Consider the following 60948-nt stretch of genomic DNA (forward strand, 5'->3'; position numbering starts at 1 on the left):
GAAAAAATTCCAGGAAGGAACGAGGTTCGAACCTGGGCCCTCTGCGTGGGAGCCCAGTATTCAACCTCTGAGCCATGTCGGTGCTTGAAACTGCTTTGCAAAAAGGTCCTATACAGGCTTCACGTCGGGAAGGAACCACATTAGCATATGCAATATAACGTGGAAGAAGAGTAAAATAAGCACCAAGCGTCGCACAACGCGAATTCTGTAACCAGGCGTCACACAATGCGTATTGCGCAACGAGTAGGTTGTTGAATGCTTCTAACCCATTACAAAGGACTCTGCCATAATTCTTCATCGTTATCAGGCACAGCATCAACAAAGTGCGCATAATGCCTTACATGCGTATAGCAGGTACCCACGCTCTCCGTAGAATGACAAAAAATGGCACAGTGCCTGCTGCCCTACTCCTCAAAAATTACAATGATTTATAGCGTAGTGGGTTCCTCGCAAGTGCACTTGTATTGGTTGCCAAGGAAGCCCATAAGCGCATGATCCACTTCCTCGGGGTCTCAGTAAAATTACACAGATTTATAGCGTAGTCGGTTCCTCGCAAGTGCACTTGTATTGGTTGCCAAGGAAGCCCATAAGCGCATGATCCACTTCCTCGGGGTCTCAGTAAAATTACACAGATTTATAGCGTAGTGGGTTCCTCGCAAGTGCACTTGTATTGGTTGCCAAGGAAGCCCATAAGCGCATGATCCACTTCCTCGGGGTCTCAGTAAAATTACACAGATTTATAGCGTAGTGGGTTCCTCGCAAGTGCACTTGTATTGGTTGCCAAGGAAGCCCATGAGCGCATGATCCACTTCCTCGGGGTCTCAGTAAAATTACACAGATTTATAGCGTAGTGGGTTCCTCGCAAGTGCACTTGTATTGGTTGCCAAGGAAGCCCATAAGCGCATGATCCACTTCCTCGGGGTCTCAGTAAAATTACAATGATTTATAGGGTAGTGGGTTCCTCGCAAGTGCACTTGTATTGGTTGCCAAGGAAGCCCATAAGTGCATGATCAACTTCCTCGGGGTCTCAGTAAAATTACACAGATTTATAGCGTAGTGGGTTCCTCGCAAGTGCACTTGTATTGGTTGCCAAGGAAGCCCATAAGCGCATGATCCACTTCCTCGGGGTCTCAGTAAAATTACACAGATTTATAGCGTAGTGGGTTCCTCGCAAGTGCACTTGTATTGGTTGCCAAGGAAGCCCATAAGCGCATGATCCATTTCCTTGGGGTCTCAGTAAAATTACACAGATTTATAGCGTAGTGGGTTCCTCGCAAGTCCACTTGTATTGGTTGCCAAGGAAGCCCATAAGCGCATGATCCATTTCCTTGGGGTCTCAGTGAAGTTATTCGCCCCCCCCCCCCCCCGCCTCTCTCCCACGTCAACCTATGTTATACAGCATGACGGGAGAGAGAAATAACGACCGGGCGTCGCCCAATGCAAATTACTTAACTGGTGGGCCGTTTAAAGATTCCGACCCATTACAAAGGTCTGAGCCTTAATTCTTCATCGTCATTAGTCGTCGCGTCAACAAAGTGCATATAATGCCTTACAGACGTGTAGCTGGTGCCTCGCTTCTCCACAGAACGACGAATAATGGCTTAGTAGGTGCTTCCCAACTTCACAAAAATTGTGATTTATGGCGTAGTGGGTACCTTTCTAGTGTACTTGTATTGTAGCCCCAAGAGAGCTTAACGGGCTCTAGAAACGCCGCTCTTCCAGCTTTCGCTGTGACTGTGCTGCGGTTTCAGTGCAGGCCTGGCGTTTTTTTTTTTTTGAAGAAGGCAGATAGGTCGGCCTGAGCTCCTGCGCTCTGGCCTGCTACTCAGCACAGGGAAAAAGGTAAAGGGGAAATGTTATGAAGATCATGATGAGGACACGAAGATGTGATGCATATGTACAATAACCACGTAACGCTGTCGTATTGCTAATGTCTAGTGCCTAGTCTAGTAATAGCCGATAAATGCCTTTGTAGCAGCTGTTGCTGCTGTCTCGTCAGACATTGTGGACAATAGGCTTGTTTCATTGCGAGTTTTCACCACGACGCTTGCCAACTTTGAAGCCAGCGTCCTCCGTTGGGACACGTATAGAGGACAGTCGCACAATAGAGGCGTTGAAGTTTCATCCTCTTGACAGCGCTCGCAGTTCGGGCTGTGAGCACGGCCGATACGATGCACGCAGCGTCGAGTGAAGGCGACGCCCAGTCGAATCCTGTGTAACAAACTGGCGTCGCTTTAGTTAATTTTAGCCGGGAGGTGTTGGCGCCCTGCGTCGTCGGCGCCAACACAAGCGACGCAAAAATCACGACTTCACCTCATGGCATCATCGTGGAGCCACAGATCGCCAAAATTTGTGACGTCATGACGACGTTACTATGTCGTCATCATAATGTCACTTAACGTGCCGTCATTTGGTGCAGTCATCACATGACATGGTCGCTTGGACTAAGGGGGCCGTTCACGAAGGCACTGGAAATCCAGGCGAGGTGCAGAAAGCTTGCGATGCCTCCGATCCTGGAGGCAATGCAAAACCACGTTAAGTGCAGAAGACGTTCAGAGGAGGGCGAGGGAGGATCGATACATTAACCTAGAAGAAAAGAAAGGAGAAGATGGCGTTCGCCTTCGGGTCGTCTTAGGATAATGCATAACGAACACTGTGAGTTTTTTTTTTTTTGTTCACTTGCCACTTCAGTTACAACTGCTCTTCGGGGTCGATCACGCGACCTCCTTTGCTTTCCGCTCTCACGAGGTGTCCTCTTTCTCCCTCGCGTATGCGCAACTCTGTCTTGCCTTCACACCTATAGTGCCACCGACCCTGTGATGCAACACAAGCGTCGCTTGAAAATGCTAATGACGTAGTGATGCGTAGACAGCAGCGACGCAAATATAGGAAGTCGAAGCGGCACTGCGCAAACGTGGAGAATGCACTGAAAAATTTTGTCCATGGAAGAATGTCACAGTCTGCAGTCACTGACGCAAGAAAAACGAGTGGACAGGTCTCTACAGCAGAAATGGGACACAATGTTGCTGTAATACGTCGCCACGAGAATGCGGCGGCTCCACGGAATTTTTATTTGATAAACTCGAAACAAACGAATAAATAGCTCTAGCGACACCGAAAGCAGATGATGACCGTGTTCTCTTCGTCCACGCAGCCGGTCCTTTCGACTACCTTGTTAGCCGAGGATGGGGTAAATGATTTCTGTCTGTGTTTTACACAAAACTGCGCGCTCGCTGCCGCGCGCATTGCAATAATATATGCACTGCCTGGTGGTGCAAAGACAAAGATGGTTTGGTTATAACCACAACTGTCACGCTCTAATTAGATCTCCTGGCTGAGTAGCGTACTTCATTAGCATACGTGGCTTTCAAAGGTCTTTTGCCGAAAATGAATGCCACATAAATGGGGTGAACGAAAGTCTATGCGACTCTGGAAAGAATGCAGGACGTTAGGGCGCTCATTCTTGAAACATGCTGGGAAATGAATCGTATTGTTTGCAATCAACGAGGTTTTCAGCTTATACTCATCTAACATTATGAATTGTCTAAAAAGTAACCGCTTCCTGTATTTTTTTTGCGTTCGTAATGAAGCCAAGCGAAAATAAAGCCAAGAAAGGCTTCATGTTTCATTGTCTGACAATAAAAAGAGCCCCTCGATCAATTCCCCATTTTTCGTTCCTACATTCGCGAAATATGTATAGGGATCATTGCCAAGTTGTGCGGTTTCTAGTATCAAGCAGCTTCCCAATTGGAAACGAATGGGCACAGATAAGAAACAACGCATCTGAAATTCAGCATTCTAAGAGACAAACGTCATCTTGACTACTGTGGCGCTGGAAATACGGAAGCTCGGATGTTTTTCACTCCAGAACCAAGTACGATAACAAAAGGTAAAATAGTCTGATTTCATGGCGACAGTGAGCGGGACAAGCGCGAAAGTTGATGTACGTATCACGTCTGGTGATCGCTCTGAAACTTCAAACCCATTTTCTTCAACAGGGCCTTTTCTGCATGGGACACGCTGCCGGCTTTGTGTCAGCAGCTGAGTTCATAAAGCTGGACGAAAACGAATACCAAGAGCTGTCTATTGCTGACCCGGAGAACACAGTCCTTACAGTGTGCTACACGTCAGGCACTACAGGCATGCCTAAGGGCACTGAGATGACCCATTACAACTTCGTCGCCTGCTTCTACTCAACGACGTAAGGAGCTAATGCATGTTTTGTCTGCGAAACGTCAATGTGGGTATTGTAGATAGCATGAATAATCAGTCATGTAGAAAAGCCTGTATTTTAGGCGAGTATATATTCTTTACATCGGCTCGTGCTATGTTCCCGTCACTGATACTAGTAAAATGAAACTCTTTTCGTAATCTCATCACTAGACGCGCTTAAGGCAGTCTACGTTGTTAGCAGGATACTTAGACGAGGGCTTGTTGGCATTCGCCAGATGTGTGAGATCAGCAACCTGGAGTTGCTCTAATGACACTGTAATTTCAGTTCAAAAACACGGTAAATAAGCAACGCGTATGTCAGGCCACCTGTGGCTCTTTGTTACAAGTACGCATGCATTACTGCACAGACTGCACTGCTGCAGTCTATGGAGTAATGAATGTCGATAAGGTATATGACCTTTCTTCACATGTAATATTGCGTTTCAGTAGGCCAATCTTAAGACGTGCATGAACGCCACTATAGCCCCCCCCCCCATTTTCTGTCCTCATAAACTGAACCCATAGAGCACATTTGTCAGCAGTTTGTTGCCCAGTAACCATCCGTGCCGATAACAGAGAAATGACGAAGAGACACAATCCTGCAGATCCGACGCATTGTGGGAATCGATTTCATGCGAAGCAGTCCGCGAGTAGTCAGCTGCCATATGCCGCATGTTTGTATTAGCCAAGCGTTACGAGGTGCATCGACGCCTGTTTGTAAATTGTGTAGTATATTCTATATCGAAGGCTCACCAGGCACGCCGACTACACTGGCGCCTAAAGGGTAGCTCAGGGTCCAATATAATAAGATCGGTACTCACGTCAGGGCATAGACCTCAGTTTTATCGAAATGAAGTGCGCGCTACGGTGCGATGACGTGCGTATCATAAGGAGCGGTCGCTGGCGCATTCCTCCGTGGTCGAGCATCGCTTGACTATAGCTTGGTGAGCTACAGAAATACCTATATGGTATTCATCAGAATACCAAAGCGGTAAGCCCACACTACAACCATAATTGACGTTGCCCGGACGTGACGCGTGTATAGCAATTTTCTTTCCAAAACAGTTTCACGCAAGGGTCTGGCTCTGTGGTAAGACACTTGACGGCAACGCAGTAAGTCAGGGTTCAATTCCAGCTGGAACCGTGATTTAAATTCTTTGCGCCTATCGAGTTTTTCTGCAACATTGGCTCCTTAATGTTATGGCGTGAATATTCTCGAAGTCAATTCTTGGTGTTGGTGGGTTGATTTACCCCCGTATTCTATAACGTCCCTTCACTGAACGCTCCACCTTTACTCGAGAAAGTCGATGGGATCGCCGTCTCTAGGCAGAACAAGTCACTGCATATCAGCGATAATCTGCAGCGATCCTTGAGAAGCGCGGCGTCATTTTCTGCGAGCAGCGGTGCTGTGCTCAACTCGGTCGAGTGATGGACGAAATTGGAGTCGAGTCTTGTGTACGCACACGGGGGTTAGACTGTGAGTAAGCTGTGGAACATACCGGCATTACAAGGACCGTTGCAGGTGGGTATGCGTCCTACGTGACTGAGGAAATGTGTTTCATGACGTACGAGACAAGCATGTGATGTTATTGATGTCATAACCTATGAATTGTGTTCGTCATACACTCATGTGCTCTTATACTAATTTTGGTTGACACCATGTTAAGGAGCCGGCGGCGAGAGCTCCCTCATGTAGGCGGCAAGATAGATAGATAGAAACGCTTAAAACACCATTGGTTCTGTTAGAAGTGCTTCACATATAATAAATCCTCGTCCCTTATGGATGCGAAAGAAACAATTCCGAACTACCCAGCGATGTAATTGGCGTCAGAGTTTCGCTGGGCGCAGCACTGCAAAAAAAAAAGGAAGTACCGAGGAAGACGGAGGCTTGAAGAGATGCAAAATTTCTGTACACAGGGTGTGACTGGAGCCAAGGTTCTGACAAGAGGACTTTCCTTCTTCAAGGCTGCAGTGTAGCACGTTTCAAATGAACCAATACGCAGTGAAAGAGCTTGTTTGAAGCGCAGCGCATTCCCAGACGTATATGTGCAAGATCACCTCCTTTATTGTGAAAAATGGCACAGAAAGATTCATTTAACAAGTGCATGTGCCCAATGCTACCGACATTGACTCTCGTTGGGACAATGGCTCATTTACAAGATTGTTTGTTGGACTTGTGGTTAGCCGTGTTAGTCGGAATAGCTGTTAACCGGGAGAGTTGATACAAACACATACCTATGTAAAGGGCGCAGGAGCGGGACGCATAATAAAGAACACACGACACGGGCGCTAAGTAAAAGCACCTCACAGACCCTAAACTGTTTGCTGCTCAGGCGTACTCAGACGTACAAGTTAATGTTCTATCAAGCAAACCACGCACAACGCAAAACCTCAACTTCGATAGATACTTAGATAGCATCCAGATATAGGCTATAAGCCAGCTAAAAGGCCACACCGGGATCTTAAAAGAGAATGCAAGCACTGTCTTATAGTCGAGGAGAGGAACCCGCGAAAAAACAAACAGAAACAGCGAACATGCACAGACAGGTAAAACGCTGAACTTACAAACAAAAGTTTAGTGAAGAAAGCTCACTCCACCACACACACCAACCAGCAGCGCAAGCGTAACGCGCCATCATAGCCAGCTCAAAGTAAACTTTCAAAAGGAAGTAGAGACGCAAGGAAAGATATATAGAAAGAGAAAAATTCTTCACGAGGCGGGATTCGAACCCGTGTACCCTCGATCCGAAGGCGAGCGTCCTAACCCCTCGGCTATCCAGGCACGCTAGCAGAGCATAGCCTAGCGTTGTATAGTATAGTGTAGCAAGGTGGTGGGAAAGAGAAGTGAGCGCGCGGAGGAGGAAAGAGAGTAAAGCGTAGCATAAAGAATGAGAAAGACGGAATAGAGAGAAAGAAATGTGGAAAGACAAAGAGAGGCTGAGAGGACATCAAGGAAATAGAGAGAAAGAAGAAGACAAAGGAGTAAAGATCGAAAGAAAGACGACGCAATCACCGCGTCGTGTAGCGACCAGACACCGCACAACCTCGCCAAACCGCGCATGCGCAGTAGCTAGGACAGGCCCACTAACGGAGACATCGCCCGCAACCTCCGCTCTACAGTGCATAGCCTGGCTGCATACTACCGAGGAGGAAGCCGCGCATCTCGAAGCTAGACGTGTCGGTCGACGGGCAGTATGAGCGCTGACGGGCCCATGCTTCGCTCGGCAAAGCTTTGCGCGACTTAGTGCAGTGTGGCCGCAATTCCTTTCATTTGTGTAGTAAAATGTGAAATGTTGCGAAGCTCTCACAAGGAAAAAAAAGAAAACGAGGCTAACGTTTTCGTGCGTGTGGTCCCTCAGGATTCCTGCGAGAAATAATGTTCGCATTTTTAGGTAGAGCGTGGCGTTGATGTTTTGAATTGTGTCATGGCTTACTCTTCGCGCTGCACTGACTCGGCTCAGCAGGCTAAGTGACGCTTGCAACTGGTGTATGTGAGGGGCGAAGTGGACTTCATTAAAAAAAACTTTCAGTTCAAAGTCCAGAACTTGTGCAGTCGGGCTGCTGTTCCTCGCTTTATTCGTTTTAATTGCGAAGCATTTCTTAGTGAACCCAAGGCGCTTTGAGCGTTTCTATCTATCTATCTATCTATCTACTATCTATCTATCTATCTATCTATCTATCTATCTATCTATCTATCTATCTATCTATCTATCTATCTATCTATCTATCTATCTATCTATCTATCTATCTATCTATCTATCTATCTATCCGCCTACGGCGTTGTGCTCTCGTGGCTGTCTTCTTGATTTTGAATGCACCAAAATCAGCATGGAAGAACATTTGCATGTCGCGAACGCGATTCGTCGCATGAACACGGTCATCACATGAACAACGTGACATGCTTGCCGCTTCCGTCATGAAACTCTTTTCCTCGGCCACGTGTGGCGCATACCCGCATATCACGCCCCACAGAACGCGGCTAATGCGCCTCAGTGATTCAGAGTTTATATAGACCCTGGAACGGCGAGGATAGACTCTGCAACCCGTAACACGATAGCGTCCAGGAATCGGTGTCCCTGAAAATCTTGTGCTGGCCTTGGAGGCGTGTTCAGTGAACGAAAAATTCCGGTTGACGCAAACGATCAAAAATAGCGGTTCGAGCTGCAATCGAACTGAAGTATTCTGTCTGGCATTCACGTATAACGCGATAGCGCTAAAGAGCCCGTTTCGCCGAAATTCTGATGTCGGTGACGGGTCATTGGTTCTGAGCGAAAAATCATCATCTTGTCTGTGATCGCAAAATCGAGAAAGAAGCAAATAAAGTAAATAATAAAACATCTTCGGGTTCGATTCTGTTCTACCACAGAGACCCGCTAGTTCTTATATCTGCATTGAAAAAAATATAATATATGAATAATCGAGAAAAATGCAAACAAAATAAATAATTGCAAATCAGTTCTGCGGAATCCCGCAAGGTGGCGGAAGGGTTAAGAAAGGGAAAATAGACAACCACCATTTGTAGCACGAAGCCACAAGGAAATCCATACGGATTTCTCGGAAATAAAACCTCTTAGTTGCCGAGAAATTCGTCCTAGTCCGGGGTTCGACAAAAACATAAAAAGTAGTCCTATACCCTTCACGTCATCTAGAGAGAGGAGAAACAAGCAAACATTCTTACAATATGGTATCTTAGAGTTGCTAGCACCTGAAGTACTGCAAGTCTCCAAGGTCATGTCCCGCCAATAGAGGCACTCACTGAGCCTACAGCTCCGAGAAAACGAGCACGACTCTCGTAAAAGGTGCCAAATCGTGAGGAATGCTTCGCCGTCGATGCTTTCGTACACAAACCTAAAGCAAATGCAAGCGTCACATTGGGACTAAGAGTCCGCGCAGTGCACGACGATGAGCTTAAAGACTCGTAGCAGACAACTCTCGCTTCAGACGGTGCCGGCATACTTGTGTAGCGTTAGCTACACTTGCCTAGCGCGTGGAGCGTCATGAGCCGTGCTGCGCATGCGCTAGGATCAGTGATGTCACACAGCTGAGTCACCGAAGCTGGCATCTCTCGCGCTCTCCGACACCGTCGCGCGCGGCTTGTCGCTGCTGGTCTGCACCGCATTCGAGAGGAGTGACGTCGTAGACACAGTGGCGCCAGCGCGCGCGCAGCTATACGCCTTCGCTGTGCAGTCGCCGTCTGACACTGCGCTGGGGCCGCTGATAGCGCCTCTGACTGGCGTTTGCAGGTGGGTAACGCCATGGAGAAGGAGAGCGCAAATGCTGCTCGACGGCGCAGAAGAGCCGAGAAGTTTATCTCATCGGATCCCGAAGTAGTTGCCTGGCAATTAGCGGTTCAGCGCACGAAGAATGAACAGAAGAAGGCTAATAATCCTAGACAATCTGGAAAGCTAAGACTAATCAGCTAAACCTTTGCTAACGCTACGTATATCCTGGCATAGCCGAGCTAAGCCACTGCAAATTTTGTTCTCCGCTACGCTCGTCTGCTCTTTTCGTCGGCCGTCTGGATGCGCTTCGTAGCCGGACGAGTGGCGGAACCATGGTGCGCGGGAGAGATTTCCGCCGAGACGTCCGTCGCGTAGATGCACACTTAGGTGCCAACGTAGTCGACGTACTTGGGAAGCACTCGATAGTCCCACAAGCACTTAATGTGCACAGGCATCTTGATCTACTTTGTTAAGCTTCGCTTCAAGCAAACAACAACAAAAAAAACCGCATTTCCTCGAAGGGGAGTATGAGGAAGTGCGAAGCACGGGGTGATGCTATGAGGGGGCGCGCGACTAAACTGCAGAGCCGAGCGAAGGAGACGGCAGCGAGAGAGCACGCGCCAGCCAACCCACGGAGGTCTGGCCGTTTTTAAGTGCAAAGCACTTTTACTGATGATGATGATCTGTCTTCCGAACTCGTTCCAAAGAACCCGCAACGCGTTCAACTTGTTGGCGGCGTTGCGCACGCCCGAGATGGGGTTGTTGTCGAACCACAGTCGATCGCACACCGCGCAGCTATATCCGAAGCTGCGGTCCAGGAAGTCTCGCTTGAAGTTCGCGTCCGGCCGATCGAATTCGAGGGCCCGCGCTCGCTCACGCATCGCGCGTCCCCGCGCCAGATCGGCTTCGGGGTGCTCGGCTCGCTTCGCACGCTTTCGTTCGGCGTCTCGCCGCCGGCCTTCATCACCACAGGCAATGCGCGGGGCGCGCGCAGCCACGGAGCGGAGGGCGGAGCGCGCGCAGTCACGTGGGGCGTGACGTCGCTGCGCCGTTGCTACAGACGCTCCTCTCCGCTCCTCGCGCCGTTGCTATGGGACGGCGGATTCAGGGTCGCTTATAAAGTGCATTCGCACTTAAAAAAATACTGCGTAGGCGGTGACTGCTCCGCATGACATCGATTCCCACAATGCCTTGGATCTGCCGGAATTTTCCTGCTGCACTTCCTATAGAGTTAGCGCTCCTCGTATATGCTTGGTACACGTGCGCTGGGAGCTTTTTTTTGTTTTTGTGAAGTTCCGGTTTTTTAAAAAAACTGCTTTAATATGCCAGAAATTAAGATCAGGCCGTGTGTGTGGAATAAATTGGTGGGAATCCATGCAAACGCTTATCACGGCCCTGCATATGCTGCATTATGTCTCAGCTCGTGTATGGTCGTTGGCAGGCGCTACAATGTTTCAATCTTAGCACACTTCTGGTGTACAAGACAACAATCATTTCTACGGCAAAGCGCATAACTTCATCAACGTTTAACTGCTGCATATAATTACTACAGTGCCATGGTTCAAACACCAAGACACGAAATAGCTTGATTCCAACCCGGTTTCACGCACACGTACATATCTTGACCCGACGAACGCTGTGCAGCAGTTTTTGGTTTTTCACGCGTGCTCCTTCGCTCAAAGCCGTCATCGGACTGGCTCTCCGCACGAAAGTTTGCAGTGTGCGAATGGTGAATATTAGCACCGAATCAAATTCAAAGAAAACAGTGATTACGCGAAATAGAAAACGAATCGAATATAATTAGAATAGTTTTCGACGCGTAATGCTCCCATTTAAAAAAAAAAACTCACTATAATTCCGTAACATTATATTTCGTACAAATGTTCACAGACGTGAACAGAAGAAAATTGCGATTATTTTTTACCGACAAAAATACCGCAATCATGCAAACTGAGGTAAGCTTTTATACAGCAATGGCTCGAGTCGTCGAGATATTTGGCAATGTAGGTCGCAATAGAAGAGCGGCTACATTATTAAAGGTGATACTTTGTCCGCACATTTTATACAAATCTAAGACTTAAACAAGGTTGATCCATTAGACAGTTAAACAGGTAATGAAACTGATGAAACATTTATGGCAGCATGGACCTCGTCAACAAACACAGGTAAGCATAGCCGTTTAATACTCTATCGAAGGTCGCAGGTTCGCTCCCTGCCGGCGGCAGGTTATCTTTTTCTCCACTTTACTGCCTTCACATTTATATTCCAATTACTACAAATAACTCCCCCTATACTTTCCTTGGCATTACGGTCTGTTAGTTCTCATTAATATTGTGTCTAACAAAGAAAAGCGAGCCCTTAAAAGTCATCTAGTGTATCTGCAAGAGTAATTCATACAAATGCCACATTTTCGTTTGTTGGTATTCATATAAATCTATACAGCGAGAGCTTGTGAGAAAAGGTTCTGGTACATATCGGGAAGCCCGGCCAAAAAAAAAAAAAAACACTGACTTCAATGTTAATAATTGTCGGGGTTTTACGTCCCAAAACCACCATATTATTATGAGGGACGACGTAGTGGATGGCTCCGAAAGTTTCGACCATCTGGCGCTCTTTAAGACGCACCTAAATATAACTACACGGGCCTCTAGCATTTCGCATCCATCGAAGTGTGGCTGCCGCGGCGGGATTCGATGCCGCGACTTTCGAGTCAGTAGTTAAGCACCATAACCACTGGAGTACCGTTACGGGTTAACTAATGTCAAGGTTAAGATAGCCGATTGATGAAACTATCGCATTGGCTATGCTGGAGTTTTAAACACGAACACCTTCGTCCGTTGGTCAATGCAGCCTCAATTGTACCGTAACAGCTGCGGCTACGCATCTGGGTAATTTAGTAATTAAAACATGTCACCCTTAGCTCTTCCGTCGTTTGTTGCCTTTTGGGTTTTGCCGTAGACGAACGACTATTCGGAAAATGATAATCAACCACTCAAGTACCGAATTGAATAGAACCCCATTCGATTCCCCATTCGAAATTGTCGAATATTCACGCACGCCTATGAAGGTACGTGGAAATGACAAAAAATTTTGCGCGTTCTTTTTCAGGTCCATTCTACCATTTGGAGAAAGCGACATGTTTCTTGCCTTGAACCCTATTACACACCTTTCGGGGATGCTTTACGCTATGATAGTCTTGCAGGACGGAGGGACCAACGTCATGTCGCCTGCCACTTTCAGTATTATAGAAATAATGGACGCCATCGACAAATACAAGGTAACCGCACGTTCTACTTTTCCTTGATCAGTTGAGAAAGCATGTTAATGATTAGTTATCCCTCAGCTTCTCGAATTACAAAGCTCACACGGGAGAGCTATCACACATACCATAAAGGCGGCCTTAAAGACCTGGGTATGCGTAGTGCGAACAGGGAACGCAACCAGCTGAAGTGGACTTCGACGAAGGCAGCGCGGCGGTGAGGGAGGGGATTCCGCAAAAGCATCCACGTTTGCATTTCTGGCGCGGGCACGCCTGCGCGCCGTACCACATTGCTCACAGATTCACTTATCACTAGTATGGTCAAATTGAGTGAAACAAAGTTCAGTCAGCTTATGATTCGCCATGGACAATTGGTGATGATGAAATGAACTTTATTTGGTCCTGGAGAACCCCGATCAGACAACCCCCGAAGGGGGGTCCGCCGCAGTTGCTGGCCGCGCCCACACCGGTACTGGAAGACCGTGGCCCTCCGCCCGTTCGCAGGCCTCCTGGACTGCCGACAGCTGGACTGAGAGCTCGTTGCTTTTAAGAGCCCTCTCCCAGTCCTCTTCTGTGCTGAACTTTGCGCTAAGTAACGCCGGGCACTGCCAGAGCATATGATCGAGTGTGCAATTATCCGCCCCACAGCTAGGACATCCTGGATTTATGCCTTCAGCAAAGTGGCTAAACGTGCTGCGAGACGGGAAGGAACCTGCCTGCAGCATCCGGAGAACCGACGACTGCGGCCTAGTAAGCTTGGAATGCGGGAGGGGGTATCGCCGCCCAGTTGATAGTGCGAAGTAACTTCGTTGAAGGTGCCAAGTGGATCCCTGAAGCTCTCCGTGAAGCCACCTCCGGACCCGCCCGCACCGCCGCGGCACGTGATTTCTCGCGCACGGTTATGGGCAAGTTCGTTGACGTTGGGAACTGTCGGATGAACCCCTGAGCCCATGTGGGCCGGGAACCAGGTAATTGTGTGAAAGCCTCCTACAGCCCTCGAACTGAGAATAGCGGCAGCCTCTCTTGAGACCACACCCGAAGCGAAGGCCCAGAGGGCAGCCCTAGAGTCGGTGAATATCTCAGGACGCGAAGGGTCCTTCATAGCTAGAGCTATCGCTACCTGCTCTACTACGGAGGCAGACACCTTCCTAACGGAAGCTGAGTTTAGTACGCGACCGCGATGATCAACAACCACGGCCGCAAAGCTGTCCGAGCGGCCATACTGCGCCGCATCGACGAAAGCCACCTTTCCCGGGGATGGACAATTGGTGTCGTGTTTTCGTTCCGCAACGCTGCTTTTCATACTGTGACTGACGGCGCGTAGACAATTCCGGTCAGTGAAAGATTCAGTACTACAACGTTTGAAGAAAGGACCGCTTGTCCTGTCGTCCACGGAACTTGAAGGTTGGCGACGAAGCGAAGTGCACGTGAATGAAAGTACGAACCTCTCCCTACGCGACCAAAACGTCGTGTCCTTACGTAATTTTCATTATTCTCTCTACGCGAGTTCGGTCTTCCCCTGTCTCTGCAAGTTTGGAGATCATCTCGCTGAACAAGTCCGACCTTGCTCCCCCTACACATGTTTGTCGCGAGACTCACGCAGCGTATGGAAGAAGAGTCGTCCAATTGCCCGATTGCGATTGTATAGCCGTGCGTACTATATAGTATAGTATAGTATAGTATAGTATAGTATAGTATAGTATAGTATAGTATAGTATAGTATAGTATAGTATAGTATAGTATAGACGTGCGTACTTCACTTCCCCATGGATGGGGAGGGGAAGAAAGGGTGAGAAGGATAGACGTTAGAGTAAAGAGGAGGGAAAGAAGGAGGAAAGAGAGTAAAGCATAGCATAGAAATAATGACAATGACAGAAATAGAGAAAAGGAAAGAATGAAAGAAAGATGCAAGGAAATGGAGGGAGCGAGAAAATAGAAAGACAGAGGAAGCAAGTGAGAAAGAGAGAGAGAAAGAAAAGGAAGGCCAGGAAAGATAGAAAGCGCACGAAAGAGAAAGTGAGGGTGAAAATAAGAAGAAAGTGAGGGTGGGGAGGAGCAAAAAGAGGACGAGAGAGAGTAAGGCATAGCATAGACAAAATGAGCTACAGAGAAACAAATGTAGAAAGTGAAAGAAAGAGTGAAAGAGGGAGAATCAAAGAAACAGAGAGAAAGAAAGAGAGATAGAGAAAAAGGTAGAAAGGAAGAGGATGAAGCGAGAAATAGAGAGAGAAAGAAGGGAAAAATGTGAAGCACGATGGAAAGAGCAAAACAGAATGAAACAGAAAGAAAGTGAGGAAGAAAGAGAAAACTAAAGAGAAACAAACGAGGCCTTACAGTTTTGCACTTCCTTCAGGCTTGACACCACTATGGCGAGGCTGCGTAAATTTTTCTTGCGCGTGCTCTCGCGTCGGCGGCAACGAGGGCGTACGCCGCGCGTCGCGCTTTTCGCTCGCGAAAAATTCGTCTATAGGCTCGCGAAAACTGCGTCGCTTGAAGGTCGCGGTCGCGCGCGCTATCTTGACAGCCATCAGGAGCGAGTTCGTAAACTTGCTGTTCTCACAACGGTTGCTTCGCGTTTAGAGAACTCACAGCACGAATACCACCTCGGTCCCCGGAGTGGCCGTATTCCTTTAAACGGGCGTTTTGTTGAGTTAGGTGAGATCAGCTCCAAGAGAGTTAGCTGCTAGCCTCACTTCGTACCAATTACAATTTCTTGCTATCACATTCATTACTTCGCTCTTAAGCGAAAGTGTGATTTTTTCTTGATAGTTCTGATCAGTAGTTTGTTAGTTGCTGTTGTAGTGACACGCTTAGCATGTAGCATATATAGGTTGCTATTTCTAGTTGATTACATTGTTTCTTCAAAACTGCCATATGTTAACAATTACAACGTTCTTGAACGCACCATATTCTTACCACCATTTCTTACCATATTTACTTGAAATTTAATTCACTTACAACTGTAATAGTATGTACACCCACTTTTCACTTCTGGCATTGCCATGAACAAAAACTTTGAGGACGCTTGAGCTTCGCCTTCAAGAGGAGAAGGCGATAGAGTAATCGCGCCCCGTGCGCATCGCCTTCTCAATTGCTAGCCTGCTTTCGGTTCTCGGTGCATGCCTCAAGCGTGCCGTAAGGAAACGCACAACTGTGCCCGTAACATTCGCTGTTTCAAACAATCCTACAGTGCCTACTGCAAGTACAGTTGTTAAGTGCCCACTACGCCATAATGGTTGCTTTTGCGAATCACCGAAGGGCCCCCTACGCGTCGCTAACTTAACACGCCTTTGTAACGGGTGGGCTGTTAAAACACCCACTCGTTGCGCAATTCACATGTTTTGACGCCTGGCGGCATTCTACACTTCTGCCAAGCAATATTACGTGCGTTAAGGAGACTCCTTCCACTACATGCCATTCATATAGTGTTTTTCCTGAAGCTGTTTCTAGAAATAGCGCGGCTCTGTGGTATAACACCTACTTGCCACGCAGACGGCCGGGGTTCGATTTTCACTCGAACCGAAGTTTCTATTACTTATTTTATTTGCATATTTTTCGATTTTTCGGTCACGGACAAGATGATGATTTTTCGCTCACAACCAACGACGCTGAGGCCGACACCGGAATTTCTGCGAAACGAGCTCTTTAATGCTATCTCGTTAAAATCCCACTTGCATGGATCATTGTGACCGCAATATTACGCAAGTAAAAATAAAATGCCTAACAAAAGGACTACGCCATGCTTGTTATGCATACAGTATATTTGTTGTCGGAAGACCAAAGAAAATTGTGGCTGCTGATTAATGGACCTTGGTAAATGCACAATTCACATCCCGGTAAAAAGAAATTGCTGATCGCAAAGACACCTATTTTCTCTCTACCTGTCCATGTCGTTCACTGTTCACAATTATTTTTCCGTACATCTCGCTCACTACATTAACTGGTACGCAGGTTACTGGAATACACTTATTTCCATCCAGACTACAAGCGCTAGTGCGCGAAATGCGTCGTAGTGGTCGGCGGTTGCCAAGCATGAAACGTATAGCCGTCACAGGGAGCGTGTTGTCAGCTTCCGCAGCGGACGCGGCGTGGGAAGCATTCGACGGACTTGAATGTCTGCTCAACGTGTACGCCATGACAGAGTCTTGCTCCATCATCACGGCTCAATCGAAAACCACTGGGGCCCATACCGGAGGAGACAGCGGGGTCCCTAACACCACAGCAATGCTAAAGGTAAGATGTCATGTTCCCTGAAATGGAGGCAGCGTAGAACCAACTCAACACAGAGAAGCAGCGCAGCCTGAACTAACGCATGTCAAAATTTTCTGCATATATATTTATTTATTTATTTATTTTTACATACTCCAGCCCAATTAGGGCTATCGCAGGAGTGGGTTTTCTGTACATCAGCACACACAAGAATACAACTCCTAACAACAAACAAACAAGAATACAACTCTTAATAAACAAATCGCGAATATTCGTTAGTTAACGTGTAGCATGGGTATTAACAAGAATATGCAGCAACTTTAAGCATTCGAGATCGCGTCGCTCGGACAAGGTTTGTAGACCTAGCGTAGCAAGGTGAGAGGAGGGCGAGAAATTCCAGTCGTAACGGCGGAGAATGAAACGGATGACTTTCTTCTGAACGGATTCTAATGTGGTGATGTCCAATTTTTTATGAGGGTTCCATACGGGTCAGGCATATTCGAGGATGGGACGAATGAGCGATTTATAGGTTAGCAATTTTGCTTCGCGTGGAGCATCTTTTAATGTACGATTTAGGTAGCCCAGTTTCTTTAAAGCTTTATTGCAAGTGTATTCGATATGTTTAGACCAAGACATATTGGGTGTGGAGATGAGGCCTAAGTACTTATAATCAGACACACGTGACGGAGAGGAGCCATTGAAAGAGTAATCGAACAAAGAAACGGAGCTGCGTTTACAGAAAGAAAGCGCAACTATTTTAACAAAGTTTATGTTCATTTGCCATGTGGCGCACCATCTGCAAAATTGTGCAAAACAATCATTAAGTAAAATGTGGTCCTCATTGGTATTAATTACATTATATAGTACACAGTCATATGCGTAAAGGCGGATTTTCGCAGTCACACAATTGGGCAAATCATTTATGTACAATAAGAACAAAAGTGGTCCCAGGACCGAACCCTGGAGGACTCCGGATGATACATTCACAACAGACGAGTTTGAGGAATTAAAAGAAACAATGAGAGCGGTTGTTTAAAAAGCTAGCAATCCAGTCAACTAAGGAATAATTGTTAAGAATAGCGTGAAGTTTATGCAGAAGTTTAGAATGTGTAACAGTGTCGAATGCCTTTGAAAAGTCGGTCAAAATTGCATCAATTTGGTAACCAGAGTCTAGAGCGTGCGAAATGTCATGCGAGAATTCTACAAGCTGGGTTGTTGTACTAAAACCTTGGCGAAAACCATGCTGGGCATCACTTAGGATGTTATTATTTTCAAGAAACCCCATGATATGCTTAAAGATTATGTGTTCTAAAAGTTTACATGATTGTGACGTTAATGAAATCGGGCGATAGTTTAATGGAGAATGCTTGCTGCCAGATTTATGCATAGGAAGAATTTTAGCTAATTTCCAAGTTGAAGAAACAGTTGAGGTGCATAAGGACTTTTGAAAAATTACGATCAAGTAGCGGCTGGTCCACTCACAATATCTAAGAAGAAAAATATTAGGAATGCCATCAGGACCAAGAGATTTCTTATTTCCCAAGTGCAAAATTAGGTTCATGACACAGTCGAGAGACACGGAAATGTCACCGACTGATTTATTTGAGCCATGTTGAAAGCTGGGGGTGTCAGTTGTCAGAAGTGAATACGGATTGGAAGTATTCGTCGAACACGTTGGAAATGGTTGAGGGGTCACTACATGGGACGTTATTTATAACTGTATTTGTGGCAGCAGAGGTGGGTAAAATAGATGCCCAAAATTTTTTAGGGTTGCTTTTCATAAGATCTTGCAACGTAACTTTGAAATAGAAGTCTTTCGAGAAATTAATTTTGATCCGAAGTTCTTCTTTGGTGAGGTTAAATTCCTGTTTTTCAAGGGGGTCACCGTTTTCTTTTAAACGCCTCAGTCTAGCCACACGACGCGACAGGTGTAGTATGTCACGCGATATCCAGAGAAGGTGGGGGTTTTTCTTTTTCGTTTTTATCGGGCCGAAGCGCTCAATACAAGTTGCCACAGTCTTTTCAAAAGAAGCCACCAAGGAATTCACATCATTACATTCGCTGAGGCGTTCGAAATCATCAAAATAATCTGCCAAAAGGTCAAGAACAGACGCGTCATCGGCTCGTGAAAAATCGAGGAATGTAGAATAGACAAAATGGTTGGTACGCACAGGAACAGAAATGGATACTAGAACGGCCTTGTGGTCTGAAATACCGTCAGCGACTTCGCATACATAACAATTGTCTAAGAGGAAAGGACGAACAAAAACTAAATCTTAAACTGCATCCCCTCGTGTGTTAGTTTCAACAATCTGTTTTAAACAAAAATAGAGCGCAAAATATAACAGAACTTTGCTGATTTCTACGTCATAGCCTGTGAGCGATAGAGATGGCCACAAAATACCTGGAGTGTTGAAATCACCCAGACAGATCAAACTGGAAGCAGATAGGAAGCGCTCATGCATAAAATTTGTTAAAGCGAGCAGCTGATCTATGTTCGATAATGGTGAGCGGTAGACTACGCCAAAGACTATGGAAATGCTCCCCAAAAAGACCTTGCCCCAAACAGATTCGGTATCAGGTGGACTGGAGATAAACGAAAACTAAAGATCAGACCTTAAAAATAGTGGGACACCCCCTCCCCTGCCATGACGTCTGTCAGTTCTGACGACTGTCCCGTCACGGTGGTCTAGTGGTTATGGCGCTCGACTGCTGAGCCGAAGGTCGCGGGATCGAATCCCGGCCGCGGCGGCTGCATTTTCGATGGAGGCGAAAATGTTTGAGGCCCGTGTACTTAGATTTAGGTGCACGTTAAAGAACCCCAGGTGGTCGAAATTTCCGGAGCCCTCCACTACGGCGTCTCTCATAATCATATCGTGGTTTTGGGACGTTAAACCCCAGATATTATTATTATTATTATCTGACGACTGTAAAAGCTGGAGCTGTTAGTTCGCAATCATATATATGTTCATTTAACCAAGTTTCTGTTATGCCAGCTATGTGCGGTGAATGGGCCGTGATCAGTGAAAGAATATTTGGAAACTTGTTGACTAGGCTTCTGGCATTAACATTTAAGATGCGCAGTGGCTCGTTAGGATCATTCCCGAGGCATCAAGGAGCATTAGCGGTGACATTAGAAGAAGCTTTTGCTGGGCGAGAATGAATCTTAATGAGGGTGTTAGTGTCGTCGTTCCAGTTGTACCTAACTTCATCTATAAATACATGATCAAAACTCAAGCGTACAATGGAGCCATTATCCCGAAAGGGTTTTGATGCTTCCCATATCCTCTTTTTGATAGTTCATACGCGTGATGAATAGTCTTCGGAAATGCGAAAGTTAGACCCTTTAAGTTTGTAGCCGTTTTTAAGGACATTTGTTTTTTCGCGATAGTCGAGCAGCTTTATGATAATGGGACGCGGTCGATCGGCTTGGCTACGTCCAATCCTGTGACACCTTTCAATATTCGGGCAATCAATTTGCAGATTTCCTTTGAACCATTCCGAAAGGTTAGAAAGAAGAAGGTCAGAGGATTCGTCCGGTGTCTCAGCGAGGCCATGCAGCAGCAAGTTATTGCGACGAGATCGGTTTTCTAGGTCATCATTCCGCATAGCGAGTTGATTGATTTTAATTTGTTGCTGCCGAATATCGCTGTTCACTTTACTACCGGTTGCTGTAGAAGGGGTGACGGGAAGCGATTCTAATGCGGAGACACGAGTCTCCAGAGCATCAAACTTAGAATTGACAACTTCATGATACTTATTCATATCAGCTATATCTTGCGATATACGTTGCTGACCCTTAATTGATTCGGTAAGCATTTGAGTCACTGAAGACAAGTCAGCATCCGCAGCATCGAAATCAACCGTCCCATCGGCAAAGGACGAATCGCGTAAACGAGTGTTAGCCTTGTTTAACTTAGGAGGCCCCTTGTTCAATTCTACATCACCGCACAAAAGAAGCCTGCTAACGCGAACAATAAGGTCAGAGCATAATGACAAAATATCAGAAGTACATGTCAAACTGTGTGGGCGAGACAACAGCAGCAGGAAGCGATTATCTGAATGAATGCACTTGGCATTCTTAAAGTAATATACCTGCGTAAAAACCAGAAAACGGTTCAGCATTCCGCCACCGCTGCTGTGAACTCGCCCACTGAAGAAGGCAGGCGTCGACGATGTCCTTTTATGCCTTGCCGACGATGTCACCGAGCCAGGCTGGTCGACGATTGAAGGAACGAGGATGTCGTCACCGTAAATGACGGCACGTAGAACACCAGCTGACGAGGCAATGAATAGGCCCGAACTATGTCTAGCGAGGCAGATAGGGCCGTCCACGCCACCAAGACCCGAGTTTTGCACGTGCCGAAACTCAGTCGAAGAAGGGTAGTTTCTGTCATTGCTTTCCGGGCGAAGAAATTCGGACGAGTCGGGGACAGGATCGGCGAGGCAGGCCAAACACTGCGTAAAAAGCAGAAAACGGTTCAGCATTCCGCCAGCGCTGCTATGAACTCACCCACTCCTGTTCCTGTAATTTGTTCCTGTAATTTGTTCTGCTCGAATTTCCGCCAGCAAGAATGGATACCAACCAAGCTAAGATATGGATTTGAAGTAACGATGCTGTCTTGGTAACGTATCGTCGCCTAAGGTACTCCGATGCGCAAAAGGAAAGGATTAGGCGGCGAACGAATGCAAGGAACGTTGAAATGCGCAATAGCATGGTGGCGGCACTGTATTTTATAAGCCATTCAGAAAGATAAGATGGCCACACATTTGAAGGAGATGACAAGCTCAATTACTTATCCGATGTTTGCAGTACTAACTTGTGCGAGACGGTATTACACGCCAATGTTTCTCGAGCAAGAAAATCTCATAAATCAAAATGTTAGGAAGATATGTACTGGGAAAAGGCATCATAAATAGAACTTTCCTAGCACCAGGGCAGCGCGACTAGCTGAAATCCAAACAATGAATGAAACTGCTGCGTCCAAAAAGCAAGGCGTGGACAGGTAGCTGAATAAAGAAAGACAGCACAAAAAATTATTTTTGAGCCTTCAAGTTCAATGGGTTTTAGAAGAGCACCTTGGCAGCCTGTCCTCGCACCTCATCAGCCCAGAAATCCCTTATGCAGTTATTGAGGGTAATTGGCCTCATTCATCGCCTCTGGCTACTCTGAACTGTGAAGCTGTATTGGGAATCGTCTGCACTCCTGCTTTCTATATCTTTCAACCCCTCATTCCCGCCCCCACTAATAGGGTAGCAAACTTGAAAAATTCTACCTAACATTCGTGCGTTTTCTACGTTCGCTTTCTTTCTCATTTATGAAACGAAGAACATTTAATGAGACCAATATTCACAACAGTTGCAGAAACAAGATATATCAAATTGGCAGTGAAATTCTTTAAATCGCAGCCGTCCTTCTGGTTTACCGGTAATTTATTCAAACAACTAAATAACGTGTTCATACTAGGAAAATAATTTTACAGGATTTTTTTCAACTTCTTAGCAGTGCAGGTATGCCTTTTTCATTATCTAACTTTACAGCCTTATCGATACAATTTAGGTAGGAAGTGCCTCAAGAGAGTATGCACTAAATTCAAGAGAGATATTCTGTATTTTTAATCAATATTTCGGTGTTTTTCTTTGTGCCGTTCATTAAAACAATATGACCTCTGCTGCGTGTGCTATGCAGCTTCACTGGTCATCCACCTTCGCAGAGTCCAATGGCCATTGAATATTTTTATCAATAAAAGAGTATTCATTTGGTGTGAATTCTGCGGCAAACGAGACCTGCACTGAAGAAATGCTGTGCGTCACAGGTATACTCGAAGGAAGCAAATTAAATAAAGGTGCGAGGACGAGCTAAGGCAGTGGCACCAAGGGTGCTTTCTAAGCCACCACCATACTAATTACTTGGATATTTGTGCTCGCGCATACAATTCCAAAGATAATTCATGTACGAATATCTCTACTTCACTGCATTTTCTGTTGCCACTTATTACACGTGGCAACATTACCATCACGTGGCATTATTACCTTGCGGCGCAATATAGGAATTAGACGCATACAGGGCGCACTCCCGTGCTTTTAACAATTTCTTCGCTTTAAACGGTTTTCAATGGACTTGTTATGCTGTCCCCACGATACGGCATATAGGTCTAAGCTCGACTGGCCTACTTAATAGCAGCAGGAAATAATAGCTAGACCACCGCTTGACACTTTCTCGGGGTTGCCTGGAAAGCCATCAAGCTTTGAGGCGAAGATGTCGCGTACACAGTTCACCGGTAATTTGCGCCTTCCCTGGCAACGCTCCTATAGGGTAATTAGCAGGGAGTATGCAACCATTTGAAACCATTGCTCATATGTTTTCAAAGGTGACTTGGAATTTGACACGCGAACTTAGGCACTTGAGCAGTAAATTGTACGCTAAGTACATGGATAAAATAAGTAATCAATGTTGATGGGAATGATCACCAGTTCGGACAAGGTAGTTGAAAAATAGGGTTTCGGCCACTGTCACATCCATTTATATCGTTTTCTATAATTAGCTTGGGCCGAGTTAGGCACTGTATACGTGATGAGTAAAGACCGGATTTTTAGGCTGTAAAAAAGCTCGTTTCAGGCGCCAAAGTTAGGCTGGCAAAACAACGTTTAAGAACTCCAATATTGTAAATATAGGCACAATAAACATTCAACATTCACATAAATGCACATAATTTCAAACGAAGACACACGCGACCTTTATCTACGACAGGAAACAGAAATATTATTGCTTAAGATGGCCCAAAGGCGCCAACAATTGAACATAGCCGTGCAATTGTGCTTTGTCCCGCACAGTTCGCACAACACGGTCTCTCCCGTGTTCTGCCGGGTGAGTCAAGTGCCCACTTTCAAATGAACACACTGCTGGGTGTCTTTTCGGCATGACTGAGAAGGGCAGAGAGGGAGCAGACAGCCAGATCGCTAAAAGACCAGAAGGGAGAGATTCCTCCAATTGGCCGGGTCGAAGGGGGGGGTGGGGTGGAGGGAGGTGTTCAACCCCGTCCCTCCGAAACTTTTCAGTTTTGCGTGTGTGTATATACACGCACACATACAAACACATGCATGAAGAGAACATACATAAAGTATGGTTGCACGCCCCCCCCCCCCCACCCCCCCAAGGAAACATTTCGGACTATGCTACAGCAGTGGCCACCTTAAAAAATGTCACAGTTTCGCCGCAACGGCGAAGCAATGAATGCGATAGCAACAAATTGGAATGTAACGCGAAGAACGAAAAGCAGCTCGAAGTTGCCAGCGCGTCGCTCGAGCCCAAAGGATGCACGAAAAGACGCACACAGGACGAGCGCGAACTATTATGCGTCAAAACTCGACACTTGAAGCACACTGCTGAAACATAACGCAGGACGTGCGAAACGAACGAACAGGTACACACAGGACGAGCGTGAACTGTCACAGTTGTTACTTATTTCTGTTTGAACAGCGTGCTCCTTTCGCAAACGTGGCCGCTGCAGCGAGCGAAGTGACCTTCGTACGCTCTGTGACTTCAGCGCTTACATCGCCGGGAAAGCACAAGACATTCAACCCCCCGCTCCATCCCCCGGCCGCCCCCTTCTTTCCTCGAGATAAGTGCACGAAGGCGACCACGCCCTGTAGGGCGAATAGCAACGGCGTTCGCAGGAGCGGGGCGACGATCCTTGAAGCGCGCTACGCGCGCACTTCGCGCCATCTATGTGGTGACAAAGAAAACATGCTGAAGTAAATGGTGTATATAAACAGCTTGCCGTTAGCAGGCTGAAAGGCGCTACTGTTTGTCGCCTAGCCGTCTAACGCCGCGCGCTGCGAAGCGAGAGGTCGCCCGTTCGACTGCGCCCGTCGGAAAGTTTTTCTGGATGCAGCAGGGTGTATATATATATATATATATATATATATATATATATGTGTATATATATACACGGTCCATGACGGCGGCGACGGCAAAAACCAGCCGAAACTTCCATATAATTACTATCGCAATAAAAGTAAATTACATGCAAAAGAAAAGCTGCATGCACATGACATTTTTCTTTCGTTTTTTTTCTTTTTCACTCTCGTTTCCGCTGAAGCCTCTTCGCAGGCACGCATTCGCCAACCGCTCGCGCCATGTCTACGCGGCAGCGAATGCTCGCCCGCGTGTCCCACTTCACTGCTGCTAGCGGTTGTTTCCGGGAGTTGGTTGAACCAGAGGACTAGGTTGAACCCCATAGTTCCCAACAGTCAATGTTACGCGGTAACATGAGTAACGGTCTCAAAGAGCCCCCGGGAGCGATACCTGGGGCTAAATAGCGTTCATATAAGCCCCAATTTGGAAAACAGGAATTTGTAGGCATTTGTAAGCATTTAGACACAGACGCGAGAAATAGGCACTTAGAGGCATATTAAAAAACGCCATAAAAGTCCTTCTTAGCCTCTAATTCGTGTTCATGTATCAAAATGGCGCGATAGGAGCACAAGGAACAAAATAGGCATTTGCCTAAAATCCGCTCTCTAGTGATGAGTACTGGCATGTCTGCATAAATAAACGAAATATTTGGTGATACCATGCGTCTCTCATTGTAATCTAACCACGAAGGGGCTGCGAAATGCAGCGATAATGATCTTAAAGGAAGCATTCCAGAACTGCAACCAATATGAGCTGATCCGACATATCTCGGAGGGCTGCAGCTTTGCAGAATCTAGCGCTCAGCACGAGGAGAGAATGGGGTGAACACAGACGAAGACAAGCGCTAATTTCCAACAGGTTTATGCGCACAGCATTACTCCCATATAAAGACCATTATCTGGAGCGGTGCGAGGGTGCAGCCATGTTTGATCACGTGATCGCGACTGGTTTTGGGCCACCTAAGCGCCCGTGACCGTACCAAAGAAACTGGATGCAGCAGGGTGTAAGAAAGTCACGTGCTTGCGCAGCATAGTTCTACATGTAATCGCCTAGCTTGACCGCCCGAAAGCATGGACAGTCACGCCACCAAATGCGCGCGAAAAGAAAAATGCGCGGTGGTACAATACTGACCTGCTGAATCTTACGGGCTTAAAATGGATGGAAACACCACCAACGTTAATGCCCTCTTTTCAGCGCCCAACATGCTTTATATAGTATATGTAAAGCCAGCTATAGGAAAGCTAAGAAAGCTGGTCGTGAGACAAAACATAGAGAAAGCTTGCTGAGACCAAAACAAATGCGGTATATTGCGCTACCTTGATCATGCGCCAAAAAGTACATTGGCCACACAAGCCGATGTATGAACGGCCGGCTGTGGGAGCACGCCAGCAATGTAAGAAACGCATATGCGGGCAATCTTAGCCTTCACTGCAGATATTGCGGGTGCAAGCCCCAGTAGTCGCAGCGCTACGTATTAGCGTGGAGAGCTAAGAAATGCGCGATATTGATTATACTTGGCGCACAGGCAAAACCAGGTGCGTCCGCCATTTCTCGCTGGGCGCAGTCGCAGAATCGCCTGCTAGTGCCTCCATAAATATGCATTCCTGTCTCAACGTCATATGCGCAGGCGTTCCCGGACAACCCACTCACTTGGTCCCTCTTTATTAAGACAGAAGCACGAAGGCGTCGTGGCGCCTGGCAAGCGTGCTCCTCCCATATCCACAATCTATTCGTTCTCTTTTCATCCCGACCACATTTTGAACTCTAATCAATTAATTACTGTGTTTATAGCTGCTGTCCTGGGAAATCTAGTGTCAAATGAAGCGCTGTTTGACCTGTTCCGGTGTTTTATTTCAATTGCGCACATCGGGATAACTTTTCGCTCGTGGACAACGGCGCCGACGATGATACCGGATTTTCTGGGACGCAGGTCACTTAGCGCTATCTTTTGGGCGGGCTTCTATGGAACTGAGATGCGCAGAGTAAGAGTACTTTTGAATGGATGGCCAGGAAAGTAGGTAAGAAAAGGGGATTCCAGAAGCGCTCAAGTATCTGTACCTCGATAGGATGGACCTGGAAGTACTCACGGTGTTGTCATCCGAGCACAGGATATTTGAAACTATAAATCAACAGCCAGAATTCCTTCCTGCTGGCAAAACAACGGTTTATTGGGCGTAGTTTCAAAAGCTCCGCGCCTTCGGCTGTGAGGGTACTTGTCAATCAAAAAGAACGTTGGAGATTAGAAATCTGTTAGCGAAATGATGAAATAAAGAATACAATCTCAAGATTTTAAGCGAACTGTAATAAAAGAAAATGGTACATGCCGTTCTTCTGGCTGCGTTGCGATCTTTCCCAGTTCGTGCCTCGAAGCTAACTGCGCTTCAAGGGGGCTCCGGCCTGGCTCCTCGGCCTAGATAATCTTTTTGACCCCACGGGGATCACACCACTGAAGGCAGCGTGCAGACAGAATTCGTGCTATACACTCGTAGAACATACGTGAGTTCAAAGGTCTCGTATTTCGGTGGTGCGGTACAGGAGGAACATAAACACAGCCCCACGGACGGCGCGAACTCGAAAACGAAGCACACATACGGAGACGCAGAGCTCCGACACTGACAGCTCGTAACTCCGCCATTACAGGTCCAAAGGTTAATGTGATAAGTAGAGCAAAGAAATGCTGTGCAGTCCTGAAATTTCTAGGTAATCAAAACTGCTTCACGAGCCATTTTGTCAAAGGCGTGTTTCACGTCATAAGAGCACCATAGAGAGGCACTCCAGCAGGAAACAGCGACCTAGAAAACGAGCCTTAAGCTCTGCGTATCATCGTCGATATTTCACAACAGATCATGCTTGCGAGCACTATGGGTCAACACTATATTACAAATGAATATTATTCCAGTAGGGGAGCCACATGTCTAAACTTCAATACGTCCACAACTGTGACCCCCCCCCATCAGGCAAAAATAAATGTAGTGCTCTCGTGCCATTTTGCAGCGTTCGATGACCAAGGCGGCTAGGGGAGCGCATGCTGTCAAGCATGCAGCATTAACCACACCTACAGTCACGTGCCTTGCGCCTCGGGAGTCGTGTATAGCATCCCGTTATCATGTGGCCGCATTTACGTTGGCCAGACGGGCAGATGTCTGAATCTGCGCCTTAATGAACATAGGAACGCAGTTAAAGGCCCTGCATTTTTGACACACCCTGGCATGCATTGCCGGGACTGCGGGTACTCCGCCAATTGCACAGGCACCGCAGTTTTTATTCCGTCACAAGGACAAGATTACAAGGAAGATCTGTGAGGCCTTCCAAATAAAAAAAGAAACATGGATGATCCCTCTGTCATAGGAATCGGTATAACACGTAAGTGAAACGTGTCTTCACAGACGTAGTTGAGCGTTTGTTGCACATTATTTCGCCCCAAGGGCGATGAAATGAATGCTACAGAAACAAATTGTAATGTCACGCGAAGAACGACAAGCAGCTCGAAACTTGCAACGCGCTGCTCAAGCGGAAAGGACGCACGGAACGAACATACACCGGATGAGAGCGAACTGTCACATTTGTAACTTATTTCTGCGTGAGCACCGCGCTCCTTTCGCAAAAGCAGCCGCTGCAGTGGGCCAAGTGACCTTCGTGCTCTCAACGCGAGACGTACAAACCACCGCGATCACGAGATAGGCGCCCTCACAAGCGACCACGCCCTGTAGACGCGGTCGCTCGTCGCAGCGGCGACGACCTTTCGAGAGCGCTCTTCTACGCTCTTCGAGCCCGTCGCGCCATCTCGCTAGTGATAACGAAAACACTGTAACACAGATCTCTGAGTACAGCCACCCGCAAATGGTGTATATAAATAGCTCGCCGTTAGCATTGCGGAGAACGTGCCGTCCGTGGCCGAATAGTTTCGCGCTGCGCGCTGCGGAACGAGCGGTCGTGAGTTCGATTCCCGGTGACGGAACTGTTTCTTCTGGTTTCTTTCTTTGCCCACTGTTAGTCTTTATATTTTACAACGTCATATCCGTGACGGAAATACCTCAGCGGAGCCGTGGTGGACCCCGGCATAAAACACTTTCGTGTTAAAATAGGACATAGATGTGTGAGCCAGACGTCATTGGCACTAACAGATAAAGAGCTTTCTTTTCTTGGCCACACCGATTAGCGCCTTGTAAGGGCAACAGATACGTTATCACCTCGCCATTTTGTTAGGCTTCGAAGTGATGTGTGACATATAGTTTAGTTATGTTTTTTCTGCGCAGTGACGCATGCGTGGGACTCTGTGTTATTTTCTTTTCGTCCGTTTTTCCTTGATTCAACTTTAGTTGAAAGTTAGCGCTTGTGTTGTCGTGTTCTTTTACCTTTGTCCCCGTTGTAAGTGCGCGCTAGCCAGTGAACATGCTGTGTTTTGTGGAGGTGATAGCGAAACCTCTGCAGTTAGTCAAAGCCGATCGATGTTCTTCGATAGAGCATAGCGCAAGTGGCGAAATCTGGGTGTGGTGCAAAACCGTAATCTTTAAACATTGAGCCAATTGAAAAGGAGGAGACGGATGCCACTGTCTGCCGACTGTTGTTTTTGAGAAAACACTTCGCAGATATGTAGCCGCATTGGCCCCTTTATGCACCGGGGGGGGGGGGAAGCATTCTACCAAATAAAACAAAGAACCGGCGCGCACCCAAGACGGAAGCATCGCATCGTATGAGAGTTTCTTGGACACGATATAAAAGCTTCCATTCGAGGCGTGCCGCACGCATTCTTTTGTATTTTTTTGCATGCCACCATTTGGCTACAGTGTGCGTACGCTAATTCCTGTTATTCATCAGGATAGCACTAAGATCAACAAGCGGTATGCACAATAAACATGGGAACTGAAAGGCACTATGAAGAATGCTTGGGCGACAAGGTGGGCCATTGACAAGATACGAGAACAGAAAAAAAATTGCTCAAGAAAACTCCGACTGAAAACTACATATTCGCCTGAAATAAAAGAACGGCTCCATTACATCCAGTATGTGCTGTGTGTTCTGCGAACCTATGATGTTCACAGGTACACTCTCAGATGGTTCTCAAACGGCTATCAACCTCGCGAAAATCTGCCTCTTCAATCTATGTGGGGCAGGTTCTGAAGCACCATTGTATTTAAGGTTAAGCGACAGACCGGAATAGAGATATTAAAGTAGCGAGATAGCTATTCAAATAACATATGGCAAGATGGCAACGTTCGCAGGTAGTTAATGACCTCGTTCTCAGTTTCTGAGTGACGGTAGCCGTAGTGCATGATGTTTTGTAAATTCCTAATACTGGCACATTCCTCGCAATTCGAAGAGAACAGTAGAAACATTTACACCTGCCGTCCAGCCTGTAAAACTAATTTATTCCATTTATATCTTTAGGTTGTGGACTTCGTCACGGGTGAGAAGCTTGGCCCCCGCGAGATAGGTGAGATCCGCTTCCACATAAAAGGCATGACTCGGGGCTACTACAAGCGACCGAAAGAAACTATCGAACTTTTCGATGAACAACGCTGGTGCAGGTCAGGTAAGCAAACCATTGTCATTACACTCATTAACGAAGGTACGACGCATTCAATGTGCAACAGGCATCAATCTTGTTATATGTACAAGCTCACAGTAAAACCACATCAGTAAAACCGTCTCTATTAAGGCGAAAGCCTTAAATGCCTCACTAAACACGAAATCTGACCGTCAGCGTCCCGCGTCTTGCGGCATCGGGGACGAGTGGCGTGATCACGTCATGGTGACGTGATGACGTCACCATGACGTCACTGATCGCAAAGTCGACGTAATGTGACGTAACGCCGCATAATGCCGTTGTAGCGCCCTCCTTTGGGCGGCGAACAAAACCGGAGAGCGCGCGACCTCAAGAGAAGAAAATAAAGACGGCGCTTCGCAGTGGCACGTAAAGCCACGGCTGATGTTCCCTGCTGGCGTCCATTCTGGTTCAGCCGTCTCGTTCCTTCACTCATGTGGTGTAAGCCTACACCGTCATCACATGACATCGTATCTTGGTCAAAGGTGGGCTGATCACGGAGGCAGTGCACAACCAGGTGAGGTGCCTCCGATCCTGGAGGCAGTGCGAAGCTACACTAGGTGCACAAAGCTTGGGCTCCATAATAATACATAATAATACATGGACTAATAATATTGCATAATAATACACGAACATAATAATACATGGAATAATAATACGTTAACTGAGAAGAAAGAGAAGATGGCTTTCGCCTTCTAGTCGTCTCAGGCGAATGCACAAAGGACCCTGTGATTTTTTTGACAACAGAGCACGAGTTAATAAGTATGTGGTCGTGAAATTCCTTACGATAATTACACCTCCCATTTAACAGCACTTGTTTCTAAAAGCCAGCTCGAGCGATAATGCGCCAGAGGCACCGACGACACAAAATATTAACACTTGCCATGAACTTGTGCGCTGAGCGAATTTGTCAAAGTTTTGCGAACGTGCTTCATGCAAATAATATTTATACTCTGTCACGATTCGCTGTCAGGAACACGCACGTTACTGATTGAAGGTGCATCGGCAACTGCTGTTCGTTATGGGAATGCTGCGAAGTTTGCGACTTAAGAACCAAGATACGGCGACGCAACAGCTAAGGCGTCCTTTATTGTCCTGAAGGTACGACGAAGCGAACACACTCATGCCACAGGTCACATAAAAGGCAAATACCCACAGCCGATGTTGAAGAACGCCACGTGATGAACGTGTATGGACAACGGAAGCTGTTACTAAAAAAATTACACCATCTCCCGCTAAAGGGGACCATGAGGCGATGCGAAGCCGGAGCACTTGCACGATCGCGTTCCGTTGGCGTTCGTTGGGCATGCTACCGACCTCGCATCGTGGAACGCGAAGAGGGACGCTACGCGCGTCGTATCTTCTATCTAGCCTGGCCGTTAATTCTCACAGGGCGAGCGGGGAACGCGGTCGACAGGCGGGCGAGAGGGGGGCAGCGTAGGAGAGGAGAGAGAAGGGGAGGGGACGCGCATGCGTTCGAGCACATCGCGGCGTTGCGCAGGAGAGAATTTCGGCATGTCTAGCCCGCGTTTCAGAGGAAGAGTGGAAAAGGGGAGGGGAGAGGGAAAGTGGAGAGGGAAAGTGGATAGGGAAGGGGGAGAGGGTGAGTGGAGAGGAGGTGTGTGGAGAGGGTATGCGCATGCGCAGTAAGGGTGGTCACGCCTCACACCACCACCACCACCACCACCGGATTGAGCTCCGCCTTAGGATACTTCGCTTCTAAAAATTGGCCGCGTATCTGCGTGCTTCGCTGCAAATGTCGTCTAAAGACGATAGCAGAGGCGCTGCGTGAAATATGGACGCCATCTGGCAATACGTCGGGAAACATGAGTGCTGTGTTGGGGGCTGGTAGTCCCGGCACAGCGGCAGGCGAAGACCGGCGGTGACCAACGTGGCCGGTGGGGACGCCGGCCAGCCCGAACACGCTGTTCTGCGCGATGCGCCGAAGGAGAAGAAACGTCCGCACTCAATGAGTACTCTCCACAAACTCTCTTATTTACACGTCACCTGGGTAAAACATGAATGCCAGAGCGGCGCCCCCTGTCATTCGTACAATGCAATACTGAACCGAAACCGAAACACAACATGAGCTTGTGCAGAGGGCACGGAGGAAGACAAGTTTCAGCGCAGTCGCATTTTCAGCGCAGCTTAAGAAACTAGGGTCTTTAAAATTGCGTATCTATGTATTTTGTATTAAAGGAACACACCACCTAATACTTACCTAAAGATGTTGCGCCTCAGATATGCGTAATATTTACTTTTTGATCGACAACGTTCACATGTATGAACAGCCGTACCAGTTCAAGATGGGTGGGCGGTAAGCAAGTGGTTCAACTTTGGCCGGGTGGCTGAATCGGGTGACGTGCCGACCAACAGAAAGACAGACGAAAATTTCTGCGTTTAAGTTCCCCAAGAAAGACTGTCGTCTTTAATAAACGGCCACACTACAAACAAATCAAGAACTGGTCCTCGGCCAATGCTGTTAGAGATCATTTTTGTTTCCACGACTGTTGCTGGACATTCCTGTTTTATTTTCAAGGTTTTTTTATTCAGCAATATGACAAATATAGTTATCCAACAGCAAGCTACAGAAGGAAATTTTCATGGAAAATTGAAACTTTAGCGATACACCACGCCTGCTGTCCTATATATTCAAAAAAATGCACGTGATCATGGGACTGATGAGAAAACAACAATGAACATATATATCTGAAATACATTTTTTGCCATGCCGGAAACAGAAACAGATGTGGACCAATGTAGACAACCCTGAGCATCATCTTTCCATTCGATTGAGATGTCGATGTTTGTATAACAATTGCTTGAATGAACCCTTCAACATGTGTAGCCTCTAATACAGCTTGTGTGTAACAATGTCACTTAATTTGCGTCTCGTAAAAGGTTACACTACCATTCTTTGCGGCGACAATTACTTATAGTTTCTTTATAATAGATGTATGTGCAGCCTGCTATCATGCTGGGTGTCAGGACAGTTGCGCCGGTAGTGACACATATACCAAACGCAGTAATATATCACTCAATCTTCCTAAACGTACAGCTTGCTTATTGTGCCGAAATACTAACGAAGTGAACATGCGTTAAAATAACGGAGTATCATAACAACAGAATCTGTGTCACTGCTGAATAATTGCAAATTTAAAGCGCGAGCGAATTCTCAAGCACTTTATTATTTTGGCGTAAAATAAATGAAAAGTCGAACGAAACCAAAGCCATAGCTTTAATATGCACATGTTTTCACCCTTCAAGGTACCACCAAGACTGCAAAGTAACCGTCAAAGTGCAGATTCGATAAAACTGCGAACTTGCAAATTTCTGGCGTTTCTGCAACATTGCAGGTGATGCTGGTTACTACGACGAAGATGGTCGTCTGTACGTCGTGGAAAGGCTGAAGCAACTCATCAAGTGTAAGGATAATCAGGTGGTTCCTGCAGAACTGGAAGAGCTCCTACTTCGAGAACATTCGACCGACATCGCCGAAATATCCGTTGTTGGCCTTCCGCATTCCGAATATGGAGAAGCTCCTGCAGCAGCTGTTGTGCTTACGCAAGAGGGGCGCAACAAAAATCTCAAGCTTCTTGCGGGGAGCATCAAGGCTACCGTGGAAAGTGAGTGGGACGCAATCAATGGAGGTTTGATTCGTCACTCATTATTTGCAAATGCTGCTAATTCCCCTTTATAGGTGTTGTGGTTCTGAGTGAAATGAAATCTTCATTGTTGCCTATTTCGATATTAAGAAATTTGGAGCACCCTAAACCTTCGCCTTCAAGAGTAGAATGACATAGCGCAATTGGGCCCCGCTTGCATCGCCGTTTCATGTACATGCCAGGCTTCTTTTTTCGGTGGACAGACACCTCGACCATGTCGCGAGGAAAGAAAGCTTTCACCATTTAACACTATCCTAGAATGTCTACTGCAAGTGCAGCTACGCAGTGCACAAACCGCCATAATTACTTCGTAAGTTTGCGACGTACGCACTACGTATCGATGAGCCATTACGTGCACTTGTGCACTCGTGTACAAACTTCTTTGGTTGATCGTGTTTTTCTTGCGGTTGAGCCCGATCCTCGCCCTTGCTAAGATATACTCACTACACTTTACCTTCCATATTACTTGATGTTCTGTAATATGCCTGAGCTTGCGCGCATTCTGAAACCTGCTTTGTTTTTCGTCTCTCTGTTACACATTTCTTTTGTTGACTTTCTAATTTTAGGTATTTCTAGGGAGGCTTTCATGATACGGAGTCCATTTCTTTCGGCGAATTCTACAAACATCTCTTCTCTGTTATTCTACGGTTCATACCGAACACATAGCGGCCCGGCGACGGTGAACGGCAAGGTTGTCGGGGTGTCCGCTACGTTCCTGCGAGGTAGTCGGTGATGTCTTGTGGCTGTTCACCCCGCTGTGGACGCGGCGGGTCATTGGGGAACCCACGCAGTCCCATCTGTCAGTGGTGGCAGAGCCGGTAGGCGTGGCCATCTTCTCCGCAATGAGGGCAGAGGGGGCGGTGGTCGAGCGCCCCCAAATATTGGTCTTCATCGGCGTGTATCGCTGGCCGGCGGGCGGGCGATATGACATCGGTGGCGCCTGTCGGCGGAACTGCTGCGGTGGCGCGGCGTCTGGACGTGGGCGAGGAGGGGGCGTTGCCTCGGGCTGCAGCAGCATAGCTCATTGCTTGCAGCTGCGGCTGCGCTGACTCGCGGATGCCGAGCGACTGCTGGATTTCCTCTCGGTCGATGTCTGCGATCGAGGCAGCTTGAGGCTGGCACGACGGTAACATTCGAGGAAGTTCTTCGAGCACTACGGCCCTCATGGTCTTGCGCAAATCGTCAGAGCCGATGGCTTGAACAGCTGCGCTGTCTTGGATCAAGCGGCTGTTCTACTGGCGCTTTCGCATTTCTAGCGTCTTCTCGATGGTCGTTGCTTCTGAGACCAATTCTTGAACTGTCGTGGGGAGTTATGCGAGGAGTAAAGCCCAGTGAAGAGCTCTTGCTTTACTCCTCGCATAAGGAAATGGACCTTCTTCTCCTGGGTCATGTCAGGGCCTGTGTGGCGGAAGAGTCGGGTCATCTCTTCCGCGAAGATTGTCACGTTTTCGTTCGGGAGCAGGACCCGTGTTTCCAGTAAAGCGGCGGCCCTATTTTTTCGCAAGATGCTTGTAAACGCTTCCAGGAGCTGGTCCAGAAGATATCCCGCGTCGTCAGGGTAGACTCGCTGCTCTCGTACCACGTCCTGGCGTTGTCTTCCAACACGAAGTGCACAAAGCGCAACTTGCCGTCTTTGTCCGAGTTGTTGAAGGCCGTCGTCCTTTCGTACGACCAGAGCCATGTTTCTGGATCATCACATGATGATACCCGAACGATCGGCGGCTCCCTTGGCTGCTGCATCACGATCGCGGGCGGTGGCGCAGTGGCTGTCATCGTTGCCGCAGTCGTGGTCATGGCCTTGGTCTTCTGAGTATTCTCGGGTAGAGGCCCGTACTCCGGTGCTAGGCCTTGTTGCCTACGGCTAGCTCGCTGGTCGTGGTTGGCGTCGATGTCTTCTCCGCGCTGTGGGCTGGGTTCACGGCTTGACGGGGGCGTACGTCCGGAACATGAACGAACAGCACCTCCACCAGATGTCACAGGGTCGTGACATTTACGAAGGAAGCAATCGGCATGTCCAAGATGAAACTCTTTCCTTGGCCGAACTTGTGGCCGGGAAAAGGAAAGGCAAACTAGAAGCAATACACCCTGTAGACTTATAGTGGTGAGCAGAGCGTCCACCGTAGATAATAAAGGTGCGTCGGCACTTAGACATGCGGCATCGAACCTTCAGCCTTATCGCTGGAGGCCGCGTTACTTCTAGAATAAACTCAGTAGTTCGCGGCTTCGCGCTCAAGCCCAACAGATGATCCTAAGTAATATCAAATGTTCCCGGACATTCTGGCATGGTGTGCGCAAGGCAGCAGCTACACGCGCAATGGACCGGTGACAGAAAACACACGAAGAAAGGAGCGTGTGTGGCAATACTGTGAATCACCTGCGAAGCATTCTCGTATACGCGGGCCATGTTTGTTCTTTCGTTCGATCTTTGAAACTGTGGCGCACACACACGCTGGGTGGTTCGAGTATGTGCCACACACGACCGTTGGAAAAGTTTTCATGACGTAGTGGCAGGCAAGTCATGTTATTCAGACTCGTGTGCTCATACACCCATGTGCTCCTATGCCAATTTTGGTTCTTACCAAGCTAAGGACACGACAAGACCGCCCAGACGTAAGGGGCTAACCTGCTGAGATCCCTGTCCTTCCGTCTTTCTCTTCCTCTTTCCTCTCCTAGACAGATCGATAGATAGAAATTGTCAAAGTGACTTTAGCTCACCAAAAATGCAATAAAAATGCTGATATGCACGCAGTATAATCAGCGAGCGTATATTACACCCCACCCGTCTCAAACGCGACTGCTTGACTTTTTCTTTATAACTTGATGGCAGCGATCATAAGAAAATTAGTGGAGCTTGCACTAAGTCGCGCAAGGCTAGGTCCCAGCAGAGATGCTGGGCACCAAGCTAGTCCTGGCTTGGCTGGGCTTTTACCCTCTCACCTCTCTCTTTTCTTGCTGTACTACAGGGTGTTTCAGCTAAAAAGCACCAAGTATTAAAAAATTAAGCATGGGCGCTATGCGTCTACAGTTAGTGCAGTATTGTTCTGAGCCATATGGAGCACGTCAGAATATATTTTTTAATCCGCCAAGCTCGGTTTTAACAAAGGTTGCTTAATGAACTTTTTAAATATTGACTCTAGAGAAAAGTTTTCAATACGAAAGTTGTAGCGCTTGTTCAGGAACATTGAATTTTTAAATCTATGTTAAGATCATTCTCCTGCTTAATTTTTTCCCGGCCTTTCATTAAAGCGCGCGAATTTAAAAAATACCACGTGACTGCCGCCAAACGCGCGGCGCTTTTAGTGCCCTAAAATGTAAGGCTGCTTCGCGCACGCAGATCGATAGAACAGGTTATCGGTGACTGCGATGGACGTTAAGCGACAAAATCAGCATACCGTTTCAACAACAAAAAGCAAATTCTTCAACGAAGAAGCGGCAGCCACGGAGCAAATGCCACTAGTGACCGTAGACAGCATTTGATCCAGCGTAGGCATTTTTTCTTTTTTTCGCACCAATTACCAAACTCAATGGAAGGGTAGATGGTTACAGCGTGATGAAGGACCGAGATAAAAGATCCACTCACACGTGACGGCCGCTCTTTCGTAGACCTTTTTTCTCTAGACGGTACGCCCCTATCATCATTTAGAGTCCATCACAGACACCCGTAGCCTGCTCAATCGACCTTCGTGCGTGGAGCAGCCTTTGATAATTCGTTCAACTTACATTTGAGGGCACTAAAAGCGCCGTGCTTCAGGTGGCAGTCACGTGGTATTTTTTTAAAAATTCGCGCTCTTTAAATAAAGGCCGAAAAAAAAATAAGCAGGGGAGTTACCTCAGCATAGAATAAAAAAATGCATGTTTCTCAATAAGCGCTACAACTTTTGTATTGAAAAGTTTTTTCTAGAGTTACTATTTAAAAAGTTGATTAAGCAATCTTTGTTAATTACCGAGCTTGGCGGATTGGAAACATTATTCTGACGTGCAACATATGGCTCAGAACAATACTGCGCTAATGGGAGATGCGTAGCACCTATGTTTAATATTTTTAATAGTTGGTGCTGTTTAGCTGAAACACCCTGTATATACAATACGTGGCTATGCTTCCTTTCTTCTAGAGTGCGTGTGTGCCACAGAAATTGCAGAAATTGGTAAAATAACAGTACTCACCACCCTGGCCCACTCAGAATTAAGGGAACACAAGGGTAGCAAACAGCGAGCAGGGGCCACACATTTCAGCTTGTCTTGTTAACCATCAGTACCGCGTCCCTTGCCGGTGAATGAGCGCATGACGCTTTATGAGGATGATCATTTTCTGTCTACGACACGCGGCAAACCTCGACCATAATAACTTTGCTGTAACAACCGCAGGCCTGAGTAGAAAACGCAGCACAGCCATAGAGAAAGCTGGCACAGCGGTCTTTATAGAGCCCGCTGTAAGCTCTCTTGGGGCAACTACTACAACTACACTTGCTAGTTAAAGTGGCTGATTGGGCGAGTTGGTGATTCATGATACTTAGGAATACGAGCGCGTAACTTAAACAGGGACTTAGGAAGACAAGGACAAGCACATACTACCAACTGAATGTTTATTTCGACAGCATTGAAGCATCTATACATACACCGACAGATCGAAGTTTCGCAAGAACAGCACGAAAGAGAACACAGCGAAGAAAATACAGACGAAAAAATAGCTGGAAAAATTGACGTGTGCTGCAAGACACAAAAAACAACTGTGCAAAACGAAGCACAGAACACAGCTGGTTACTGTCTCACTAGCGTTGTCTACAACATCCCACTTTCATACGGCGGTTGTTATATCGGTCCAACCAGGAGATGTCTAAATTACCGATTGCGTGAGCATGCGTGCAACGTATATTACGGTAACCAAGGTTTTTTTTTTGGTGCAACACGTCAGCAGGTGTGGGTGCAAAGGACAGTTTGGCAACTGAACCGTGACAGATAAACCTAAAGATGACCGCAAAAGAATAATTATTGAAGCTGCAAGCATAGCTCGTGATCACCTGTTTTGTGTCAGCAAACTCTCAATCTCCCTGTCAGATAGGGAACTCGTGTTGTTGGAATGCGGCACTTGCCGCAGAGGTTAACTATTTTCTGCAAGGCAATGCGCGCTATGGTCAGGTGTGACAGTGATATCGTTCATTTTTTTCGTCTCTATTTTATTCGTTGTGTTCTCTTATCGGCTGTCCTTGCGAAACATGTATCTGTCGGTATATATTATGTCAATGCTGTCCAAATACACATTCAGTTCGTAGTATGCGCTTGTCCTTGTCTTCCTAAGGCTTTGTTTAAGTTACGCGCTCGTATTTCTAATAGCACTTGCATGGTACCCACTACGCCATAAATCATCATAATTTTTGTGAAGTAGGGAAGTACTCACTAGGCCATTATTCTTCGTTGGGCGGATAATCGAGCTACCCGTTACACATCCGTAAGGCATTATGCGCACTTTGTTGATGGTGTGATGGTGTGGCTGATGAGGAGGAATAAACGTTTGTTGAACGAAATGGCATCGGGGTGCTAGTCCCGCGTCTGCCCTAGGTGGGAGGTCTCCTCATTCCAGGAGCCCTCCGGCGTTCGCTGCCTCCTTGGCCCTGCCGACGAGACTTCGTTGTTGGTCCAGGTCCTCTGAGGCGAGCATGGCCTCAGCGTGGCTGATGACGATTAAGAATTATGGCTGAACCTTTTGTAAGGAACTGGAAGTTTTAAGCGACCCACTCGCTACGCAGTTCGCATTGTGTGACGCCTGGCTGTTATATTAGAGCGGAGATCTTAGGCGCCCGTTCCTGCGTTGAGCGGCGTCGTCGTTGGGGTTGGCGTCGGCGTAACCAATAGAGCGAACAAGGACGAAAGAGAGCGAATACGGAGTCTGTCGATATCACGGGCAACTGGCACGGCTGTCGATAAAAAGAAAGGTACGGCCTGTTGCGTCCTGCTGAAACACATGGACAGAAGTAGGAACGCTGTGTTGACAGTTTCGTCCGCGTTGGCGCTAGTAGAGGCACAGTCGGGTGCCTTAAAAACAAAAAAGAAAGAAGGAACGTGGTTGATCCCTCCGTCATAGGAATCGGTATAACACGAAAGTAAAACGTGTCCTTACAGAAGTACTTGAATGTGTACTGTAAATTGATATAAGAGAGCTTGCAAAATGTCTAATGGTGTTGCTGTTGCACCGTTTAACTTAGATGCACCCACGTTGACGCTTGGTGGTACATCTTTATCCCGACGTCTAACGTCCATGATCATTGATGGTTAGCAGTACTAGTTAACGGTGAAAGCGTAATCAGAAAAGACGGTGTGACAGCCAGAAGAGCGTCGCTGATGGACGCAGAACAGGGGCTAAGTTAGCCATCTCGCGGCATGTTAAAGATTTATTGAACACCATGGCCGGACTAGAGGGAAACGCAGCGCGCGTCGTGTCTCCCCTGTAGCCCGGCTAAAGTGAACTAGCCCGGCCGCGATTTTTTTCGTCCTGAGCGTAAGCGGAGAACGCGCGCCAGGCGAGGAAGACGTGCGTCGCTGAGCTTTTTTTGGTATGGATGGATGCTATGAGCGAGCCCGACGCTCGGTCTAAGGTCGCCATCTCGCGGTGTATTAAGGTCTTGAAAAAATGCGTCTATTGGAAACGCACCGAATGGGACGGATGCGTATCACCGACGCGTTGCAGGAGCTCATCGCGGAGGCTACGGTCATGACGCATTACTTCACTTCGCTCCCAGCGGCGACGCCTCCCCGCCGACCAACAGCACCGTGAGAGGGAAGTGTGAGATATAAAAGGCGCGTTTGTAAAGGTCCTAGTGAATATGACCTTGACGCAGTGGATAGCGTGCCGCCAGCTGTTGCGGACCGAGAGGTCGTGGGGTCGACTCTCGTTGACGGATCTTTTTTTCTTCGCCATCTATTCGTGCACTTTTTCGACGTCATTTCCGTGACAGAAATACGTCAGTGAAGCTTAGTGGATCACGGCATAAAACACTTTCGTGTTAAAAACGAGGGTTGTGGCGTGCACGCGACGCTGTATCCCGCCATATATGCGCATACCGAGGAGCCACTGCGTTTCGTCGTGTGTTTGAACGACAGGAAATGATGTAAACGTCGGCGACCAGGAATTTTCATATGACACTTAATGGTGTTAAAAGTCGGAATAATGAAATTAGTGATCTTTATTTCCGAAGAAAATAATTCATACAGAGGAGTGTTGATGACATGATCGCCAATATTATTTCCTAAAAGTGCGAGGTTCCTCAAGAGAAACCGCTACACAAGGACCTTCGCATTTTTATTAAACAGCCTCAGTCCGACCCGTCTTTTGGCGCCGATGCGGCAACCGGCTCAACTAGGTGGCTTCCGCCGCTTTCGGGGCACGCAACATGCCGCATTTGTGTTTATCGAGAGGTCGTGCCACTGGCGCCTAACCCCGCTTTCTTCCTCCGTCACGCGCGCTGGCCCCTCGGTCGGAGCTCGTGCGCATGCAGGGTTGGCACGTGCACTGCGGCTCGCTTAACTTATCATAACGGGGCTGTCGGTGTTTCGCTTGTTTCGCGACACCTGCAATGCACAGAGTGGCGTGCGTAGCACTCGAGCACTGACAGTTTCTGTTGCAATATGTAATGAAGGTTACATTGCTACGACATCGGAAAGCCAAAACTTCAAACACGCTTGGCATTGCCCCAACACGAAGCTGCGCTTAGAATTCGTATTAGGCAGTATCATAATCGTGAGTGAATTTTTACTCTTCTACCACGCTATATTACACATTTTAGCACGGTTCCTTGCCCTAAATGCCAAGGAGTTTCAAGTACCAGTGTGGCTATGTTGTAGAACATTCGACTGCCACTCAGAGGGCCCGGGTTCAAATCCCATCCTGTCGTGGATATACTTTTTTTATTTCGCGCGATAACGGTTACGGACACCGGCAGCGGCGACGGCGATCAACTACGCCACCACAATCAGCTGTTGTGATCTCATAACAGTTTTTGTTGTATAAACATGAACACAGCTTGCACGAAGTCATGGAAGGCTGGATCATAGCAGAAATGGTGGCGCCTAGCTCGTCCTGACTTCGCTAGGCCCTATCGCCTGTCTCTTTCCCACCCCTTGCCATATTATACTGGTCCACAATAGATTAACAAGGGAACAGACGGGCGGCGAAGATCGATTAGCGACTGCACGCTGCAGCTTCTCTTGTTAGCCATTTGAGTACTGGGGCGGTGAATGAGCGCGTGCCAGTCCATGATGGTGATCATTTTCTGCTATGACACATGGTATATATACCTCGACCATAACAGCTCTGCTGCAAAAGAAAAAAATTGGGGCAGCAACGAACTAGTGGTGCTAAGACTGAGGAAACAGCGGAGCTGATGGCCTTCCGGTCCTTTTCCTCCTCCTTACCCTCTCTTCCCTTTCTCACCCCTTTCTATACTGACCTTTCTCACCCCTTTCTGTGCTGAGCGTGCGACAACGCGCTGTGTTGTTCCCGCCGGCACGCCCTGCCCTGACATCAAGCTGCTCAACCTCCGCGCAGTGCGCCAACGAGCACAGCGGCGGGCGCTGCGCTCCTCGGTCCCCGGCGCATGGACAGAGTACAACCGTCTCGACGCTGTGTGCCGGCGGCAAGCGCAGCGGCTACGTGACCGCAGCTGGACGGGCGTCTGTTCCTCTCTGAGTGACCCACGCCGACGTCGCCGCGGCTGGCACATCATGCGCGTCCTGATAAACCCGAAAGTGTCGCGCTACCCAGTGCTCGCCATAGCCGTTGCGCAGGGCATCACTGAAAGGGAGCTTGCTGAACTGCTTGCCGCCTCTTTCGAGCCTCCTTCCCCCTCTAGAGCGGGGAGCGCTGGCGGTGTCACGACAAACGCCGCACCCCCGCTCCCTCCCCTGCCTCCCGTGGATCCCCTCACCTCAGCTGACATTCGCTCTCTCTGCAAGGAAGACTTCTCCCTCTACGAACTGGAACGGGTTCTCCTCAGAAAGCGCAAGCGCAGCGCCCCTGGAGCGGACAAAATCACACATCAGCTGTTGAGAAACCTGGATGCCTCCCAGCGCCCACTCTTGTTGGATGCATTCAACAGAGTTTTCTCCAGTGCTGTCCTCCCGGAAGAATGGCGTTCCGCGACTGTGATCCCTGTCTTCAAAGAAGGCAAACCGCCGCGTTCGGTGACGTCATACAGGCCCATCTCCCTCACTTCTGTGGCGGGCAAAACTATGGAGGAGATGGCTCTTTGCCGGCTACAGTGGATCGCGGAGGTGCGCAACGCTTTCCCACCAGAGCAGTGTGGATTCCGGCCACATCGCGCGACCATCGACTGCATTGCTGCAGTCGTGAGCACCCTCGAGCAAGCCCTTCACGATGGAGAAATGGCCATCCTACTCCTCCTTGACATAAAGTCGGCTTTCGACTCGCTCCCCCACTCGTCTATCCTCAGTGCCGTGCGCGCGCTAGGTGTTGAGGGCAAACTCTTGAACTACGTTGAGGCCTTCCTCACTGACCGAACGTTTACTGTGCGCGTGGGCGGGGCGACAAGTGCGCCGCGATCTGTCAGCTGTGGCGTCCCACAGGGCAGCGTCCTCAGCCCGTTTTTGCTTAATCTGGTACTCGCGCTGCTCGTCAAGTGCCTACCAGAAACGGCTGTGTTCCCTGTTCGCGCAGTGGTGTACGCTGGTGACGTCGCATTGTATGCGCGTGGACCGACCCGAAAGTGCTCGGTGGTGCGCGCTTGCATGCAGAAGGCCCTCCAATGTGTGGCCGCCTTCGTGAGAAACATCGGCCTCACGATCTCGGCGCCGAAAACCGAGGCCCTAGTCGTCCACCCCCGTGCTGAAGCCCGACGACGTCTTCCGTGCCTTCAGCTGGATGGTGCACCAATGGTTTGGAGTAGCAACGTCCGCTACCTCGGCCTGACGATAGACAATCGCCTCCGATGGTTCCCGGCGGTGCGACGTGTACGCCAGACGACGCGTCGCGTGGAATCGGCCGTGCGCCAGCTACTCGCAGGCGGCAACGGCTGCCCCGCTGCCTTCGCCTGGACCATCTACGAGGCGATGGCTCTGTCTGCCATCCACTACGCACTGCCGATCTGCAAACTCCAGGCGCCACAGTGGCGACTGATCGACCAGGACCACCGCCGAGTCATCCGCATGTGTCACGGAATGCCTCGTGGCTCTCGTGTGGCCGAGACCCTCGCGGAGGCTCGTGCGTAGCCTGCGTCGCTCACGGCGGACCTGCGCGCATTGTGCCACTTGCAGCGTCTCCACCGAGCGCCTGATGCAGCTCCCCTCCTCTCGCGGTTACGTGCTGTGCCAAACTCACGTGTCGGTCAACTTATCGACGTGTACGACGGTGTTGTGGCTGACGATCCCGCACGCCTTTCGCGCTGGCCACCCCCTCACCGTCGAGTGCCCCTTCGAGTGAACTTGCACCTGCCGGGCATTCGATCCAAACGCCACACCCCCCTCAGTGCCATTGCTCAGGAGGCCGCGGCGCGGATGTATGAGGACCTGGCCGGGAGGACGCAAGTGTTCACCGATGGGTCCGTCCTGCAGGATCGCTCAGCCGCGGCCGCCTGCATAGCCCCTCAGCTCAGCTCGGAATGACAGTGCCGCTTGCGATACTGTGCATCCTCAACAACAGCTGAGCTAGTCGGGCTCCAGCTGGCTGCAGACCTCCTGCGCAATTCGCCGGCCGTCTCTGGCGCAGCAATCTTCTGCGACTCGAAACCTGCCCTGCGCCAGCTCGCGAGGGAGGAACGAGGCCCCCTTGTTGCTCAGCGCGCCGCTCTCAGCCTGCTGGCCCTCCAGGAACGAGGCTGTGACGTGGTCCTTCAGTGGCTCCCTTCACACGTCGGCATCGCGGGCAACGAGGCTGCAGACGAGCTCGCAAAACGAGCACACTCCGCCGAGACTTCGCTGACAGATTACGCCAGCCCGTTCGACTCGGCACGCAACAACCTTCGCCGGGAGCTGGTGCGCGAGCATCCTGACGCACGGGTCGCCTCCGGACACCCCCCTCCTCCCATCTCAGCCACTGGTTTCACTCGCCGCGAGCGCGCGCTTCTTCTTGCCCTGAGGACCCGTTCTGTGTGGCCCGCGGAACGCAGGCATCGTCTTCGCGGCGCCGCTGCACCGAACTGCACCGATTGCGGCGCGATCGAAACCCTGTGCCACCTATTGTTTGACTGCCCTTCTCTCAACACCGCGCGGAAGCGGCTCGTTATGAAGTACAGACTCGTCGGACTGCCGTGTGCGACCCTACAGGACTTGCTCCATGCCACTGGCCACGTGCACCGACGCCGATCAGGCCTTGCGGCCCTACTCGCTTTTCTCGAGGATGCCGGCCTAGTCGAACGAATTTTCTAGCCGCTCACCATGGTGACTCGGACGCCCGTTCTCCTCCCCCCCCCTCACCTTTTTTTTATTATTTTTTTCCACTCATACCTTTCTTTTTTTTCTTCTTTTACCATATCTTTTCACTCTCACTATCCCTTCAATCCCCAGTCCCCCGTGAGTGTATCGGTTGAGGTGTCCTCACTTGAGAGACAGTTATCGTGCACTCTACACCCAATTTTCATTTTCATTTCCTTCTTCCGTTTAAGAATCACCCCCCCCCATACTATATTATACATGATTATGGTTCGCTTAATCCTCTTCCATGCTCCTTAGCTTCCCCCTCACCTCACCCCTCTTAACCTCACTTCCCTTTCCCACCCTCTTGGATTTCCCTCCCCCTTGCATTCAAAGATATGCTATGATTACTGTCTCCCTCCTCATTTCCGTCCTCCTCATCCATGCATTACTCCTCAGCCTGACTTCCCTTTTCTACCCCTTACAAATATTACACTATACAACGCTGGGCTATTCATTACTGCCTTCTCTGGTCCTTTGCCTCCTGCTCACCCTCACATCACTCCTCAACCTCCCTTCCTGTATCTTAATGTCCAGTACAACTATGTTCCCAATTTATGTCATTAATCATAAACAACAGTCGTCAAAATCAGACGTGACGTGATGTGGGACATTCGAGTAGCTATGCACGCACAATGCACCTTTCGCCCATTTTTTAGTGTAGCGATGAAGGCGTTTCGTTTATACGCATGACAGGAGAGGAGTTGCGACCATGACGCATTTAAATAACGCTATATTTATTGATTTCACTGAACTCGTATGTATAGAGCAGCGTCCAGGCTAGTGAGCGCCGTCGACAAAGAATTCTGGGGTAAGGCTTTCCGTGCTAAGAGTGCACATCGAAAGACTAACGGCCATAGTAATATCTGGTTATTTCGGAATGCAACACGTACAAATGCACAATATTGCGCATAATGCACAAGGAACGAGGACAACAAATTACAGGACTGTCATTTGTTGTCCTCGTTCGCTTGTGCCTCCAAATTTTTGTCACACTATGTGCGCTAACAAGAGAATACAGCATCAAACTTCAAAATCTTTGTGGAGTGTATTGCGATACATAGGCCTGTTTGCTCTCGCGCACCTCTGCTAAAAAATCCTCGCTACCCATACAGCACTGCAATGAAAACATGGTTGAGAACTTATCCTTTTTTCACCTACTTTTGTCGAAACACATGTAGAACACGTGTAAAATAAGAAACAAATCATACTAATGAGTGGCGTAGTTGTTTTAAATATATACTTTTTTCAAGAATGCTTTCCATGGGAATCTTGATAACCAAGGAGAATGAAGTAAACTCACCGAATTCGAAAATGCTATCGATGCTGCTTCCGGATTTGAATTGTAATTTTTTGTTGCCCTCCCTAACATCTTATGGAGTGTTTCGCATGTGCTCTTTGTCTTAGCCGTAGAGCACTGTGAATTTCGAACAATGGCTCAAAAGACATGTTGAACGTAGACATGTTGAATTCAAAGGAACGTAGTAATAATCTTGTAACCTATTGTAATAGGAATTACAAAATATTTTTTAGGATACGAAAAAGGACAGGTGAGTGCATGTTCACCATAAATTTGAGCGCTCCCGTTTTTTCAGGACAGGATGCAAAGAACTAGCTAGGGCTTATCCACTATAATAAATTGAAACATACTAAAAATACGGGACATTGCTGACTTTATGGAATATCTGGCTACAAACACAATGAGCAAGCTGCTATCCATTCTGGTCTGAGCACAGCACTGAACGATGGCATTCAAAACATTTGTCAAGCGCTTTACGTACAACGATGTGAAAGCTACCTTGATTCTCATTTTCTAACGCAGGCCGTCTCGCCTTGCACAAGCATCTGCATGGTGGTGTATTCTTTCTGGATTCCCTGCCAAAGACAGATACTGCAAAAGTCAACAAAGCGATGGTGGTGCGCCTAATCACGCAAGGGAAAGCGCTGTTGATTTGAACATCGCGGGATACGAATTCGCTCAAGTAAACTCCATCAGTTAGGCGAGTGGGTTATCCAATGCTAGTACGTTGCATTGAGATATTTGAAATAAAACTCACAAAAATGTGGTCTTTCAATTCCTGATTGCGTAATGTACCCTGGGCGTCCACTCTGGGTTTGGTGAAGTTATATGGCGTAGCTGCTGCTCGGACCAATGCCACCACATGTTACCAAATAATAGGTACAGGCATTAAAGAAATTGCAACACCAATATGGCGATTCTGCATAAATATGCAATAATGTACAAAAAGAAGAACGCAGCTGCGTAGCGAAGCGACCAAACTTCACGCACTTACATAATCGCATCTTTGGCATTTAGAGCAGCTGCTGTGTATTGACATATTTGTACAGAAGGTAAAAGAGGCTGATATGTGGTGATGCTAATTAAAGGAGCAAATGATGTTGCAAATTGTAAAAGACACATGTAAAGAGCCTTTATGGATTGGCTGGCCATGCGAAGTGAAAAGAATTAGCAAGGAGTACCATGCAGGCTGACAGGCTATGATAGCATAGTAAAAAATGAAGAACCATTGATAATACAGACAGATGCGAAGCGGTGAGCCTGTAGCTCCTTATGCTGCACTTTTAGACTTGAGACAAGCCCCACGAATTGTATCGACGTATTTACGTTATTTGATGGTAGTGTGCACACTGTGGGACTAGAGGCTCGTTAACTCAATGGCGGGGTAGGCTGATGTAGCCAGGTGGGCTCAGCCCTGGGTAACCGCCCTGATCTTTCACAGCGAAACTGAAAATGACTAAGTTCTGTCGGATCATACCCGCGGGCAAAAAGACCCGTAGAACAACAATTTCTGGCGCCCTTCGCCCCATTTCCATAGGTTCCCCTCGCCCTATCTCAAACGCCGATGCCACTCGTGTAGCGATACTCGGCGGCGGCACTTCCCACCAATTGCTATTCCATTGTGTCTTGTGACGTAGAGATCACACTCGCTCTTTTATCAGCGGTTGCCCGTTGGACTCGCTGTGGGAGGGAAGCGTGTCTTTCGCTCGGGGGAAGAAGGTCGGGAATTGCAGGAGCGCCAACACACATGCAATCGCGAATGGGCGTGACAACGACGTGAAGTCGCTGGCGCAGAACGCCCAGCCGTAGCTGCTGCCTTCCATCTTCACAGCAGTGGAAGGACTCCGAATTTTAAGCGAAGCTTTTGTGAGTTACAGATTACGATGGCACTGGCGAGCGTAGAGAAATGCGGGTTTGCAAAAATGCGCCCCCGAAAGTGCGTCGGTTACATGCGTATTTGTATGCGCCGCTGTCTGATAACGGATGCTCTCCCGATCGTGGGATTGTAGGCCATCAGCCATTTCTGATATGGCCACTTGATGTTTTATCAGTATCACTTGTAATTTCGCGTTACTGCATTTCATTGTAGCATTTCGTTGATGCATTTAATTTTTTCACGCATGACCGTCGTTGTTGCCTACAGCAACAGAAGCGTTACGCAGCTGAGGACGTGGGGGTAGGTCCGATTCCCAGCATGCAGGAAGGAAAAAAAATAGTTTCGCCGTAAGGCCGAAGCCGTGAATGTGACAGTAACAAGTTGTAATATCATACGAAGTAAGGCTAGCATCTATCTCTTTTCGATCCGGTCTCACGTAACTGTACAATTTATGCGTGGCTTTAACTGATGTGACGTCGTAAAGGCCAATGTATAGCGGAGCTGAGGGGAAGCATCAGCGATGAAATGCAAAGTGTTTCAATGCTAGGCGAACATGGCCATGATTTAGCACTAAAGGAACCTCCTCTCTATTTCACCATCTGCAGCTCTCAAACCTCCAACTCGCCTGTCCTCGCCCTTCCTTCTATATTCCACGCATTACACCATAAATAGCTATGCTATAATTTACCTTCTCCCCTCATTTCCATCCTCCTAACCCTCACATCAATACTCTTTACAGTCACCTTTCTTTCTCACCACGCGCTGTACTGTACTGTACATGGCTATGCTATGCTTTTACGCTGTCCCGTCCTCCTCAACCTCACTTTCCTTACCCACCCCTTGCTGTACTATACTATAAATGGCTTTGTTATGCTTCACCCCCTTCCCTCCTTCCCACCCTCCTTCGCCAGGCTGCGGATTCTATGTTTCACTCTCTTCCCTCCTCGTCACCTACCTTCGTTGGGCTGCTGACAATAATTTAGTATGGCATGTTCTTGGGCTATTGGGTTCATATATTCAGCAGACAAGTTTAAACTGCTCCAAGACAGCACATAAGAACACAGTAATATACACACAGACGAAGTGCATCGTGTGCCCAACAACGCTGCACTTCGTGTGTTTGCGTGTTTGTACGTTCTTTTGCGAGGCGCTTCGCGCTGCTCAAACTTGCCTGCTGGACCATACGTGGCCCGTTCGAGCTCGGCTTTAACAGCACCGACGTAAAGCACTGGTGTTAGGGAATACGGCCACTCCAAGGAGACAAGCGGTTTTCGCGCAGACTCTTGTCACAACGCGAAGAAGTGGGGGCACAGCACGTAATAGGGTATACGAGCCGTTTGGTGACGTCTGCCGAGATAGGGCGTGCGCCACCGCTCTGGACCTCGCCCACATGTTGAAAGTTCACACCTGTTGCTCGAGCGACACAGCTCCCCCCCTCCCCCGGCGCATGCTCCTTTGCCTGAAGAATGATGGCCGGGGCATTTCCTCTCTGCTACGGGTAATGACGGCGACGGCAAAAACCCGTCAAAAGTGTCTGTAGAATTGCTTCGCAATGAAACTTTTGAAGGAGCATTGAGTAAAGCGATAGAAAGAAGGAAAGAAAATAGTAGATGATGTGCGCACCCACTCAGCTTCGCTTGCTCCAATTTTTCCGATAGGGGAAGAGATCTAAATTCAAAATTCTTTATTGCGGTAACAACTATATGGACAGTGTTCCCACGCTTTTGCTGTCGCCGCTGAAGCCGCCTTGAGGCTCCGTAGTTATACGTACACACGCATATATATATGCGCGGAAAGGAACGGCGAGGGACATCATGGGGCTAAAAAACAGGCAAGCGCAAGGTCGGGTCGCGTGGCTACTACTACTAATGCTGCGGCTTGCTTTCTTGGCTGCTTTGCCGTCGTCTCGTATTGTTCACTACAGTGGCCCCTGGTGAATAGCGGAGCCATCCTGGCTACTTAAGGCGTCGTCAGTATAGCGGGGCATATTTGTGCTCGGGGTGACTCCCATGAACGATTTTTCTACCACGACGACGTAAGTCTTGGGACGGTGTCCAAGGCTGAACCTCCTAATTGACTGGAGACGTACGAGCGAGAATGCGCTTGGGCCCGTAATATCGGGCCAATAATTTGGGCGAAAGGCCCAAAGCCAAACAGGGGCGCCTGTCGTGAAAGTAGGGAGAGGTCGGTCGGTGTCGTGCGGTAGCTTCTGGTGGCCTTGGTCCTCAGTTGTCAGCGAATGGGCCAATTCTCTCCAATTTTCGGCGCACATGGCGACATCAGAAATTGTCGTGCATTGAGATGATTGAAATCGTGTGGGGAAGCATAGTGCTTGGCGTCCGCACAAGAGAAAGAAATGCGGCAAACCTGTGGTTGCGTGCGTAGCGGTATTGTACGCGTACGTGACGAATGGAACGATGGTATCCCAATTGGTCTGTTTTGATGCATACATCATCAGCATATCACCAAGACTGCGATTAAACCACCAGTGAGTCCATTTGTTTGCGGATGACATGCGGTCCCCATGCGATGAACGATGTTACACTGAACGAGCAAGCCTTGAACACAGTCAAACAGGAAAACACGCCCTCTCGCTCAAAAGTTCACGGGGAGCACCGTGGGCGAAAGACAAAGTTGCGCAAGATGAAAAACGCAACTTCTTTTGCGGTTGCTGTGGGCAATGATGCAGTTTCTGCGTAATGCGGGAGGTGGTCGACGCCGACAAATATCCACCTATGTTCCGAGGAAGTCGAGGTGAGCTGTTCGTGTAAGTCGATACCGACGCCGCCAAATGGACGGGCCGGACAAGGCAGAGGCTGCAGTGCACCGGCCTGGCTTTGACATGCAGCTTTACGCCGCTGACAGGCAGTGCAAGCAAGTGCGTACATACTTGCACGCAAATGTATATATGCCGCGCCAGAAGTATCGCTGACGCAGGCTGTTGTAGGTTGTGAGAGCGCCGTGGTGAGTGCTTTGCGGGTTGTTGTGGAAAGCAGTACAAATTTCCGTGCGCATGTGGCGGGGTACATGCACCTCCGACAATAAAACGCATAATTTCGCCGATAGAGGAATCGATAATGATAGATTAATTGATTCCTGATAATAAAATACCAACAATCTCTTGTACAATATATGATAGAGGAGGTCGTCTCGAATAGCGAGATGCGTGGCTTGACGACGAAGAGTTCTTGAGGCTGGTTGAGCTAATGGATCATTCAGAAAGCCGATAAGTTGTAAATCCGTGCATCCTTGTGTTGCACCGACGACATGTCTGCGAAGTCAATTGGCGTCAAGACGACTGAAGAAGCTTATGATGAAGCTGTGTCAGCCTGTAGCGGTGAGCGGTATAGCGGATCAGCGTCCGAGTGCTTGCGGCCGGATTGCTACCCAACACAACTGTCGTATTCCTGTAGGCGAAGCGCCAAACAACCGAGGCGTCCCAATGAATCTTTCAGCGATGCACTTTTCATCGCTAGGCACTTTTTCTCTGTGACGGAATAATTAGGCCTACACATACTCGGCTTTCTTGAAGGATCGACTCGCCTAACCAACGACGTATTCTTCGTATCCTGGTTTTTGCTGAGCCAGTACTGCACCAAGACCGACACCGCTGGCGTCAATATGGATCTCCGTAGGCGCATTAGGGTCAAAGTGACGAAGTATCGGAGGCGACGGTAGTGAGCGCCGTAGCGTCATAAAATATTCGTCGCACTCTCATGACCAAGCAGACAGGCCGCTGGAAGCTGTCAGTAGATTGGTAAGAGGCGCGATGATAGAAGCGAAGTCGCGCACAAATCGACGAACATACAAGGACACCCCAATAAAACTTCGAATCGTCTTCATAAAATTGGGGACCCGGAGTTTCGCGTGGTCCGGAAGAACGCCCTCCTTGCAGACGACGTGACCTAGTATAGTGAGCTGGCGCGCAGCAAAATGGCACATCTTGATGTTAATTATGTTGAACGCCAGCAGAGGTGAGACACGTGAGAATTGCACGAAGACGAAAAAGGTGAGTAGAAAAATCGCGATAAAATTGACGATGTCGTCCAGGTAGCAGGGGCAGGTACCGTACTTGTAGCCACGAATGATCTCATCCATGATTCATCCGAAGGTAGCTGGGGCGTTGCAGAGTCCCAACGGCATAACGTTGCATTCGTATAGCCTATCAGAAGGAACGAAAGCAGTCATCCATCGGTCAGGGTCGGCCATTTGAACTTGCCAATAACGCGAGCGTAAATCCAAATTCGACAAATATTCTGTTCTTTGCAAACAATCCAGGGCATCGTCGATGCGCGGAAACGGGTGTACATCCTTCCGAGTGATTCTATTGAGGCGGTGGTAGTCCACACATAATCCGATAGATCCATCCTTTTTGCGCTCTAGCACAGAATGGAATGACCAGGGGCTCAGGGATGGCACTACGGGTGAGAATATCATCGACTTGTTCGCTGATAATACGCCGATCTTCCACTGAAACTCGATATGGTCGTTGGCGTAAGTGAGCGCTCCGCACCGTGAGCGTCCGCCGGCTGAGGATGGCCGTGACGGGATGGGATGCGGGATGATGAGCCACTTGATCGTGGGCAACGTAGCCCGACACGAAAACAGCGGTGTTAGTTTCCTGGAGCACGAGGAGGACATCAGGTGTATCCGGAGGGTACCTTGAATACCTTGATATATATATATATATGAATCTTAGTGTGGTATGACTTGAGTGTAGACGAACATAAATGGCATAAATCGCGTTATCAAAAAATGTTAAAAACCTTTGGAAAAGCCTCTTTTTGCCCTGTGACCAACGTCTCTGCGTCCCACGTATCAGCATGAGCCGCGTGCCGAGTACCGGTGTCCCTGTATCCCATAGCAGTCTTGATTCATGAATGACACTGCATTAGCGTCGCAAGGTTTTTCGATGGGGTTCCCTATCAACGCCCCGCGGCGGACATGTTTTTGCTTACCAATAAATGGCCGACTATTTTCTGCCTTCGACATGGCCTGACAGGCAAGTTTCTCATTATTCTACCTGCTCTCTCACAAGCGATCGTTCATGCTTGGCAGGTCATCTAGCCGCGTATTGCGCACACTGAGGTGACAAGCCTCTGTTCAACCGCACGCATTTACGGTCGAAATGTCGTGACCAGCTCACGAGGGAAATCATTGAAGCGGTGGAAATTAAAATAGAGATGTTAGTGGCCCTTCAGTGTCTTCACCAGTGAAGGAAATGCTATTTTTCTCTCGTAAGTCACCTCGTTGTTTTACTGGGTCGATCCGATTGTGTGCTGATCTGATTGTCCCCTTTTTTTTGTTCGCTGTTACATATGCATATGTGATCACGTGCAATAAACGCTGAGTTTTTAGTTAGCGCTGTGTCCCGTCTTGAACTTCGTCGTGTTCAAGTCATTATTTGTGCTTGTCACAAATGGGCGCACATAAAGCGGGCGCGCGGCCGCTTTCAAATGGCTGCGCGACAGAACGGCGCGAGACGCGCGCCCAGGAAGCGCGAACGACGACAAAACAAGCATCAAAAGACGCCGGCGCGCCGCATTCTCCTCACGCACTGGAGCCAGACGCAGACAACGTGATCAAACGCCCGGCAAAACCTGGATGTTTCTAGAAGGAAGGGGGGACGCATTCCCGAGCGATGCCGCCGCGATTCGAACCTACGAGAAAGCTCTCGCCCTCTCTGGCCTCAGCTGTACTGCACGCCGAAGAACTCTCCCGACGCTTCTAGAAACCTGGGGAGAAGGGATAAAAGCGTGCGACGACGACCAGACAGGAGTCGAGAAGTCGAGACAGTAGTCGAGACAGGAGTGAGTCAGTCGGACCGGTGATGGTGAAGTTACGCTAAGTGTGGCTCCGTTAGCCAAAGAAGACGTGTTTATGATGGTGTGCGGCCAGTCGATCGTCGATCTGGAAGAATCGGATGACGACGCCGTGTGAGACGTGACAAGTTGCGACGACGGTTGAGCTACGACGATCAACGCTGGAGCTGGCGGGAATGTTTCCTAGAAGAGAAGCATTCGATTACCGTCCAAGTATTGCGGACTGGATACGCCATTGTATATTCAGGACTTTAACGGTCATTGAATAGTTGTAATGCAGGCAATTGCATTTGTAGCGTGTGATCTGTTTGTTTAGCTCCCGTTGTGTAAACACCATCTGAGTTATATTGTGAAGCTGTAACTGGTACCAGCCGAGTGTGCACGTGTTTGTGTTATTTGTATTGCCTTAACTGAGAATATATTTCGTTTTCGTTTGTGTTATCGACTCTCGGCTCTGACTCGGTTTTTGGACCACAACCGGCGTTCGCTGGCGCACCAAAGGACCAACTCTAAATTGTCCGCGCTTTCGTGGTGCGTTTTCGGAGGGCCTTGACGCCAGCCCTTAGAATCCGCCCGGCGATTGCCATCCCGATTAACGGGAGAGGTGACAGTGCTACTGTCTCAATTATGCACTATAAACAACCCATAGGTCTGTCCTTTTGAACTACGATGCACACTTCGCACTGTGGCTGCTGATGATGAACAAGTATGGCTGAACGTTTTCTAATGGGGCATGTTTTAAGCCACCCACTCGTGAAGTGTTTCACATGGTGGGACAGCTGGTCTGATTCTACTCTTCTGCAATGCAATATTATATCTGTGAACGACTCAATATTATATCTGTCAGTTCCCCGCCGGCGATGACGCCTTTATATGGTCCTAAGTCGAAGAAATCTCCAGCACTACCATGGCTCTGTGGTAGAATACTCGACTGCCGCGCTGGAGGCCAGGGCTCAAATGCGACAAGAACGCTGTTTTTTTATCGCCCTGAGCGATAGCAGTGACGGACACCAGCGCTAGCGGCTGAAAACTGCGCTACCTAAACTGGTTGTTGTCAGACGATAACAGCCTAATCTGTGTAGCAAGAACATCCGTGCAACCAGTCAGAAGAATTTCGCGGATCTGGTTTTTCCGCCTCCCTCGAGAGAGGGCACAAAACTGCGTGCGCTAATGCAGTTAAAAAAAGTTTCGCGGCGTGAGTTTTGCCAAACCCTTGGAAAGGTGACGTGACGCTGCGTACGGCAGATCTCATGCTTACTTCAACTCACGATTACGGGACAACCATCGATTTTGTATTCATCTGCTTACCGGCTATCCTAAGACCATGTTACAAGATGATCCGCATGCCTGCAGTCACATCTCGCCGACACGCAGCCGTTAAATATCCTGCCAATTATTTTTCTCCCGAAGTAATTTATCTATTTATTTATTTATTTATTTATTTATTTATTTATTTATTTACTTATTTATTTATTTATTTATTTATTCATTCATTTACCATTCATTCGTTTGTTTCGTTACAGCGATTCGTCTAATAAGACAAATGGACGGACACGTGGACACATACTTGTGTCGGCATGAAAATGCTTACGCAATCGTAAAGCTAAAACAAAATGCCAACGATTACGATATTTTTTTCCGTCAAAATATGTAAGGTAGTTCTTCGCGTCTTTACATTTGAGGCGGTGGTAGTCCACACACTTCATTGACGTGACGACTGATGACGATGAAGAATTATGGCTCAGCCCTTTGTAATGGGTTGGAATCTTTAAACGGCCCACCAGTTATGTAATTTGCATTGGGTGACGCCCGGTCGCTATTTCCCTCTCCCGTCATGCTGTATACGTTGACGTGGAAGAGAGACGGGGGGGGGGGGCGAAGAACTTTATTGAGACGCCGAGGTAATGGATCATGCGCTTATGAGCTTCCTTGGCAACCAATACAAGTGCGCTTGCGAGGAACCCACTACGCTATAAATCATTGTAATCTTACTGAGACCCCGAGGAAGTGGATCATGCGCTTATGGGCTTCCTTGGCAACCAATACAAGTGCACTTGCGAGGAACCCACTACGCTATAAATAATTGTAATTTTTTAGAAGTAGGGCAGCAGGCACTGTGCCATTTTTCGTCATTCTACAGAGAGCGTTGGTACCTGCTAAACGCATGTAAAGGATTATGCGCACTTTGTTGATTCTGCGCCTGATGACGATGAAGAATTATGGCAGAGCCCTTTTGTAATGGGTTGGAAGCATTCAACAACATACTCGTTGCGCAATTCGCAATTGTTTGACGCCTGGTTACAGAATTCGCGTTGTGCGACGCTTGGTGCTTATTTTAATCTTCTACCACGCTATATTGCATATGCTAATATGGTTCCTTCCCGACATGAAGCCTGTATAGGACCTTCTTGCAATGCAGTTTCAAGCACCGGCATGGCTCAGAGGTTGAATACTGGGCTCCCACGCAGAGGGCCCAGGTTCGAACCTCGTTCCATCCTGGAATTTTTTTCTTATTTAGTTTTTTTTTCTTATTTCGAGCGATACTGGTTACGGACACCGGCGGCGGCGGCGGACAACTACGGCGCCAAAAACGGCCGGAGAAATGATCTCATAACAGCTTTCGCTGTAAAATTATGATGATTTATAGCGTAGTGGGTTCCTCGCAAGTGCACTTCTATTAGTTGCCAAGGAAGCCCATAAGGTTCTCATGATCCATTTCCTCAGGCTCTCAATAAAGTTAATTCCCTCTTTCTCTCGCTCTCCGTTTCTCCGGTTAACGTATGTTATAAAGCGTGGTGAGACAGTTAAATAACGACTGGGCGTCACACAATATGAATTACGTAACTAGTGGGTCGTTTAAAGCTTCCAACCCAAAGGCTTCAGCCATAATTTTTTATTGTCATCAACCATCGCATCAACAAAATGCACATAATGCCTTAGAGATGGTACCTCGCTTGTCCGCAGAATGACGAATAATGTCGTGGTGGGTGTTTCCCAATGAAGTTAATTCCCTCTTTCTCTCGCTCTCCGTTTCTCCGGTTAACGTATCAACCATCGCATCAACAAAATGCACATAATGCCTTCGAGATGGTACCTCGCTTGTCCGCAGAATGACGAATAATGTCGTGGTGAGTGTTTTCCAATAAAGTTAATTCCCTCTTTCTCTCGCTCTCCGTTTCTCCGGTTAACGTATGTTATAAAGCGTGGTGAGACAGTTAAATAGCGACTGGGCGTCACACAATATGAATTAGGTAACTCGTGGGTCGTTTACAGCTTCCAACCCAAAGGCCTCAGCCATAATTTTTTATTGTCATCAACCATCGCATCAACAAAATGCACATAATGCCTTAGAGATGGTACCTCGCTTGTCCGCAGAATGACGAATAATGTCGTGGTGGGTGTTTCCCAACTTCCCAAAAATCATCATTTCTGCCGTAGTGGGTACGTTGCTAATGTACTTGTATTAGTAGCCACAAGAGAGTTTATAACGGGCTCTAGAAATGCCGCTTTTCCAGCTTTCGCTGTGACTGTGCTGCGCTTTCCGCGCAGGCCTGCCGTTTTTTTTTTATAATTCTTAAAAGCATTTCCACTTGTGCTTCTATCGAGCTGCACATTGTATTATGATGTGACTCACAGGTGCAGATCACTTGCATTTTGGATGCTGCGGCTGCTGCTCTCCACCAAGCAAGTACTCCTGCCTCAAACGTATATTTCCCCTCCGTGTGAGCTTAATGAAAACCAGCAGATAATGAAGCCAAGGGGGCTATAGGGGACTTTATTTGTACAGTTTTAAGTGTATTATTATAATTACGTAGTGATTGTGAAGAAAGTTTACGAAAAGGCAACTTGTCGCCGGTAAGGCGACCTTCGGAAGAGCAGCAGAGCACCGTAACCGCTAAACCACCGCGGTGGACGAGTGAAAGGTTAGCATAGCGTACTTGGGAACAGAAGTGAGCGTGAAAGTGAGAAGGAAGGAATAGAGTAAAGCGTAGTAATGCAATGGAGTGTCAACGCAAGGAATGAGTGACAGAGGCGGTGCCAACGGAAGGCACGAGGAAGGAGGGCTTGAGCCCCCACCCCTCCCCCAAGAGCAAACAAAGTCAAGACACAAAGGATAAGTTCCCTGCCGCGGGGGCAAGGAAATCGTTCGTGTTGTGTGCCACCCCTCCCCGTAAAGCAAACCCGGGGCCGCCCCTGATGAGTGAGGTGAGGGGCTATTGAAAACAAGTCCCAGGAATGCGCCCTATTATTTATTAATAAATAATTCACCTATTTTCAAATGCACTGCATCCCCAAGTTTGAGCCCATGCAGGAGGGGTAACAAAGGATTATTACAAGTCTTTATACAAATAGTAATGAATGACAGATTATAAAAAATATGCTGTATGCAACATAGCCCATGGAAGAAGAGCATGGTAAATAAATAATAGAGTGACACATCACAGATCATTTACCAGAGATACCAATCACCAATAAATAAGTTAAGGTTACGAATTAATTGAGCGAATGTTCTGTAGCCTATCAAGCGGTAGCGCGTTCCAGTTTGCAATTGTTCGTTGAAAAAAAAAAAGGGGGGGGGGGGAGTTATCCTCAATAATAAAAAAAAAACAGGAAGGAAAGAAAAAAACAGAGCCCCGCAACTGTCTCTCTCAGGGGAGGACACCTCAGCAGTAGCTCTCAGGGGGGAGGGATCAGGAGGGATTAAAAGAATAATAGGAAATAATGGGGGGATCCGGTCAGAGAAGTTCAGGGACGGGGCCACGATCGGCTAGAGGCGTGAGGACATCACGGAAATGTGAACCTTATTCGGTGAGAGGTGCTCGGCATTGTGGATGACGCAACCGTTGCTCATGAAGTCCACGGAGCGAATAAAAAAAAGGGAAACTTCAACGTGTTAGTAGTTGCCCTCCGTGGAGTTATCGATTCGGCACGATTACTTCGTGCCAGTCGTGACATTAGATGTTGGATGAAGGGAGAAGGGTATAATGCAAGATTTTTGAGATGTAGCTGAAATGCCTGGATACTATTTCGTTTCCTCAGTGCAGTTAGGGAGTCCGCCAGGCGGTACTTAGAAAAGATTAAACTAATGGATTTGTGTTGGCTGATTTCAAAAGCCTCAATGTCTTTTTTAACAGCAGAGTTGTTTAGGCCGAACACTGGTCTGTGACGCATGAACAGAAATGATCATCATCATGAGCCGGCACGCACTCTCTTCTTCATTTTCGTCCTTTTCTGCTTTGCTCCCAGATCACGTGCGCCGAATTGTCCGGCGTGGCCTGCAATAGACGTGACAGCCGACAGAACGAGTACACAGAGAGCGAGAGAGAGAAAAAAAGAGAGTTACAAAGAAAGAGAAACACGAAATTCTTTGTGACAAAATTTCTTGACGAGGCGGGGTTGGAACCCACGTACTCGCTATACGAAGGCGAGCATCGTAAGATCGGCGAGCACGGTGTAAGATATACCTTACCCAGTGCACTTGGCTATCTAGCACGTTATCAAAGCATGTAACATAGCCTTTTATAGTATGGAATACGAAGGAGGTGGGAAAGAGAAGTGAGGTTGAGGATGAGATATGTGAGGGAAAGGAGGACGGGAGAGAGTAAAGCATAACATCAAAAGCACGGTGTAAGAATATACTCAGGTGCTGACCAGGCCCGTAGCGAGGAATTCTTTTCGGGGGGTGGGGACTCTTGTTGAAAGCCTTGACTATTTGAGAAAAACGCCTATTTTCATGACTTATTTTCGATAAAACACTATGTATTATCAAAATTACGGGGGGGGGCGCCCCCCCCCCCTGGCTACGGGCCTGGTGCTGACGCTCTTCAACCAACACATGGAAAACCGCAATCCACGCGCGGCCAGATAATGTTCGGGTTCTTATCAGTTGACTTGCAGTTTCATCGGCGCCTCCTTGGAGGGCGCTACGAAAAGCGGGACAAACGTCTCCATAGCAACGTGCATGCTGCTGATAATGTGCCTTTTGCTGGCATGTGCAGCCGTGCTGTTTTGAAGCCAGGCATTTTTGTTCGTGTGCGTTTTATGCACGGTGGTTTCATGCTTTTGTATCGACGAAGGTGGCAACAGACTGCTGAGAGGTGTTTGGAATGTGTAGGACGTGCTTCGTATCGAACTGCCGTTCTGGCTATCCCACTTGCGCGGAGCGTGTTCCTCTCTTCAAAGCACCGTCCGACACGGATCATCTGGAGCAGTGGTGCCGTGCAATTCCAAGGACAGACCGAACGCTAATGCCTACATAATGAATGCCTTGAACAGACGAAACTACAAGTGCGCGCGAGCAGAACTTGAGTGGGCTTTGAGCGCAGCTCGATCGATTCGCGTTCACGACATTCAGACCATGCACAACGTATTTTCAACTTAGCGAATCCTCAAGCCTGGTACACTTTTGATTTTAATCTGAAATAAAGAATTTCATTCGCCTTTTGAGAGTTACTCACGCCACTTAGAACGAAAGCGTTGGGCATGCAGAAAAGTCTCAAGT

General features: G+C 48.1%; 1 protein-coding gene across 1 annotated transcript; it reads left to right on the forward strand.

Annotated features, from left to right (window-relative positions):
* Positions 1-29676: 29676 nt before the first annotated feature.
* LOC125757420 (luciferin 4-monooxygenase-like) lies at positions 29677-60459 on the forward strand. Its single transcript, XM_049413010.1, has 4 exons — positions 29677-29718; positions 30209-30353; positions 33722-33991; positions 60446-60459. Exons 1-4 carry the CDS (start codon positions 29677-29679, stop codon positions 60457-60459), a joined length of 471 nt encoding a protein of 156 aa, XP_049268967.1.
* The last annotated feature ends 489 nt before the right edge of the window (positions 60460-60948 follow it).

Source organism: Rhipicephalus sanguineus, chromosome 2 (genome assembly GCF_013339695.2).
Source record: "Rhipicephalus sanguineus isolate Rsan-2018 chromosome 2, BIME_Rsan_1.4, whole genome shotgun sequence".
NCBI lineage: Eukaryota > Metazoa > Arthropoda > Arachnida > Ixodida > Ixodidae > Rhipicephalus > Rhipicephalus sanguineus.

What these genes read in the sequence shown, in the direction of transcription:
- LOC125757420 (XM_049413010.1), top strand. Translation starts at nt 29,677, where the DNA reads ATGGGAACTGAAAGGCACTATGAAGAATGCTTGGGCGACAAG. An exon ending in AAGAATGCTTGGGCGACAAG is followed by an intron (nt 29,719 to 30,208) that starts GTGGGCCATTGA and finishes TTATATCTTTAG; the next exon opens with GTTGTGGACTTCGTCACGGG. An exon ending in ACAACGCTGGTGCAGGTCAG is followed by an intron (nt 30,354 to 33,721) that starts GTAAGCAAACCA and finishes GCAACATTGCAG; the next exon opens with GTGATGCTGGTTACTACGAC.